The 72089-nt window shown below is 31.7% G+C and overlaps 3 protein-coding genes across 3 annotated transcripts; 1 reads left to right on the forward strand and 2 right to left on the reverse strand.

Moving 5' to 3' along the window:
* Nucleotides 1-12671: 12671 nt before the first annotated feature.
* Nucleotides 12672-22508, reverse strand: LOC113367330 (kinetochore protein SLK19-like). Its single transcript, XM_026608942.1, has 8 exons — nt 22373-22508; nt 22197-22306; nt 20975-21173; nt 20720-20908; nt 17296-17414; nt 16599-16884; nt 14303-14617; nt 12672-12779 (listed from the first exon to the last, which is right to left on the reverse strand). The coding sequence occupies exons 1-8, from the start codon at nt 22463-22465 to the stop codon at nt 12672-12674; spliced, it is 1419 nt and encodes a 472-aa protein (XP_026464727.1). The 5' UTR covers nt 22466-22508.
* Nucleotides 22509-54555: 32047 nt separating this feature from the next.
* Nucleotides 54556-55404, forward strand: LOC113367331. The gene has a single exon (XM_026608943.1). The coding sequence runs from the start codon at nt 54556-54558 to the stop codon at nt 55402-55404; it is 849 nt and encodes a 282-aa protein (XP_026464728.1).
* Nucleotides 55405-68147: 12743 nt separating this feature from the next.
* LOC113367333 lies at nt 68148-68985 on the reverse strand. The gene is made up of 2 exons (XM_026608944.1): nt 68838-68985; nt 68148-68770 (listed from the first exon to the last, which is right to left on the reverse strand). The coding sequence occupies exons 1-2, from the start codon at nt 68983-68985 to the stop codon at nt 68148-68150; spliced, it is 771 nt and encodes a 256-aa protein (XP_026464729.1).
* Between the last annotated feature and the right edge of the window lie 3104 nt (nt 68986-72089).

Below are 72089 nucleotides of genomic sequence, written 5' to 3' on the forward strand. Positions count from 1 at the left end.
TATTTTACAAACCTCGTTTTCATCCCAAGGTCTGCGATCATTGAGTGTCATTTTGACTAAATTTTTGATATGTGTCGCATTATTTTCTCTTACGAAATTTTTTCCAGTTTTTTCCATTTGTATCAGCATCAGTCTTGTTTTCTATAAGAATTTAAAGAATCAGCCGTTTAGAACTTTAAAGTATCAGCCAACTTACAATTATCTACATATATATAAAAATAAGTCGGGTTTTCCTTCCTGACGATATAACTCCAGAACGCACGAACCGATTTCGACAATTTTGCATTCTTTGGAAAGGTCTCGGGCTCCGCAAGGTATATAGCTAATTGTAAGAAAATTAGTGGTGTATGGCATCGTGCCTTAATGCAAATTGCTGAAACTTCACGCACCGTAATTAAAAATTCGAGTAATGACATTAGTGAGAATTATCATAATTATGCTTGGTTAAGCAACGAGCAATTCTTGCCGCAAAGAATAATGATGTATACGCACTGAATTTCACCATTCAATCAAAAATTGCTGGCGATTTGGTAACATACCAATGATTCCGACTAATCTTCCGTTTGACTTCAAACGACTGCAATTTCCAGTTCGCCTTGCGTTCGAAATAACAAGTCGCAAGGCCAATCGCTTAGTGTTTGCGGGATAAAATTCAAATAGATTATTCAGAAATGCATTGTTTTCCACATGAGCAGTTATACGTTGCCTGTTCACGAGTTGGAAAACCATTCGCTTTGTTTTTGTTAAGGTCGGACCAAAAAACAAAAAATGCGGTTTACCAAAGAGCACCTTAATGAAACGGATAAATTGCGGATTCACTTTCATTTACTTAGAGAAGTTCAACTAAAAACACTTAATTTTTGTAATCGACATAAATTCATTACTGTTGTGTAATAAAATCATTTTTTTCCTTTTCAAAGATAAAACAAACAAAAAATTTCTTCATCATTCTCACGAAACCATCTGGTCGCGAAAGGAAGTTCGTCGGGTTTGCTAGTATCTTATAAAAGATTGCCAAATTCAAAATAATTAGAAGATATTTTTGAGCAAATATTTTATATATTTTTTTATTTATAAATATATCAATATATTAAGTTTTCAAATGAACCTGATGATGTGGATGTATCGGCCCAATTCGAAGAGCAGTATGAAATAGCTAGAGTTAAGCGAGAGTCACCTGTCAGCGCATCCGATGAAACGCAGTCAGAAACCAGCGAAAAATCTGAAAAAGTAGCAGGTAGTAATAAAACGTGTTTCATTTTTATTTAATAATAGAACTGAAAGGTGTAATTGTTATCGATCCTAGAACTTGAACATTTCGAATAAATTGTGCTTATACTTGTACGGATATGTGCATGGCCCATGTCATGTTGTGTGAATGACAAGTTCCAAAAGAAAGTGCTGCTAAAATTCACTTTGTACTCAAAATTAGTTATGTGAATTATGCTCTGTTCTTATGTAACTGTATGTATTTTTTTTCTAACAAACAGTTAGAAAGTTCTTCAAGTTTTGTATGCAATATTTTGGTAGCTTTTAAAAAATAATATAAAAATCAACCAACAACTTTTTAATTTGGCTTAATTTATAGTGCAAAGATCAACACGTGGTGCAACAAGGCAAGAATGGATGAAACAACCGCTGCCAGTTGAGTATCCAACTTTAGATGATCAGGAGGCTGCAGCCACTAATCAAGGAATTGAGGCAAGAGCACCAAGAGTGAATTTCATTACAAGGGTATAACAATAATAAAAAATACACTACGATCTGGAATATTTAACGCTATAATCGCAATAACAATATAACTTGTTATCTAATTGGTAAATAGTCATTATGCTTTAAAACAAATTACTCGAGCTTACCGCAGAACGTAATTTTATAATGGAATTTTGTGCGATATGTTACATTAAAAAAGAATCAATAAAAACTATTTAAATTCTTCATCAAGATTAGTCACTAGAATATATCAGTCGACATGTTGGCTTAAAGCGGATCTTGTAAAATGTTGTTATAGAATTTATCTATTATATGTACTTTTTTATAATACGGATTGATAGAAATAATATTGCTTGAATTTATTAGAATCAGTTTGTCTCAACTGTACTCCCAAAAATGATGCACATTTACTAATCCGTCCATACAAACATGCTACAGTGCTAAACATTTTATGTACAATATCATGTAATTACTTTATTTAGCATTATATATGTAAATTAAAAAACATTCTGATTATTGTACGAGGACGTCTGTTATGAAATATTGACTTTTATTCGTTCAGTTGTGTATCCAACATAGTGCTAATGCAACATGCCCAATCGAAAATATTAAGGCAGATTACTGATGCTCTGTGATTTGATAGCATTAAAACCTTACACGACGATCTTCATATTGAATTTATAAACAGAATTATACTAATCAACAGTGTCAAACATTTTCATAAACTAGAACATCATACAAACTATATAGTCACTCAGCTTCTTGAGACACCAACTTCAAGAAACCTGAAGAAGAAGCTACCCAAAGATAATATGGAGGACCCTTAGAGTTATCACAATTTGATATTACAGAATAGTAGAATCACTTATTGAAGTGTTTCTCCAAGTGTCAATTTAATATTTATCAGATAAATTTATATGTGTGTTTGAAAGTGAGTGTGCGAGTGAATGACATAAGCCAAATAGCTCATTCTAATTGCTATTGAAAATTAAATTAAAGAAGTTGTGAAGTAAATCTAAGAATTTGTATTTATTGTCTGACTATGTTTCAAAATTAAAATATTTTATATTTGAACTTGCTTTATAGAAAGCGGACGCAGCTGAGAGCAGAGATCAGCGCGAATCCAGCCCGCGACCACGAGTGACAAAGCCTCTACGAACTGATATACGCACCAGACCTTATTACGATGATATCCCCTATGATCCGCTTTACGAGCCGCGCTACGAAGCTTCATCGTATGATCCGTATTACGAACCAGCTGGATACAGGAGGTTTGATTACACAACAAAAAAATGAACTAGTTGGTTTGGTATTTAGCCTTGAGGCAAGTTACATGAACTTCCCGAAATGTGTAAATAATCGACTTAATAAAAAAATGTGTAAATAATATACTTCATTAATCCTACTTTAAAAAAAACGATAATAATTTTAGCAAACTTTGACGAATTTTTAAAATTAAACTACTTGTCGTTAGGCCGTAATATTACAGTAAGTTCTATAAGACCATGATGTATATCGCCAAAAAAATTTACATAAAAATCGGCTTAAATTATTTTTTCAACTAATATTACAAGAAAACGGCTCGGTAGATTTTCACCTAAAATTAATCAGTACCATTCCCAACTAATATCTTTCGAACAGTTTTTGATATTTTAAAATCGGTTCGGTAGGATGAGCTTAAATGTCGACGAAAATTTAACACTTTTTTTCAACAGTTAATTACAAGAAAACGGCTCGGTAGATTTTCACCTAAAATTAATCAGTAGCATTCCCAACTAATATCTTTCGAACAGTTTTTGATATTTTAAAATCGGTTCGGTAGGATGAGCTTAAATGTCGACGAAAATTTAACACTTTTTTTCAACAGTTAATTACAATAAAACGGCTCGGTAGATTTTCACCTAAAATTAATCAGTACCATTCCCAACTAATATCTTTCGAACAGTTTTTGATATTTTAAAATCGGTTCGGTAGGATGAGCTTAAATGTCGACGAAAATTTAACACTTTTTTTCAACAGTTAATTACAAGAAAACGGCTCGGTAGATTTTCACCTAAAATTAATCAGTACCATTCCCAACTAATATCTTTCGAACAGTTTTTGATATTTTAAAATCGGTTCGGTAGGATGAGCTTAAATGTCGACGAAAATTTAACACTTTTTTTCAACAGTTAATTACAAGAAAACGGCTCGGTAGATTTTCACCTAAAATTAATCAGTAGCATTCCCAACTAATATCTTTCGAACAGTTTTTGATATTTTAAAATCGGTTCGGTAGGATGAGCTTAAATGTCGACGAAAATTTAACACTTTTTTTCAACAGTTAATTACAATAAAACGGCTCGGTAGATTTTCACCTAAAATTAATCAGTACCATTCCCAACTAATATCTTTCGAACAGTTTTTGATATTTTAAAATCGGTTCGGTAGGATGAGCTTAAATGTCGACGAAAATTTAACACTTTTTTCAACAGTTAATTACAAGAAAACGGCTCGGTAGATTTTCACCTAAAATTAATCAGTATCATTCCCAACTAATATCTTTCGAACAGTTTTTGATATTTTAAAATCGGTTCGGTAGGATGAGCTTAAATGTCGACGAAAATTTAACACTTTTTTTCAACAGTTAATTACAAGAAAACGGCTCGGTAGATTTTCACCTAAAATTAATCAGTACCATTCCCAACTAATATCTTTCGAACAGTTTTTGATATTTTAAAATCGGTTCGGTAGGATGAGCTTAAATGTCGACGAAAATTTAACACTTTTTTTCAACAGTTAATTACAAGAAAACGGCTCGGTAGATTTTCACCTAAAATTAATCAGTATCATTCCCAACTAATATCTTTCGAACAGTTTTTGATATTTTAAAATCGGTTCGGTAGGATGAGCTTAAATGTCGACGAAAATTTAACTCTTTTTTCAACAGTTAATTACAAGAAAACGGCTCGGTAGATTTTCACCTAAAATTAATCAGTACCATTCCCAACTAATATCTTTCGAACAGTTTTTGATATTTTAAAATCGGTTCGGTAGGATGAGCTTAAATGTCGACGAAAATTTAACACTTTTTTTCAACAGTTAATTACAAGAAAACGGCTCGGTAGATTTTCACCTAAAATTAATCAGTACCATTCCCAACTAATATCTTTCGAACAGTTTTTGATTTTTTAAAATCGTTCGGTAGGATGAAGTTAAATGTGGACGAAAAGTTTTTTTCAAATTACAAAGAAACGGCTTGGCAGATCGTTGCACAAAACTGACAAACGATAGTCCTCACCGAAATACATCAAATGGCTTTTAAATTTCTAAAATCGGTTCAGGCGTTTTTGAGAAAACGTCGATCAAAAGTCTAATTTTGACAAATGCCAAAAAGACCATACTGATTTTTGCAAACTTTGACGAATTTTTAAAGCTGAACCAGTTGTCGTAGGGCCGTAATATTTTAGTATGATCTAGAAGACTATGGTATCTATCGTCAAAAAAATAATCATAAAAATCGTCGAATTTTTTTTTTTAAAAACTTTATTACAAGAAAACGGCTCGGCCGATCTCTACCAAAAACTAATCAGCACGATTCCCAACCAATATCTTTCGAACGGTTTTTGAATTTTCAAAATAGATTCAGAATTGCGGGCTAAAACGTAGACGAAAAATTTTTCACTTTTCTGCCATTTATGAAGAAACGGCTTGGCCGATCGTCGCACAAAACTGACAAACAATAGTTCTCGTCGAGATACATCGAATGGCTTTTAAATTTTTGAAATCGACCCAGCCGTTTTCGAGAAAACGTCGATTTACGGCAAAAAATCTGTTCACATACACACACACACACACACACACACACACACACACACACATACTTTTTCCAAATTTGGTCTCATTCGATTCAGAATGGCTTGAAACGTCGAGAAAACATAAAATTAGCGAATCGGGTTTTTTGATGAAAACATAAACTTCTCCTTCGGGAAGTTAAAAATTTATTTGGGTTTAGAATTTTTGTAATATTACACCTACATTAACGTAATTGGTATACATAATTTTATTCGCAGACTGTCATTTTCCTGATCTCAAATTCAATGCGGTAAAAGTTTAACTAAATAATGCATAATAATTAAAAATAAAAAAAATCCGTTCAAAATTGTCTTATTAGAATTCACTGAATCAGAAGTTTTTAACATGTATAATTTTAATTAAAAGTATTAATTTACATTTTAAGAAACTTTTCCGATGAAGTTATTTCAAATTAATTAAACAGAATTTCGAGCCAATGAAATTGTTAATATTTTTTTCTCAAAAATTTATTAACTTAGTAGGACTCTGGTCAGGAAATTTGATGAAATCATCAAGCCTGAAAAAATAAGAAAAGAAATTCATTAAAAATGCGCTTGCAATATTTGAACAGGCAACAATGAGAATAACCGCATCTAAACCACAAGACCATACATAGCAACAGAAAACAGCCTAAATAGCTAAACTTTATTAAATAATTATTATAAATAAACCACTTCTTATAGACCTAAAATATGTAGAGGCATTTGTTTTGACCCTAAAATCTTTAACTGTGCGAAGTTTCATGAAATTTTCGGATACTTTAACATGAGAATCTTGCAAGTTAAAGTTTAAATTATATATAGAAACAACTTAATTTAAAATTTCGCTGGCTCGAAATTCACTTCAGCACTATGGTTATACGACACAGATGCGTGAATGACCCCTAGAAACAGAATCGAATTATTAACTTCCCGTAGGGTAAGTTATAGTAATCGCAAAAAAATCTAAAATGGACATTTTTATATATCTTTACGTTTCAGAAGTTTATGAACATTTTGGCATACCTTAGAAAAAATGGTGTGTGTGTGCGGATACAAATTTTCGTCGACGATTTCGGGAACACGATTCAACCGATTTTGATTATTCAAAAAACATTCGATTGCTTTTGTAAGGAGACGTGCTAATTAGTTTTTTGCATAGGCAGGCCTAGCCGTTTCGTAGATAGGGGGCAAAAAGTGCCAAATATTTTTGTGCATTTTGTGCAAAGTGCATTTTACTTGTATGGACAAGATGAAGAACTGATCAAATTTTCATAAAGGCAGATCTAGCGTATGTCAAAAATATGTCATTTGGCGGTCATAAATGATCATTGGACATATGCACATAAAATTATCAGATATTTTATAGAGATTTTAACAATAAGTATAAATTTTGTTTACATTCCTATCGGTTCTGTACCAATGTTTATCTGTTACACGGCGACGCGGCGCTTACGCGTTTCGATATTTTGTCTCTATGCAGTGAAAGCAGTACGATTGCTTTGACAAAAAGTTCAAAACTTCCAAAATATTTCAAAATAAAAAAATTTTTTTTTCAAAAAGCCTTTTTTTCAAAAAATATTTTTTTTTCAAAAATTCATAGTTTCTCAAAAATCTAATCTATAATTTTTGGTACGGGAAATTCCAGCATTTTGCCTTAAGGCACGATGCCATGCGCCCCACTAGTTTCCCGGTGAATTGTTTTGACTCTATAAGTGTGACCTGTTCTAATGTGTTGTATTTTATGTATCTTGAGTTTTTTTCATTTTGATATTTTATGTGAATTTATAACATATCTGTGGATACATTTGTATTAACTGTTGCTTATATTATTTACATATTTTTACAAAAAAAAATTGAAATAATCACAGGCGTGCCCGATACTACGACGACGCCATGGCGCCTCCGCGAATGATGTATGATCGCTACGACCGCTACGAGCCGCGCTACGAAGCGCGCGACCGCTACGACAACAGACGCTTCGATGCATACAGGCGAAACGAAGACGCGCAAAGTTTGATGACATACAGGCCCACAAGGCAGCAGAGGATAATTTACTACGCAACGTTACCTGAACCAGCATTATATAGGCAAGCGTATGGACAGAGACGATATGATTTACCATCTGATCGCGACCGCTATGTAAGTGCTATACCTTATTGAATGCTTTGAAAAAAAATATGTCATTTTCAATTATGAATTCCTTAGTATTACACAATGCATGTTGATTCCGAAAAAATGAGAATTGGAGAAGAATTTATCTTTCTTTATGGTCAAGTAACATATTTCATATATTGTATGCATCTCTGTTACTTGATTTTATATATACAGTTATTATTGCCCAAGCCGTTTCTTTGAAGTAGCTAATAATCTTCTTCGTCCACGTTTTTATCCAAAAATTCTGAACCAATTATACAAACTCAAACGCTGTTCGGAATTCTGATTTGTTGTCGGTAAAGGTTTGCCGGGCCCTTTCTTCCCAATTAATTGCTGAAATATTTTTGACGACTTTGATAAAACTAAGATCGATAAAGATCGTTTTCTTGAATAATACACTAAAATATACGGGCCATGTGATAAATGCTTCACTTATTTATATAATCATTCAAGTTTGGAATAATGTGCAGCATTTTTGGAACATACAAGCGCGTGTTTGTACATTAATATTATTATTATTATTTTTTTGAATATTTTTAACAGCAATCAGTACCTTACGTTCTATGAGCTGTTGGGCTAAAACTTTCCTTCACTTCGTATTTTTTAGATGGTAACCCAATGGTTTATCCATCCATATTTGATGATATTTGTTATTAGAATTAATCTAATAGGGCTGACTTTTTTATTGGTGAAGCAATGCCGGGCAAGAGCTATTTTCACTTGGAAACATATTGCTATCTCTATTTCCAAGTAAAAATCGTTGTTACTGCTGTCTGACAACAGGTTGCTCGAAGCGGGTATCGAACCCGGGACCTCTGAAACAAGTCCTGTTGCTCTTAACCGCTTACCTACGGGCGAGCCATTATTATTTATACTGATAATATTAGAGATAAAATAAGTTTGTTTGAGAGATATAAATTCAAAATTGCATTGATTAGTTTTTAGTAAAAGCAAAAACTTTTATTTTTGGAACTAAAAATTGAAAATTCTATCTAAATAGCTATCTTTCAATCTTTTTTAAACAACTCTATTCTTCACGTGTATCGAGAAAATTATGCATTGCGCTTTAAGGCAAACTGCCACTTACACTAGTTTACACTCCGAAGGAAGAGTTTGTTTTTGCAAAAAATCCGATATGGTAATTTTATGTTTTCTTAATGTTTCAAGTCACTCTCAATTATACGAGCCAAATTTTTATCTTCTGTCGATGTTTTTTAAAAAAAAGGCTAGACCGATTCACAATGTTGAAGCCATTCGATGTAACTCGACCAAGCCTTTTCTTTATAGTTAGCAGAAAAGTTCTCATTTTAGCCCACAATCTTTAACCGATATTAAAAATTACAAAACTGTTTAGTTTTTGATAAAGTTTAGCTGTTTCTTCTTAATTTAATGTTAAAAAAATGATGAAACTTTCTATAACGCTAGATTTCATAGTTGAAGATGTCATACTAATATATTAGAGTCCTAAAGATAAGCGGTTGAATTATAAAAATTCACCAAAGTCTGGAATTGCGCTCCGAGCTTAAGCGATTCTAATCAGAATCTACAAAAATCTATCGAGCTGGATTTGTTAACCCCTTACCGCTAAATTGGATTGGTTCAATGGGATGGAAAATAATATACATGTATAGGGTATCCCAAATATTGACGTCAAGCCAAAAGTGGGTGATAGTATTCCCCTGAAAAAAAATAGAAAAAATTATCTCACGAGGTTTGGAAATTACGAGCTTATAAATGCAACCTAGAGCTTTGGTAAAATAATTGACCATTTTTTGGTTACTGTGGGTAAGTTTTATGAATTTTGTTTATTTAAACTTCTTAACCGCAACCGTAAACAGAATTTCTAGGACCAGAGTCAAAAATACAAGTGTCCCGAGTTTTTAAGAATTAAGACTATTTGTTAAACTATGAATTTAAAATTTAAAAAATCGGCCGGCTTGCAGAGGCCTTGCTTAAAAAAATGTACTAAAATGTACTAAAATGCAAGTTTGATCAAAAATGTATTAGCAATAATCTTTTTGCTAATGTCTTTTTACCCATTTTTAGGTTTTTGATTATTTACACGAAATTTTTCAATAATAAAATTTTCAAGTATTTTACCAATTTACAATCCTGATTAAATAAACTAACTTTTGATGAAATTTGCCAAGACTCTTTAGTACATTTTTTTAAGCAGGGCGTTTCAATTCGGTCGATTTTTTCAATTTAAAATTTACGGTTCAACAAAAAGTCTTAAGAGACAATTGTGTTATTATTTTTGACTCTGATCCTATAAAATGCTGTTAACGGTTATGGTTGCAAAGTTTCAATAAACAAAATTTATCAACAATAACCGAAAACTTTTCATTATTTTACCAAAGCTCTAGGTTGCACTTAAAAGCTCATAATTTCCAAATTACGTGAGTTATATTTTTTTCTAATTTTTTTCAGGGCAGTCAAGGCTAGTGCTATCACCCACTTTCGGCTTGACGTCAGTCTGTGACACTTTGTATAAGAACTTGCAATAAAATCAAATTAGTTACCTATAAATAGTGAATAAATTGAAGAATATTAATCAAATCGATTACCTTCTTCAGTCTCCGATGCCGTATAGGTCTGAACCACGTGTAGGATCTTCAGGTGAGATGGCTCATCCCAGAGAGATGTTGCGCGAAGCTCAGCAGCCAAATACTCCAAGCCCAGTACGAGTCTCGGCAACCGTTGGCGTTCGAGAGGATGACAGAAACTCGCCGCAGCAACGATTTATAGCCGCCCAAAATGCCGCGGCTGATTTTTCTCAACCGCTCTCATTTCAGGTGGTAGAAGATACTAGAACATATTCTCCGAGGAACTAATTTGTAATATTGTTATTTACGTATATATTCTTAAATATAAATTTAACATTTACATTATAGAAATAATTTGGTGTAGTATAAATTATGTTAAGTAATATAAATTTTGTAAGTACTTTTCATCATAAATTGAAAGGTATAAATATAAGTAAAGAGTACCAAAATTAATGTTTATCATAATGTTGAGATAGAATGCGTCGGCAATGAGAAGTCAATATTTCTGCAAAGATAGGTAAAAATATGGGTAATGATAATTTGTCAGTAAAGAAAGAAAAATGTATAAAATTCATAAAACGATTGTTAAAGTTTCAATAAGATTATACTATATACGCATAACTATATATTAAAAAAAATGTACATTACATACCTCTTCGGATCTTCTAAAAACCTCAGATCTCAAAACACACACACGCACACACACATACATGTATATTAGGGTGGTCCTTAATATGGACATTTTCGAATTTCCTTGCTCCCAAGGGCCCAAATGGTTCCAAATTGATGTAAAACAATTCTATGAAAGTTTTAGCTCTTAATATTGTTTTTTAGATAGTGCGCAATTCAATCAAAGTTTTGTAACTCTTTTTGCACTATTTATTCAGTATTTTAAATTTTACAATCGTTTCGAAACTCTGTTTATCTTATCACTAGTATAATAATTTTCAATTAAATCATTAAAATATAGATCAGAACATTCGTGATCTCTTATACAGTCACATGGCTTTTAATTTTTAATAAAAATTTAATTTAAAATTATTACACTGATTATGAGACAAACTGAGTCTCGAAGCGTTTGTAAAATTTAAAATATTTAATAAATAGTGCAAAAAAAGAATTGTTTGTTAATATTTTATAGTATATTTATATATATATATATATATATATATATATATATATATATTAAGGTGGTCCTTAATATGGTCATTCTCGAATTTCCTTGCTGCCAAGGGCTCAAATGTTTCCAAATTGACAAAAAACAGTTCTCTGAAAGTTTTAGCTCTTAATATTAACATTTAGATGGAGCGCAATTCAATCAAACTTCGTATGGAAATAGCATGGAAAAAATTTTGAAAATTAAAAAAAAAAAATGTTTTAGGTATAACTTGGCAACAAATGAATAACTTTTATTCATTCATTTGTTCGCCAAATTACATCTAAAAAACATTTTTAAAATTTTTGAAAATTTTTCCATGCTATTTCCATACATAACTTTGAATTGCGCTCTATCTAAACGTTAATATTAAGAGCTAAAATTTTCAGAGAATTGTTTTATATCCATTTGGAACCATTTTAGCCCCTGGGAGCAAGGAAATTCGAAAATAACCATTTTAAGGACCACCCTAATGCATATATAATAATATATAACAATATATATGCGTTTAGGTTCCGAACTGAAAACCAAATGAAAACATTTTTATGACTAACAATAAGTATTTTCGCGGTTTTGATATTGAGCACGTTACATCTTCAAGCTTAATAGTAGAAGCTTTAAATAATAAAAGAAAAAAAAGAACGGATTAAATGCCACCAACATGATTCAATTCTTTCTTTAATATCTGTATTTTATGGAAAACATTCAACACTAGAAAATCTATTACGGCATTTCAAAAATATTGAATGTATCCTTCTTAAAATACTTAAAACTTAATTTGACCTAAATAGAAATGAGATATTTATTTATACATAGCAATAACTATTGTCACTATTATATTATATTGATAATTACCAAACCGATATATAAATTTATTATTTACTATATAATGAATATTTAAGACGATTTGTTCAAATGCAAATACCATAATTAGCAACTGTCTTGTAAATTGAATACACTGTAAGTTATAGCAGAGTAAGAAGAAACGATATGTTATATTATATAGTAATAGGGTATATTTTAGATAAAAAAGGGCAAAGTAATAAAAATTAAGATGTACAATTAAGTAACTGACAAGAATAAAAATATGGACAATATTTTTGGATCATTTCCATTTATGTATTACTGACACTCCTACAGCATTTAAATATAATTTAAAACAAAATAGCCTAAAAACATTTGTATAAAACTATATAAAAACTATAATAACAATAAAACGGTTTTGGAATATGTAACAATGATTATTAAATGTTTCATCTCTACTTTCAACTTTGTAAGTATCAGTCCTCATAATGCAAGATACTGCATTACAATCTTGTACAAATAACATGAGAGAGCTTCGCTAAATATTGGGCATTTTGTGATGTTTCTTATAGTTATCATCCATTCATTTACCTAAAAATTGATTACGTTTATTCTAATTATTTTACACATAGTGGTACTTTGAATTATCAAAAATTGAAGTTTTTTAAATTATTTAATATTTAGAAATATATAAACTTTAAGCTATAGTAGATATTCAATATTATCCAATAGTTTTATTTCATTCATCTATTATTCATTAATATAAAAATTTATTATAGATTTCATCATAACGTTACCAACATTTTAAATATATTTATATATAACATTTGAATGTGAAATTTTAAATTCACTTGCCATATTAATAAAAAATACTAAAGCAGTTCAAATGCAACTACAAAAAAATTAACAAATTAACATTAAGGTGTATATTTTAAGTAATATCTATTAAAACGTGATTTTTATTTTAGGTCTGTGAGGTTTCCGGATGTATTTTTGTATAATTTTTTAAAAATTATTGAATTGGGCGGCTTTTCATAAGCAGAATACAGGGTGTCCCTGAACTCACCGTCAAGCCAAAACGGGGTGATAGTATTGACCTAAGTGACCAAAAAAATTATCTCAAGTTGCTTGAAAATTATGAGCTTTTAAGTGCAACATAGAGCTTTGGTAAAATTGGGACCATATTTTATTATTGTGGTTAATTTTCATTGCCTTTGTTTATTCAAACGTAGGAACCGCAACTGTAAACAGCCTTTTCTGAATCACAGTAAAAAATAATGACACAATTGCGCCAGGTTTTTAACAACTGAGACTCTGAACTATGAATTTAAATTTTCATAAATCGATCGATTTTGAGAGGAATCTCTTTAGAAAAATGTATTAAAGTGTGCTAGCAAGTTTCATCAAAAGTTTTGGAACATGTAAAATGGTAATTTTTGACTGTAGTGGTATTACGCTTATGACTGTAGTACTATTATTCACGGTTACGGTCCCAAAATTCACAATTTATAAACAACGTGATATAATTTTTTTTTCAAATTTTTTTTCACAATGGATACGGTCAATATCATCACCTGAAACGGGTTTCAGTTAAGTTCTGAAACACCTAGTATATTATGTAACATAACCGAACATGAAAAACAGGTAAGAAAAAGACTTTACATTTGGCATTGTTTTTCAATAGAATAAATGATCAGATTAACAATGAATGTTCCTGTTGAAAGTAATGAAGTTGGTAAAAATTTTGATTGTGTATTTTTCATTTTTTACAAAGGTGGTTGGGTAACTTTTTGTAATTTTTACCGCAACGATATCAATTATTTCTATAGCTGTAGTATATTTCTTTTAATCCAGTCTGATTTTCATTATAACAAAATTAAAGAAAAAATATTTTCTTAAAATTATGTTTTTTAATTCAAAAACCAAGCAAATAGGATTTAGAGCGTTTTTTATTTTTTTATATTTACGACATAGTTTAATTATAAATGCTACTTGGATAAAAATTGGCCATCATGTATGTTATTTTATAGAGTTATAGATCATACGGTTAACATATTTATAGTTCACTTTATTTTTATTTGTATCTAAATAGTGTTAAAACAATAAAATATTACCTGAACTGACGATGATTTAAAATCGCCACTTTCACCTGATTTATTCGTATCATAAAGTTGAGCTATTTCAGCCGGAGTTAATTCGAGTAATTCACATGCACTATATGCAGCTTCACTTCTAGAATGAATTTTATTCTTCTGATCATGCTGAGATTGCTCTCCCTTTCGAGAGACCACTTTTGTTAAAAATTGTTGCAACATTACTTCGTATTGATGAAGTTTGGATTCAGATTTTACAAGCCAAGCTTGAAATTCCGTGTATTTTGTACGATATTCGGTTAATTGCTCGTCTAGCTCACTAGATATTATTTCAGTCTAAATAAAGAAAAACACAGTGATTTTGGAGATTGAAATATTCTATATATGAAAAAATGTTTATCTCCAACATATTGAAGGTACATGAAAAATTGTTTTGAATCTATACGAAAGTTTACAGATTTTTTTCTGATTATATTTGAAAAAAAAATGTTTAAAATTTATAGAGGTTTGTCTAATCTGATATAAAAAAGGGCGAGAAAATGACACTGAAATTAAAATAATAAAAAAAATGATATTAAAATACTAATATAGCTGCTGCTCATACGCAATTATTAATAACAGTATAGTATAACATTAGCATCAGAATAAATTGCAGTAGGCGGGTACATATTGAATTGGAAAAATATTAGCCAAAAATTTTGGCGATGAAGTAATTTTAGCGATGAAAAAGGGTCCAATTATAAAATGGTCTTTTCTCACATATCTATTTTAAACTGTTGAGTGAAAATTATTCAACTCAAATTTCAATTGCCTAATCTAAACAAATTATTATTCAAATACTTTGGGTTACCATCGGTTAAACTCGAACTTAAAAACTTAAGAGTTTAAGCCAACTATGCGATTTTAAATCTTAATATGCAAAGAGATCAATTCCCAATGGTTCTGAATTTAATTAGCCATTACAATATTATCCAAAAGTAATTGAATAAAATTCAATTGAGTGTGTCATAGGTTTCAATAAAATTTCATTATATGTCCTACAAAACTGAAGAAAGCTAATGAATACTAGGATCACTATCAAATACTAAAAATTCATTTTGAATATTTATAACAACTCTGACTTAAAAGACTGCCTTCTTCCTTATTCTAAGTGTAAACTCGTATCTCGATAAAAAATAAAGTTAAATATAACAATTAAGTTTTAAACTTGACTGAAAATGTCTCTTTTTAGGTTAATTCACGTATTTCACATAAACATATATATCGATATATTAGGCAAAGATAATATACTAGACAATCATCTAATCCATCCTTTATACTGGAGATATAAACAAATTATGGCTTTAGTAAAGGTGAACGACATACTATATAGTTTGATTACAAAAAACTTAATTATGGATAATATATTGATACTAACAAATTTTGTACGTAATTAAACACAGGTCAACAAAATAAACAAAGTTGTCTGTATTGGGCGTTCGGATAAACATGAATCTAAAGTAAAATTGGGGGCCAAATGGCAAAAAATTACAAAAAATTTAAAAAAAAACTACAAAATCTTCGATCTGTAAAAAAGTCTGCTGTAAATCTTATAATTTTTGTCATTTCCTTGCCCTAATAACTTAATCATTATTTATAAGAAATTATTTAATAAGTAAATATTGTGAATATTATATCGAAAAAACAACTACTGAGTTGTTTTTTCCAACATGTCAAAGTAGTATACAATGTTCCTTTTCGGCGGACTATTGTAAATCCATTAAATTTACTGAATGTCCTATACTGGACAGTTGTAAATAAAAGAGTTAATAAAAAAAAAAAAATTCCTTGCCCTTTCAACTTTTAACTTTCAAGTTTTAGTTTGATATAATGCAGCAGTACTTTTCAGATATTCGAATTGCAAACATGGTTGCAGATTACCCAGGAGCAATGGGGAATAAATATGTTTGCAAATTACAGTTGAATTACACAAATAAATGGATCATTTAATTGAAACTCAATATTCATTCAAGGTAAAAAGGGCCAGGAAACGACTGAAATTACAAGATTTTGATTATTATGCAAAAGAATTACTAGATCGGAGATTTAATCATTTCTTCATCCTTTTTTTTCAATTTTTTGCGATTTCACCTCCAATTTTGGTTTTAGTTTTGTCTTCAGCGCTAAAAACTATATCGGGAAACATATGTTGCACATCCAATGCAGCCATTTTTTTTATTTTGTGAACCAGTGTTATTGGTGCAAAGTTATACTTCAATTTTATCTCCAGCGTAAAAACTAGACAAGTTCAACATAACAAAATTTAAAATTTATTTACCTGACAATAAATTTCTTTCATTTCCAAACATGTAACAGATTTGTCTACCACCGACATAGGTTCATCGCACTGGGTGCTCATATCAAAATGCTTTATTTTACCTTTCGTTCGTTGTATATTAACTTCTAATTTGCTCAGACGACATTGTAATGAACTTTTCGAGTTTTTCACAGTTTTTAATTCATCCTTAGTTTCAGATAACTGTCTTTGCGAAACATGAGCTCTCTCCTTATAGGTATTCAATATAGAACTTTTATTTAAGTTCAAAGTCTCTGCACGAAATAATCTAACAAGAAACGATGATTAATAGTTTTTAACAACAAAATAGGTTAATTTAATCAAAAAAACTCTATTAAAAATCACTTAACTAGCAATTATCAAATCGGTTATAACCCTATACTGGTGGTGTGAGGTATTGTGCCTTAGGGCAAATTCTAGAACGTTTAAAAACCGATTTTGTACATAAATGTACAATGAATATTATGTGAAAATGTGAATTGAATTTCAAATACTCAGTTATTGGTACATAATGAATTGTAAGCCTAGCACAGAACTTTATAATAATTCTGATGATTTGATATTTCAAATATTGATATATTCTTTGCTACAAGACCTATAGGCATTTATTCACGTACGGTTAAACTCTTGAAATTGTTTTAAAATTATAATATGATAAATTGAACATGCAACAACTTACTTTTGCTGAAGTTCCTTATTCAGAGATAGCATTTGATTTAGGTTCATCGTCTGCTCATTGAGAGCAATATTTTTCTGTTTCAATGCAGTATATAAATTGTTTATTCGCAGCTTCATATTCTAATAAAGTAAAAACATTATGTCTTTTATTATTAAATTAAATATGTTGAGAATGATTACTGGGAAACTATAATCACAAATTAAATATTAAAATTCCTTGAGTTATTATCGCCATATTTACTCGACTATTGCAGTCCTTAGGGTAAAGCGGGGCTTAAAGGTCCACTACCATTTTATTAAAACCAAGTAAGAATATTTTTTTAACGATACTATTTTAAAGTAATCGGCAGTTTTTTGGTTCTGTTATTAGTTTACGATATCTGAATATAATTTTTTGGAACAGGCGTTATTTAATTGTTTTATATGATGTTTTGTTACTTTTAAGTTAGATTCAATAGTCTTTTATTTAATTTCTATAGAAGCTTATATATAAAACGTAAATTAAGCCAAAAAACCACTCTCCTGGGGGTCTCCTCATCAGTCAGTTTCAAAAAATCGATTTTTTTTTGTTTCAATCGTTAGATTTATTATTTAAGAATATTCTTGCAATGTTTGAGAGTCCAACTCAAACTAGTTTAAGATTTACTAAAAATCCAGTACTTTTTTAAAAAAAAAGTTAAAAATGTTTAAATTTCAACTTTAAACCGCCATAATAGTCTATGATGTGCAGAAAAGCCTTCTGAATAAAGAAGTATTAACTTCCCGTAGGGTAAGTTATAGTAATCGTCCAAAAATCGAAATCAAAAATTTTTACATTTCTCGACGTTTTGAAGGTTTCTGAACATTTTGGCATACTTCAGAAAAAATGGATGTGTGTGTGTGTGTGTGTGTGTGTGTGTGTGTGTGTTTTGTATGTCCGCTTTTTTTCGTTCACGTTTTCGGGCGCACGGATCAACCGATTTGAATGGTTTAAAAAACATTCGATTCCTATTGATAGGGAGATGTGCTGATTAGTTTTTGGCAAAGGCAGGTCCAGCCGTTACGGAGATATGGAGCAAAGAGTGCAGAAAATAGAAAGCGAGTTTTTGAGGGAACGGATCAACCGATTTGAATGGTTTAAAAAACATTCGATTCCTATTGATAGGGAGATGTTCCGGAAATACAGAGCTAAATGTTAAAAAAATGGCAGTTTTTGAGAGAAATAAGTGTCCGATTTAAATTACTTAAAGAACTTTCTGCTTGTTTCAACAAAATAATTGATTTTGGAATAAAAAATTTTTTGTTTCTAATTTTTTTTTTCAAAAATTTTTTTTTGTAATTTTGGATTAAAAATTCAAAAAATCACCCAAGCTAAGCACAGTCTAAGCGCCACTCTGGTACAAATGTTTACCCAAGTGCGTTTAGACTGTTTATGTACTGGGGCACTTTTTCACTTTTTCGCACAGAATTATTTGCAAATGCGTTTAGACTGTGACTATGCGGGAGCACTTTTTCAATTTTGTGGATTTTTTTTTTTTTTGAAATTTGATTCGAAATGAAATGACGATTGTTAATGTTCTGGAGATGATAAATTGATTATTTATAATTAACTTTCCGTAGGGTAAGTTATAGTAATCGCACAAAAATCGAAAATGAAAATTTTTATATATCTTTTCGTTTCAAAGGTTTCTGAATATATTGGCATACCTTAGAGAAAATTGATGTATGTGTGTGTATGTGTGTGTGATACAAATTTTCGTCGACGATTTCGGGAACCGGGATGAAGCAATTTGAATAATTCAAAAAACATTCGATTCGTATTGATAAGGAGACGTGCTGATTAGTTTTTGTCAAAGGCAGGTCCGTTCCGAAGATATCGGGCAAAAAGGGCCGAAAACGGTAACTCAGTTTTTAAGAGAACGGAGCGTCCGATTTGTATAATTCAAAAACATTTTACTTGCATTATCAAGATGAAGATTTGATCAAATTTTCATGAAAATAGGTCTAGCGGTTTCGGAGATCTAGTAAAAAAGTAAAAAAAAAATAATATTTGGCGGTCAACAATAATCATTAGACATTAGACATATGCATATCAAATTATCAGATATTTTATAGAGATTTTAACAATAAGTATACATTTTGTTAACATTTCTATGGGTTCCGTACCAATGCTTATGCGTTAGACAGCGACGCGGCGCTTACGCGCTTCGATATTTAGTCTCTATGCATTAAAGCATTGAAGCACGATTGCTTTGAAAAAAAGTTCAGAATTTCCAAAATATTTCAAAATAAATTTTTCAACAAAATGTTAGTTTTTGTCAAAAATTTATATAGTTTCTCAAAAATCTATTTTTTTTTCAGAGTAAATTTTTTTAAAAAATGTTAATCTTTTCAAAAAAAAAATAATTTTTGGTACGGGAAGTTCCAGCAATTTGCCTTAAGGCACGATGCCATGCGCCCCACTAGTTTCCATTTTTAGTTTCAGATAAAAATTACGGGCTGTACCTTGCACGCAGTTTGAGTTGTCAATCGCGAGCTGCTGCACAAGATTGTTTATAAATCAGCCATTTTTATTTATTTTGACATACAAAAAAACTTTATTTTGTTGAATAAATATGTGTTCAAAACTATGCAAAAGATCTTTTGTTTCTCTTGTTGTTTTCATGTTAAAAAAAAATACGAAAAATCCATTTTTTTGTAAGCTACTGATGAGGAGATCCCCTTAATTAAATTAATAGTTGTTCCAACTCTGCTGATAAATATTTCTGATGCTAGATACTAGATCAGAGTTATACACAGTGTGATCTTAAATGTGCTTATAAAATTTGTATTTTGCATTGGTTACATGATGAAGGTTACATTGTTTCGTAAAATCTCTTTAAAATTAAAAATAAGACTTTGGACCTCTGTTAGTCTGAGATAAAAAGGGACAGAGAAAATAAAAAAAAATAGCGAAAAACCTTATTTCTATAATTTAGAATTATCCGATAATTTTATTGCACATAATTCGATACTTGATTGTTCCATATGTATTATATGTTGTAATAAAGTTCATTTAGTTTAGACAGTATATTTATTGAAAGTCAAATTGATCCATTGTGCCGCGCTCTGTCTTATAAAACAATTGAAAAAATAGATTAAGAATTATAAATCTTAAGAAAAACTGTAAAGAATAGGCAAGACCTAGATAATACTAACGATTATACATCTTTAATAAATAAATTATTAATTACAATACCTTGAAATATATTATGGGAATAAAATGGTAAAACGAATCTTTCTAAAATTACGCACAGTAAATTATGACAAACCTTAACCAAATTCTTTTCAATTAGAACAAAATCAAATCATTATTAAAGAAATTATTTATTGTAAATATTTATATTGATAGTATATGAAATAGAATTGTTCTTTGACTATATTCGATTTAATTTTGATAGACATACCATAACTTCATTATCCGCATCACTTGACTTTAACTTCTTGTTATTTTCCGTAAGATATCTCGAGGCATCCTTCAATCTAATAACTTCAACTTTCAATCTAGATATAGTATCTTGTAATTCACAACAGACCTTGTCACTCTCTACAACTAACCGAGTTGATTCTTCAAACTTTTTCGTAATGTCAGCGACCTAAACTAATTATGTTACAGACTAATAAACTAAAAAAAAATAAAATCTCCTTATTAATAATCATACCTTATCCTGCAAAATTCTGTTCTCTTTTTTAAGTTCTTGGATTTCATTTTCTTTTTCCATGATATACTTTTTGGATAATTTTAACTTATTTTTTAACATATCGCACCGTGATGGAATGCTCTCAATATTTTTAATGCATGTTGTTAATTGATGTATGTTGGTTTCTAGAGATTCGTGCAAGGATTCGACCAATTGCTGCCTATAAGTTTTGAATTTGAATAAAAAACACAAAAGGAAAAAAGGTTCTAGGGATGACTATTTTATTATGAGATATAAGTGGTTTTTTGAATTTCATGTTACATATCAGAAAAATTAATCGCAAACCCTCCTAGATGTTTTCCGCATATTGTTAAAGTTAAGATAAAGTATAACAATAACAACAATTTCGACTACACTTGGTTGTAGTATGCCTGTAAAATACATACCAATGTTATGGCAAGGCTATGTTAGGAAAAACTTTCCATACTAAATCATTCTAAATATTGACAAAAGCCACGTGGTTGCTGTGCAATCAGGCGTTTTTCTCAGGTTGTCAGATAGAACACCTAACCTAGAAACCGCACAAATGTCAAAAAAAAACGAAGGTAACAGGGTCTGTCTGATCTAGCTTCATGACAAACAAGTGACGATGCAGTTCATGTGCAAAACAACTGAATGCACAGCAAATACATGACATTTTGACAGTATTCAGTATGATTCAGTAGCCAGTTAGAGCGTAACATGGCCTTGCCATAACATTGGTCTTTTGTGCGGCAGAATCGGCCCATAAAATATTGACTTTAAAATCACAGCATTTTGAAACGTCGCAATACTTTGTATAGTATTAACTTGTTTCGATTACGTCTATACTGGCAAATTGTTGGTAGAAGTAGTTTTCCAAAAGAATTTTTGGTTGGCGCTATATAGATTAATTTTCTGTTCTTCTATAGAATTATAATTGCATATGAAAAATTGTTGATTGAATTAAGACATAAATGAAAAACATATCTTAAGCATACTGCCCAAAATTCCCTATAAGAAACTCTTTAAAAAATGATATGTCTAGTATATCCAGAATAAAATACGTTTTCATACACTTTTGACTAAATCAGTATTATTTAAGTATGGAAAACTAAGTATTCATCTTATATACATACTAGCAGCTGCGCTGATTTTAGGTTTAGAATAGTAATTAAACAATTAATAAAATTAATACAGACCAAAGACTAATGAAAAGTCATACTTTTCTGGATCAAGGTCTTGGTCCTTCTTCAAATTTAAAAGAATACTTCGTGTGTGTCTCAATTCATTCGTAAAGTCAAATATCATTCTTAAATTCAGTTGTTTTGGATCCTGCAGAATTATTAGTAATATAAATTTCTGCGTTCAAAATCTAAGTAATCTAAGTAACTTACTTACATCAATTATCATAGAAGCAGCTGCGTCAAGGACAACTTCATTGCACGTTTGCGTTTCAGTTGCTACGAATTCGGTTAAATTGCTTACATCCATATCAGTTTGCGTCTTTACTGAAGATTTACTCTGAGACCGCAATAAACTCTTTTCCCTCAAATATTGCTATAATGTTTCAAATAGACAACATTGTTTAATTTTACATACATCGCTTATTGTTATATATATATATATATATATATATATATACATATATATACATACACACACATATATATATATATATATATATATATATATATATACACAATACATATATATATATATATATACATATGTACATAAATGCTCACAAATATATATATATACATATATATATATACATATACATATATATATATACACATATATATACATACTAGCTGACCCGGCAAACGTTGTTTTGCTAAGTAAGTTATTTTATAAACAATTTCTAGAGTATCTAAAAAATTAATACTTTTTGTGTAAGGATGTGTTGTTTGAATTGCTATATACAATGAGATATTATAGAAACAATAAACCCCATTAGTTTGTATATATTTTATTAATACAACCAAACTGAAAGTTTTATACACTTTCTATAGAAAACATGGCATAATTCAATCCAAGTCTTTGTTGGTCTTTCGACTTATATAGTCATTACAAATTCCATTTAATCGATTAATGAATGCGTTTCAAATTTTTTGAAATTTTTTTTGGATTCTGGATTTTGTGTATAATTGTAAATAATACTATTGAGCTTGTACAATTTTTCAAATTTCTGCGAGGAGAGATACAAAATGATTTAGGTATCTCTTTTTGACCTGCTTTTTGAAAAGTTTCTAGTAATATTCGATGATAAAAGTAAATTTAATAAAAAGTATATATGTAGAACAGGGCAAGGCACAAAGGTCCAATTTGACTTTAGGCAAATATAAATTTTATTATGAAAATCAAACCAATTACATCACAACAAATGACACATTTCAAATGAACAATTATCTGACTACGTTCAGTAAAACTACCAGCTACTTCATCATTGTAAAAACGTGCTTTTTGCTGTCTTTAAAAAAATTTATCTAGACCTTTTTACCCTATAACGGGGTAACTTGGAACGGCCAGATGGCAAGCAGGTCTAATGTCATATTTTAATTTCAAAGGTATTTTACAAAATAATTACATTTTCAACTAATTGCTAGAAAACTACCAATGGAAGAAAATACTTTTACTATGGATTTTCAAAGATTACCATTTATCTCCCATACCAAAGTCATAAGAATCAGGTTATAGCTGATTATACATATTTTTCCCTTTACATTCAAATACTGCTGTTAAACAATGCTTAGCTTTACTGGTTTTTGACACTTCGGTCGTGGATCTTCATATATTACTATCCATTCTTGAATAAATTCAGAAATTATAACTGGAAATAAGCTATTCGACAAAATGTTCCTTTGATCAATTCCAAATTTAGGTTCTAAATCTGAATAATCTAGAAAAGGTTTTATAAATACCAATGAGTACATAATTATACAAATAAGTTCTTTCAGAGCATTGTGTTTGAGAAAAAATATGATTTGTCAACCATACTGAGTTATAAGATTCGCTTCATTTCACTGTTTATACGAATGGGCAATGGCACTATCATTATATTATAATTGTTAATTATTAATTTAAATTAAATAATGTTATTATTAATTCCTTACAAATATTGAATTGTCATCCATGCGTGATTACATAGCTGTCATTTGCTTATTGTTATTCCAAGTCGAACAGGATCGAACAGGATAAAAGGTATCCTATGTCCTTCTCCTGGCTCTGAACCAACTTTTACCAACTTTACCAAAGCCAATTTTCAGTTAAATCGGTTCAGCCTTCTTGAGTTATAAGTTCTGACGATATATCTCCAGAATGCACAAACCGAATTCGACAATTTTGCATTTGCTGAAAAGGTCTGGGGCTCCGTGAGGTTTATAGCTGGGTTATAATATATGAAAAGAACCAAAAACTAATATTCTATCACGATAGTTAACATAAGGTAGTCGATTACTTCAATTAGACCTTTTTATTGTCGAATCAAAGCACCAACTTTTACCAACTTTACCAAAGCCAATTTTCAGTTAAATCGGTTCAGCCTTCTTGAGTTATAAGTTTTTGACAATATAACTCCAGAATGCACAAACCGAATTCGACAATTTTGCATTCGCTGGAAAGGTCTGGGGCTCCGTGAGGTTTATAGCTGGGTTATAATATATGAGAACCAAAACTAATATTCTCACTATAGTTAACTTAAGGTAGTCGATTACTTCAATTAGACCTTTTTATTGTCGAATCAAAGCACATTTGCTGATAATATATATTATGCCAATTAGTTGTAAACACCTGAAACATTTTATAAGATATGTATAAAGAAATTACAAATTAACAACAATTAATGTATAACTATTTCATTTTATTACAATTTTGAGGTTATGTCAAGAAACTATATTTCAGAATATTTTTTTATAATTATTTGTTGATGATTATACTTATTGCTGATATATAATATAAACACCTCAAATACTCTATTCAAATACGTATAAACAAATATACATAAATACCTAATTATATAAATAACTAGCAAACCCGACGAACTCCGTTTCGCCACCAGATGGGTTCGTGAGAAAGATGAAGAAATTTTTTGTTTGTTTTATAGTTTAAAATTAAAAATTTGATTTTATTATACAACAGTAACGAATTTATTTTGATTACAAAAATGAAGTGTTTTTTAGTTGAACTTCACTAAGTAAATGAAAGTGAATCCGCAAATTATCCGTTTCATGGAAGTGATCTTTGGTAAACCACATTTTTTGTTTTTTGGTCTGACGTTAACACAAACAAAACGGATGCTTTTCCAACTCGTGAACTCGTATACCTGCCCATGTGAAAAACAATGATTTTCTAAATAATCTATTTGAAATTTATCCCGCAAACACTAAGCGATTGGCCTTGCGGCTTGTTAGTTGTTATGCGAACGCAAGGCGAACTGGAAATTGCAATCATTTGAAGTCAAATGGAAGACCAGTCGGAATCATTCGTATGTCACCAAATCGCCAGCAATTTTTGATTGAATGGTGAAATTCAGTGCGTGTACATCATTATTCTCTGAGGCAAGAATTGCTCGTTGACTTAACCAAGCATAATTCTGATAATTCTCACTAATGTCATTACTTGAATTTTTAATTACGGTGCGTGAAGTTCCAGCAGCTTGCATTAAGGCACAATGCCATGCACAACTAATTTTCTTAGCTATAAACCTTGCGGAGCCCGAGACCTTTCCAACGAATGCAAAATTGTCGAAATTGGTTCGTGCGTTCTGGAGTTATTTCGTCAGGAAGGAAAACCCGACTTATTTTTATATATATAGAAGATAATCTATTTGAAATTATTTAAAACAGTTATTGATTATTTTTATTACTTGAATTTTTAATTACGGTGCGTGAAGTTCCAGCAGCTTGCATTAAGGCACGATGCCATGCACAACTAATTTTCTTAGCTATAATCCTTGCGGAGCCCGAGACCTTTCCAACGAATGCAAAATTGTCGAAATCGATTCGTGCGTTCTGGAGTTATTTCGTCAGGAAGGAAAACCCGACTTATTTTTATATATATAGAAGATAATCTATTTGAAATTATTTGAAACAGTTATTGATTATTTTTATTACTCAAATTTTTAATTACGGTGCGTGAAGTTCCAGCAGCTTGCATTAAGGCACGATGCCATGCACAACTAATTTTCTTAGCTATAAACCTTGCGGAGCCCGAGACCTTTCCAACGAATGCAAAATTGTCGAAATCGGTTCGTGCGTTCTGGAGTTATTTCGTCAGGAAGGAAAACCCGACTTATTTTTATATATATAGAAGATTACATTTCCATTTTCAAGAAATAAATTTCCCCATCGTCCATCTAGCATCGCTTGGTATTATTAAGAATTAATTTATTTGCCACTTTGTATTAATTTTCCGTGGCGATTAAAATATTTATATTATTCACGTAATAATTTTCAAATAATGGTCATTAAGAAATGCATATCAATATATTTGTATCAAAACAGAAACACCGAATGACAGTTGACAATCGAATGTAAATGTCATGGATGAAATCATTGATAGTATCATAGATTGAATAAACTACATGGATTGTTTATAAATAATTAATTTTGAATTAGAATGAAATAAAGGGATAAAAAGTATCCTAAGTCCTTCTCCTGGCTCTAAACTACCTCCCTGCCAATTTTCATCTAAATCGGTTCAGCCGTTCGTGAGTTATAAGTGGTAGCACATAAGGCGATCCTCTTTTATATATATAGATATATATAATATATATATATATATATATATATCTTGATACATTTCAAACAAGAATCCAAAAGTAATAAAAAACAAGAAAAGTTTTTTAATAAACAATTTCTTTATTTATTTATTTATTTACTGTCGACGTTTCGGAACTAGGTACGTTTCATCTTCAGGACATCTGTCAAGAAACATGATCTTGATGAGATTTAAGCAAACAATACGTTTACGAAAAGAAAATGGATTTTTCTTAAATAATAAATTAATTGCAAAAAATAATAATGCACAGAAATATGATAATCTGGCAAATAAATAAAGAAATTGTTTGTTAAAAAACTTTTCTTGTTTTTTATTACTTTTGGATTCTTGTTCGAAACTCTACAATATATATATATATATATATATATATATATATATATATACTAGCTGACCCGGCAAACGTTGTTTTGCTAATAAGTGGGCGTCCATTAATCACGTGAGCGAGTTTTTGCGGATTCTTAGACCCCCCCTCCCCCTTGGTGATATTTGGTGATATTCAAAATTACCCCCCCCCCTCCCCCACCAAACATCACGTGTATTTTTAGTTACGTGAAAAAACTGTAAAATTTTTGAGTTTTTTTAAAAATATTTGAACTTTTTTATAATAAATATTAAAAAAAAATTACACGTGATACCTTGCTATACCGCTCCCTCCCCCTCGTAATATTTCGTGATTTTTTGTCAACCCCCCCGTCCCCCTAAAAACCTCACGTGATTAATGGACGCCCCCTAATGTATATTCTAATCAATTTCTAGAGATATTCAGATATTCAGATATTCAGATATTCAGATATTCAGATATTCAGATATTCAGATATTCAGATATTCAGATATTCAGATATTCAGATATTCAGATATTCAAATACTTCGACATTCAGACATTCCGATACTCCGATATTCCGATAAAGCTAAATGTACAAAAAATGGCAGTTTTTGAGAGAACTAAGCGTCCGATTTGAATGATTCAAAGAACTTTCTGCTTGTTTTAACAAAATAATTGCTTTTGGAAAAAAAATTGTTATAATTTTTTGTTCAATTTTTTTTTTCTTGAAATTTTTAAGTTACGAAGTTTCAAGTAACATTCGATGAATTAACGAACAATTATCTGACTACGTTCAGTAAAATTGCCAGCTACTTCATCATTGTAGAAATGTATTTTTTTGATGTCTTTCAAAAATTCGTTATCTACACCTTTTTACCCTATAGGCGGGGTAACTTGAAACGGGCAGGTGGCAAAAAGGTTTAAATCCTTATTATAATTTTAAAGGTATTTTACAAAATAATTACATTTTTAACTAATGCTAAAAAACTACCAACGGAAGAAAATACTTTTATTATGGATTTTCAAAGATTACCGTTTATCTCCCCCATTACAAAGATTACCGTTTTCAAATCAAGGTTTAGCTATATATTTTTTATCTTACAAACTTTTTTCCTCTACTTTCAAATATTGTTTTTAAACAATGCTTAACTTTACTGATTTTTGACACATCGGTGGTGGACCTTTTTAATCCCGGACCTTAATATATTAATATCTATTCTGCGATAAATTCTGGGAAATTATAATTGGAAAAATGTTATTCGACAAAATGTCCATTTGATCGATATCAAATTTAGGTTCTGAATTTAAATAAGATAAATAAAAAATAATATAACCTAGAAAATGTTTTATAAATACCAATGAGTATATAATTATATAAATGAGATCTTTCAGAGCACCGTGTTTGAGAAAAATATGCCAAAAAGTGCATTTTCATATTAACATATCAAAAAACTTTATATTTTGAGTCTCTAGTAACACTTGCGGCTCGTTTACTAACGTTTTTGTATATAAATAAAACTACAAACAAAACTACTTACTACAAATTTATCATAAATAAATAATATTCGCGTAAAACATCCTATTAAACGTAATTGAACATCATCTGTCAAAAGTGTTTGACATTTCACAAAATTGCCACCGTCCATTGTTTTATTTAAATTACGCTTCTACAAAAATTTTCAAATTAAAAATGTAAAGTTTCTACACGGATTTGAAATAATTTCTCACCTTTTGGACTTTCTCTGGATTGGCACGAATTTTTCAAGACTAAGACGGGCCAAATCGATTCAGCCGTTTTCGAGTTTTATTCGGACATTTGAAAGAGAGCTCCATTTTTATATATAAGATATATATATTGAATGGTAGAATCTTGAATTTGTGTATATTTTGTAGAGTTTCGAACAAGAATCCAAAAATAATAAAAAAAAAAAACAAGAAAAGTTTTTAATAAACAATTTCTTTATTTAATTATTTGTTTACTATCGACGTTTCGGAACTAGGTACGTTCCATCTTCAGGACATCTGTCAAGAAACATGATCTTGATGAGATTTGAGCAAACAATATGTTTAGGAAAAGAAAATAGATTTTTCTTAAATAATAAATTAATTGCAAAAAAATATATTAATGTACAGAACTATGATAATATGATCAAAATGAAAATGATAAAAATAAATGAGTGGATTATCAGAACAGGATATTAAACATAATTTTAAAAAAGACAAATCTCTTAGTAATTTTGATTTACAAAATCTAATTATTCGGCGAAAAATAACTCACAAATTCATTTTTTGTTAAAAATCTTGTTTAGTGAAAAAGTGCTAACATATTTTCAAACATACAGTAATTAATTCAACTTTGTCATTAACCTTTTCTTAAAAAAAATTTTCCATAACTTTCAAAAAAATTCTATTATGTTTAATATCCTGTTCTGATAAAACACTCATTTATTTTTATCATTTTCATTTTGATCATATTATCATAGTTCTCTACATTATTATATTTTTTTGCAATTAATTTATTATTTAAGAAAAATCTATTTTCTTTTCCTAAACATATTGTTTGCTCAAATCTCATCAAGATCATGTTTCTCATTTTTTAAAGTGTATTAGCATTTTTTATAAATAGTTTACCTCGAGCAGCCGTACTGTTCGGATCAGTGCTTCAATAAAATAAAATAATATTTATCCAATCATAACAAAATTAGTGAGCAGTGTAATATAAAATTATACTCAATCCATCCAAAACTACACAGTAGTGAAACTAAGCCCCCCTTTTAGGGGGGCATGTAAATAAAAAGAAATAGTGCAGTGAATAAATAAAATAATAATACAGTGTAATCTCAGTGTTACTAAATAATCATGCAGAACAGCGAAGAAAATAGTTCAACTATTCCAATTGTACAATCAATTGAAATACTGAATGACACCTCCCAAACAAATAGTGCATACGCGCAAAACCATTTAATTAATCAACATAACAACATGAATTACCAATCACCTGAAACAGTTAATCACATGTTAAACACTTCGCAAACAGATAGTGCATACGTGCAAAACCATTTAATTAATCAACATAACAACATTAATTACCAATCACCCGAATCTGTTAATCACATGTTAAACACCTCGCAAACAAATAGTGCATACGTGCAAAATCATTTAATTAATCAACATAACAACACTAATTACCAATCACCCGAAACTGTTAATCACATGTTAAACACCTCGCAAACAAATAGTGCATACGTGCAAAATCATTTAATTAATCAACATAACAACACTAATTACCAATCACCCGAAACTGTTAATCACATGTTAAACACCTCGCAAACAAATAGTGCATATGTGCAAAAACATTTAATTAATCAACATAACAACACTAATCACCAATCACCCGGAACTGTTAATCACATGGAAACAGAACAAATTAATCAAGCAGTAAGCTGGCAGACAATCAAAACTAACAAACGTCGAAGAACATCAACAGGCCATATCGAAAACGTCAGCATTATAAAAACATCAAACCGGTTTAATGTTCTCGCAACAGGTAAACCGGCGACCCAAGCGGATAACACAATAGAAACACCAGGCCCTTCGACCTCGCAAGCTGATAACAGGAATACGGTTCAAAGGCCACCTCCCATTTTAGTCTATGACGTAGACGATATCGCTGACATGACAGGCGAAATCAACACAATAATAAACAGGGAGCAGTACACAACAAAATCATTGCACGACGATATAGTGAAAATAAACGTCAAAACACCCGAGCAATATAAATTGCTCATACAATTTTTTAAATCAAAACGCGTAGTGTATCATACCTACCAAATTAAACAAGAGAGAGCCTACAGAGTAGTTATAAAAAATATTCACCACACAACCGATACTAACGAAATTAAATCAGCGCTAGAAAAACTAAACTACAAAGTGAGAAACATTGTCAATATCTTGCAACACAAGACCAAATACCCATTAAACATGTTTTTCGTCGATTTGGAGCCTTCAGAGAATAACACCACAATTTATAAACTGAACAAAATTTTAAATCAAATTGTAACAGTGGAATCTCCCAGAAAAAGATTTGGTATTATACAGTGTACAAGGTGCCAATTATATGGACACTGTAAATCCTATTGCAACAGACCATTTGTCTGCGTCAAATGCGGCGGCGACCATGATACTTCAAAATGCAAAAAATTAAAAAGCACTCCAGCCACATGCGCTTTGTGCGGAGGCCCACACCCGGCAAACTATATTGAGGATGCACCAGCTACCGCACTATGTATAATACCTTACATAACAAAACTAGTGCCACACCAATACAAAACATTTCAAAACGTTTTCAAGAAATCAATACAAGACCACGATCAAATCATACTAATGTTTCGAACCACATGACTTATTCCGAAATTCTGAAAAATCAAAACAACGGCGGAAACAATGCAACAGAAATAGGATCAACACTACATGAATTTTTAAGTACATTCAAAGATATGTTCAAACAACTTATGGAGCAGAACAATATGATCCTCAACATGCTTACCTTACTAGCTAAAAAATGATTAACCTGTTACGCATTGCCGAATGGAATGCCAACGGTATTCTAAACCATCAAAATGAACTAAAAACTTTCCTACATCTACAAATGATCGATATTCTGTTAATAAGTGAAACTCACTTGACTGATTCTTTATTCTTCAGAATTGCGTCTTATAACTTTTATTTCACCAATCATCCAGACCAAACTGCTCACGCTGGTACAGGTATACTGATAAAATCTTCGATCGAGCACTACGAATTACTAAAATTTCAACATAACGAAATACAAGCAACCACCATAAAAGTTAAGGGTTTCACACATGCAACTGATTTAACAGTTTCTGCAATTTATTGTCCCCCTAGGTATAATCTTAAATGTGAAGATTATGAAAAATTTTTCAGAACCTTAGGTACAAAATTCATCGTGGGTGGAGACTTCAATTCTAAAAACACGCTCTGGGGATCAAGATTAACCACAAGAAAAGGTAAAGAATTAGCAGCACTAATCCAGAAAAACAATTACTCTTTTATGTCAACAGGAAGTCCTACATACTGGCCTACAGACAAACAAAAAACACCTGACCTGCTAGACCTTTTCATAACGAGTGGTATTTCGCCTAAATATATGACGATTGAAAATAACTTAGACCTCTCCTCGGATCATACACCAATAATCTTAACATTGAGTTCACGTATATTAAATAAGCAAATAAATAACAACCTATATAACTGTAAGACGGATTGGGATACATTTAAAACTGAAATTGATTCAAACATAAACCTCAAAATACGACTAAAAACTGCAGAGGATATTGACAATAGCCTAAATGCGTTCATAACTACATTGCAAGATGCAGTTACAAAAGCTACCCCCACAAAACACAAACAAAATAAAACTAACTATGATATCCCCCTAGAAATAAAACGCCTAATAAAACAAAAAGGTAAAGCAAGGAAAAAATGGCAAAACACGCAAAATCCTAAGGATAAAACAATCTTTAACAACCTGACAAATTCCCTCAAAAAGAAACTAAAAGATCTAAGGGACAGTGAGATTACGCAATATATTTCAAACTTAAGCAGATACGACAAAACAATATGGAAACCCACGAAGTCCACTAGATATCAAACATTCCATAATTAATCACCTATAAGAATGGACAGCACAAGCGAATGGGCAAAAAGCAACAAAGAGAAAGCGGCATTATTCGCGAACTATTTAAAAACTGTTTTTTCTACTGCTGGTAACCAAACCGACCAAGAAGCTAACGACGCACTTATGATAGATAACAGAAATAAAAATGCGATAATAAAAACTACTCCCAAAGAAGTTAAAAAATATATAATGCTTATTAAAAACAAAAAAGCGCTGGAGTGGATAAAATAAAAGGCAGGATGATCAAAGAACTGTCCAAGAAAAGCATAGTGCTCTTGACATACATATTTAATGCAATCCTTAGAACAACATATTGGCCAAAATGTTTTAAAATTTCTGAAATTATTATGACCCTGAAACCAGGGAAATCGCCTACTGAAGCTACATCGTACAGACCAATCAGCCTAATGCCAATACTTTCAAAAATAATGGAGAAAATAATCCTAAGCAGAATAAACGAAAAGCTTACAATAATTCCCGACTACCAGTTTGGTTTTAGACCTCAACACTCAACAATCCACCAAGGTCATAGGTTCATAAACGACATACATATGGCATTGCAGAATAAAAAATATTGCTCTGCCATATTTATTGACATCGAAAAAGCTTTTGACAAAGTTTGGCACCACGGTTTGATCTACAAAATAAACCAATGTCTTCCACAAGAACTGTCATCTTTACTGGAGTCCTACTTATCGAACAGATATTTCAGAGTCAGAGTGCAGAACGAATCATCTGATACAGAATCAATGAAAGCTGGTGTACCTCAGGGTAGTGTACTCAGACCAATCCTGTACCTAATCTACACTAACGACATTCCAACCGACCCCAAAATAACCCTTGGAACATTCGCAGATGACACCATGGTTTTATCATCACATGAAGACGTCACAAAAGCCTCGGAACAGCTGCAAAATTATATACACAAACTAGAGGAGTGGACTCACAAATGGAAAATCACTATTAACTCAACTAAGTCAGCCCACATCACCTTCACCAAAAGAAAAGGAGATTGCCCAAATATAAAAATCAACAATATAGAAATTCCAAAAAGCAACTCTGTAAAATACTTAGGACTTCACCTCGACAGAGGGCTCACATGGAGCACCCACATCAAGACAAAGCGTAAGCAAATAGACAAAAAATTTCGCGAACTTTACTGGTTAATTGGAAGAAGATCCAAGATGTCATATGAGAACAAGATTCTAATATATAAAGCCGTAATTGTACCAATATGGACGTACGGTATTGAGCTATGGGCATGTGCGAGCACGTCCAATATAAAAACAATTCAAAGAGCACAGTCAAAAATATTACGAGCTATAGTGAACGCGCTCTGGTATGTCTCCAATGAAACAATTCATCGAGACCTAAACATCAAATATATTCAGGAAGTCATCAAGGAGAGAAGTACGAAATATCATCAAAAGAGCGCATACCATCTAAACACTCTAATGATAGATCTACTGAAACAAGTACCAACGAGAAGATTAAAAAGAAAGTGGCCGCAAGATTTAATGAATTAACTATCAATATATTTATGTAAGGAAATTCCCCACTGGAGGAATTTCTAAAAACCCTGTACCCGTTAGCAAATAACCTCATTGAACCCAAGGTTCAGATTGGTTATAAGAAATAAATTAAAAAAAAAAGATCATGTTTGTTGACAGATGTCCTGAAGATGGAACGTACCTAGTTCCGAAACGTCGACAGTAAACAAATAATTAAATAAAGAAATTGTTTATTAAAAACTTTTCTTGTGCTTTTATTTTTTATTATTTTTGGATTCTTGTTCGAAACTCTACAAAATATATATATATATATATATATATATATATATATATATTATGTTTTTAGGATTATTTTGTTTGCAAAGTATTAGTTCTTTTTAAAAATTATCTGTACTTTTTATCCTTTTAAATTATTGTATTACTTTTCATTCCTGCTAAATTTGTCATTCCATCGTCAATACTTCTGCGCATTTCTCTTATTAGTTTTTAAGTTTTTAATATATTATTATTAGTCAGTGAATAATTGATATTATTAAGTTATTTCTCTTTAATTTATAGTTTTTTAAAAATATGTCTGTAATATATTTTATAATTATTAGTCAGTCATTTCTGTTTAGTTTATAATTAATATCATTAAGTTATTTCTCTTTAATTTATAATTTTTTAAAAATATGTCTGTAATATATTTTATAATTATTAGTCAGTTATTTCTGTTTAGTTTATAATTCTTCAAAAATATATCCGTTATATATTTAAAAATATATTGTATTTCGTATGTTTTGTTCTTATTTCCAATATTAATTTTTTTCAGATTTTTTGCCAGTATTGATTATATGTACAAATGTAGAAGTAATACCAGAAGTTAATTTACAAAATGTACATGTGCCGCCTTCTATAATCAAAGTTGCGCAATTCAATCAAGGTAAGAGTTTAGTTTAGATCAGTGATTAAACTTTAGATCTTCGAACAGGTAAGATCGAAGAAACAAACAATAATGAGGATATATATATATATATATATATATATATATATATATATATATATATATATATTATACACAATGGAATCGGGCCCGATTGTTATCGCAAGGTAACAATGGGAGTGATATAACAGTGTATAATGCGGGTGCGAACATGGCAAATGCAATGAATGCATCCTATTCAGATGTAGTGAACATAGTGCAATTAAGGAAATTATTAATAATAATTCAAAGGATGCAAAAAATATACAGGAAAGACAGAAATGATGGATACGGCGGCACTGCTATATTAGTAAAAAATAATATAGAATGTGAAAAATATGAAATTATAAATGAAAATTGTTAATAAAAACAGGAATACCTTTTTGTTTAATTTCAGTCTACTGTTCAACCAGAGCTGAAATGGAATTTTTTGAATTAAGAAACATAACAAATATCTCAGGAAAAATTCTTCTCGTAGGAGACTTAAATTGTCACCACTTGGCATGGGGTATCAGCATGATAAACAGAACTGATAAAAATTTATACGAATCTAGCAAACCCGACGAACTCTGTTTCGCCACCAGATGGTTTCGTGAGAAAGATGAAGAAATTTTTTGCTTGTTTTATATTTGAAAAGAAAAAAATTGATCAGGAAGGAAAACCCGACTTATTTTTATATATATAGAAGATAATCTATTTGCAATTATTTAAAACAATTATTGATTATTTTTATTACTCAAATTTTTAATTACGGCGCGTGAAGTTCCAGAAATTTGCATTAGGGCACGAAGCCATGCACCACTAATTTTCTTAGCTATAAACCTTGCGGAGCTCGAGACCTTTCCAACGAATGCAAAATTGTCGAAATCGGTTCGTGCGTTCTGGATTTATTTATTATATATTATATTCTGGGTTATTTCGTCAGGAAGGAAAACCCGACTTATTTATATATATATACTAGCAAACCCGATGAACTTCGTTTCGCCACAAGATGGTTTCGTAAGAAAGATGAAGAAATTTTAATGAAAATGAATTTATTTCGATTACAAAAATGAAGTGCTTTATAGTTGAACTTTTCTAAGTAAATGAAAGTGAATCCGCAAATTATCCGTTTCATTGAAGTACTCTTTGGTAAACCACATTTTTTGTTTTTTGGTCTGACGTTAACACAAACAAAACGGATGGTTTTCCCACTCGTGAACAGGCAACGTATAACTGCCCATGTGAAAAACAATGATTTTCTAAATAATCTATTTGAAATCAGTGCATGTACATCATTATTCTTTGCGGCAAGCATTGCTCGTTGACTTAACCAAGCATAATTCTGGTAATTCTCACTAATGTGATTACTCGAATTTTTAATTACGGTGCGTGAAGTTCCAGCTGCTTGCATTAAGGCACGATGCCATGCACAACTAATTTGCTTAGTTATAATCTTTGCGAAGCCCGATACCTTTCCAACAAAATTGTCGAAATCGGTTCGTGCGTTATGGAGTTATTTCGTCAGGAAGGAAAACCCGACTTATTTTTATATATATAGAAGATGATAGAAGACTATTCATTAATAATTCTAAATGACGGTCAACCGACTACTATAATCATTGTAAAAATATAGATTTATCGCTTTGTTCGAATAATTTCATGAATGCTATCAAATGGGAATTGAGTACAGAAGCATTGGGTTCTGACCACCTTCCAATCATTATAAACATAAATGTGGAATTCCCAACTTACATAAATATTATTTCTACAAAAAAGTGAAACACCAAGAAAACAAACTGGCAAGGATATGCTGAAGACATAACAACGTTGTTAAAATCGCCTATATTTCAAGACAAGGAAAATTTTAAATACGAAAATGTTATCCGAATTATAGAAACAGCAGCTGAAAAGAATATAAAAAAAAATTAAATTAAGATCACAAAAGGAACGTTATTCACGTTAAAAGAAATGGAAAAAGCGTCAAAAAAGAAGAAAAAGAAACTCTGCTCCCGGATTTGACCAAACTAATTTCAAAATGATTAAAGAGTCTCGAAACAGTCCGAAGATCAAACTAATAAACATATTTAATGATATAGCAGCAAGCAATTGGATCCCTAAAGAATGGAGAAATATTATACTAATACTTTCATTTATTTTCAAAGCTTTCGAAAAAATGTTGAAGAAACGTATAGAGTGGTACGTAGAAAACAAACGAATTTTTAACGGCGCGATGTTTGGATTCAGATGAGGAATGGGATCTGTGGATTTATTGAGCACACTGGCCAATGACATACGAGGTCTGTTCAAAAAGTTTTCGTAATTTTCGTTTTTTCAAAAAAATATTTATTTATTCGTCTACATTAATGTGGTCCCCTTCAAAGTAGTCCCCCCCAGATATAATACACTTATGCCAGCGTTTTTTCCAATTTGATATTCCACCCTTGATATTCACTTTTTGATATGTCCTTGAGCACTCTCGGCGATTTTCTTCAATCGAGGAAAACCGCCGTCCTTTCATGGGTCTCTTCAACTTTGGGAATAGGAAAAAGTCACACGGAGCCATGTCTGGTGAATTTTTGCACTTTGCAACACTTTATTTCATTTTTTACGCAAAATTTAATACAAATTCTTTGACTTTTTCAATTCTTCCATTGTAAAAATCGCCGAGCTCAGAAAAACACGTCGAACCTTAGCGACTACCACAGACAAAGTAAACAGTGAATATAGCTGAAAATTTCATCATACTTTAGGGGCATGTATACCAACACAATAAAAAAAAATTTTGACAATCAGACACTCCAGACCCGCGAAATTTAATTATTAGTAATTCCGGGTACTTTTTGAACAGACCATGTACATACATCAAACGTTGGAATACAAAATTATATCGAGTACGAACCTGGTGAGGTTATCTACCTAGAAGAGGGGGTATTCTAGCTTGATATAAAAGAAAGTATTTTTATACAATCATCCTATTTCGACCGCCTGCTCGAAGGAATAATCTACTTTATATTAATGTATAAATAGTTTATTATTGTGTAAATATTATTAGAGAAATTAACATAATTTTAACGACAACATTGGTTATGGGCCCAGGTAGAAGCCCAGCGTACTGAGTGAGCCCGAGAATCCAGCGACTGATTCCGAGTACCGGGATCCTGACGTAAACAGTGAGTGTTCATGAAATATAGATTTTAAGGTATTATGTTGATTACAAAAAAGATGACGTCTTCGATCAAAATCGAACCATTAAACGAGAAGAATTATGATGAATGGAAAATTGAATACTGAATAAAAAGTGGATAGGTTAGGAAAAAATCATAAAATGAATTATAATAGTTAATAAAAATTGCAAATATTCAAAAATCATTGAACTATCGATAATTTATCAACTATATATGGCGCGTTTTTGACCGGAGGCAACAGTTGACCTGAAGTGATGCTGTGACCGCGCGCTATCCGCCCTCTATCTCGAAAACGGTTCCCCGTATGAAAATTTTTTTCAAACAAAATTTGTAGAGAATTTTGAATTCTACACTATTGAGAACAAACACAAATAGCAAAAAACCCATAGGAAATGAGATATTTACAAAAAAAAGCAAAAAAAAAACAATTTTTGTGACCTTTGACCTTGAAATTTAATAGTTGCGTACACTCTACCATATGTAGTTTTTGAGACAACTTTTAAGGTGTCAATATACAAGTATTTACAGACTTACAGCTGGGTATCTCTAATTCCGAGGTGAAATACTAAAATAACTGGACTATATCCAAAAGTCGGGGTGCGAACAACTCTCATGATAAAATGTGTAACATTAAAGATGCATAAAGGCGATGATTTGGCAAAACATGTGACAAACTTTTGTGAAACTGCTGCGAAACTCAATGATATCGGCATTGTAGTCCCACACGAAATGCTAGTAACGTTACTTATGAATACGAGGAGTCGTATGCAATTTTTCCTTTTAATAATTCTTATTCGTCAGGAGCAGATAAAATTTCACCTGACATTTTAAAACAATTTTTTCCATTTTTAACTTCCCTAAGGAACCTCATTAGTTTTTGGTACAGATCGGCTGGGCCGCTTTCTTGTAATAAAGTGTTAAAAAATATTTTTTCGACGAATTTCATGAATTTTTTTTTGACGGTAGATACCATAGTCTTATAGATCATACTAAAATATTAGGGTCCTATGGCAAGTAGTTTAATTTTAAAAAATCGCCTAAGTTTGCAAAAATTAGTATAAATTTTTGACGTTTATCAAAATTATAACTTTCCTCGACGTTTTCTCAAAAACGCTTGAACCAATTTCAAAAATGTAAAAGCCAATCAAAGTATTTTAATGTGGATTATCTTTTCTTAGTTTTGTGCAGCGATCGGCCGACCATTTCTTTGTAATTTGGAAAAAATGTTTTAACTCTAAATGATTTATATCATGGTCTTAAAGAACTTACTGTAATATTACGGCCTTACGACAAGTAGTTTAATTTGGGCGAGGTGAAACGGTCCTTGTGACTTGGATCCGAGCTCGGGTCCCATGCCTTTGCGCTTGACCAATTGCTAAGGTACCACAGACAAAATAATAAACCCTCTAAATAAAAACTCTATTTAGCCTCTATAGACGTTGCAAAGACATTCGATTCGATCTCCCATAGAGCTCTGACCGATGCACTAACATATTATAATCTGCCATAATCATTTGTCAATTATGTTAGCGATCTGTATAGAAGGGGATGGACCAGACTCCGGTTTGGCCGCTTCACCTCGGATTCCATTAGTTCGAGGTGCGGTGTCAAGCAGGGAGATCCTCTGTCTCCGGTCCTCTTTAACATGATCATGATCAGAATGATTGAAAGAACCCTACCAGAGATCGGGGTCACTGTTGACGGAAAAATAAAACAAAAAAATAAATCGAACATTGAAAACACAGGAAAAAATGTAAAAATTAACTCCGAAATCATACCAACAATAATAAAATCAGGTACGGTAGACATTAATATCAAGTAATACATATACAGTCGGTAGGCCGAAATCAAATTAAAATACAATTACGAACACCAGAAATGGCTAATGAAATACTGGACAAAAAAAGTTTTGCGGAACATAATCTAAAATGTTACGCTCCAAACTATTTGTTTTTTAAAACAAGTGTTATAACGGACATAGACCCTACTTTGACAGAGGATGAAATTAAAACATCATTTCCAATAACTTATGTTCGTTTCATAAAGAAAAAAAACGATAAAAAAGAAATAGTTAATACAGGAGCGTGTATTATAACTTTCAAAAGTCAATCACTTCCAGAAAGTGTCAATATATGCAGTGAAGTGTCGCGTTAACCTTATATTAAGGTTACGCAATGTTTTAATTGCCTTAGATTTGCCCATACTAGTAAGCAATGTTCCTACATAGTAGTCCGAGATGCTTCAAATGTGCTGAAGATCACAACAGCAAGAATTGTACCATGAAGAACATTAAGTGTACCTATTGCAATGAATCTCACCTAGCAATCAGTAAAATATGTGGCGAATATTAAAAACAGTATAGTATACTGGAGCTAGCAGCAAACAATAATATTGCATATAAGGAAGCTAGAGCTATATTTGAAGGAAAATCCTACGCCAAAGTCACAGCCGGCTTTTCAATTTCAACCCACAACACTATTAGAACCCGAAATACGCCAAGGCATCGCAGCCTCAGAAAATAACAGAAGAAACATCACAGTTCGACGAGACTGTTCGACTCAAACATGAAACCAATCAACAAAGCATCATAAATAATAATCACAAACGAAAACAACCATTGTCAGCAATTATCCAGATCACAAAAACGATAAGGAAAATTATAAATAATAAGAACGACGCAGCACCGGCAAGAATTCTAGATAAAATAAAATCTTTCATACGTAGTATACACTCAAGAGCAAAATCACAAAAAAACATGGATCCTTTCAAAATAATTCAATTAAATTGTAGATCTTTTACAGCAAACAGAGGTAGCATAGAACACTATCTAAACACACATAAGGAATTATAACATAATATAGTCAGAAGCGATAGAGACGACAATTACGGAGGAACGCCAATCCTCATCAACAAAACAATAAAACACTCAGTGATTCAAATCAATAACAATAATGCAAGAATTCAGATTTGTGGTATTACAATAAATATTACAGCACAGATATCGATAAATAGTACATATGTCGCTCCTGATGCGGTTCTGGAACAACATTATTTTCAGCAAATTTTTCAGCAGATGACTAGTCCATTTTTAATTACGGGAGATTTTAAAGCACATCAAAAGACAATGCACTATATGACGCAATGAAGATTATAACCTAGTGATACTCAACGATGGATCAAACAGTAAGATTGAAAAACCCAATTGCAGTTCATCTCCGATAGACGTAACGTTATGCTCAGTTAATTTAGCGACAAAAATAAGTTGGAAAGTGATACATGAGCCGCTTGGCTCAGATCATCTACCGATTAATATTACAATTAGATCAAACATCCCTTTACGTACTGAAATAACTCCATCCAGAACATGGAAGATTAAAGAAGTAGACGAAGAAATAAAAATACTAATTGATGAATGTTAAAAATATCAATCTCCAGATCAGGGATATGAAATCTTCATCAACACAATTAATACCGCCAACGAAATGTACGTCGGAAAATACAAACAGTTTTACAAGAACAATTTTACTCCAGCAATTTGGTGGGATGAAGAATACCAAAAGGCATTCTTAAGGAGAAAAACAGCTTTTAAGAAGTACAAGAAAAATTCAAATTTTATAAATTATCAGGAGTAGAACAAAATAAATGCATATACAAAAAAGCTCTTCAAAAGAAAGAGAATAGATATCTGGATAAACTTCACGAATTCGATAAATAAAGACACTGATACAAGCAAAATATAGAAAACAGTAAAAAAATTAGACAAACAATACTGTGGGAAAAATACAATAATTCCAGAACATACTATATAGAAACTAATGAATTTATTTGCTGTACAAGGTAATAATATTCCAAATAATAGTTTAAAAAATAATAATGAAGGAAACACAATAAATGATTTTGAAAAATTTTCCTTTGATAAAATAGAAAACTCCATCAAACATAGAGCGAATACTTCACCTGGTATTGGCAACATTCATTACATTATGCTAATCCACTTGCCAGATAATGCCAAAACATATCTTACTATTTGAACCGACAAACAATCTTTTTAATGACTTTGTAATAAAGAACTATATACCACCGGATTGTAAAACGCAAATTATTATGCCAATATTAAAGCCAAACAAAAACGCACAAGGCCTATTGCTTTGTCAACATGTATATGTAAAACCTTTGGAAGGGTGATAAAAAATAGATTGGAGTGGTTATTAGAAAACGAATCACTATTAGAGTCAATATCAAAATTGACTAATGATATTCATATTTCTTATTCTTTCAACAAATATTTACTCCTAATTACTACTGACATTAATAAAGCATATGATTCAATAAATATAGGCATACTCCATGAAAAATTATTACACATTAAGGTCGGAAGATCTATAAGGAATATAATTTTAAAGCTAATAACAAATTGACAGATATTTATAAAGGCAAACAACACATTATACGGTCCCAAAAAAACAAATAAAGGATTAGCACAGGGATCATTGGTATCACCATTACTTTTTAATATATACATGGCTCAGGTAGAAAAAATATTTACAGCTGACACACATATACTACAGTATGCAGATGATATAAGCATATATACATCCCAAAACAGTATTGACGAATGTATATCTAAACTCACAAGAGAAATGTCTAAATTCCATCAATGGACATTAAATAATCATCTAACATTCAACGTCGAGCAGTCGACGAGTACACATCTAGTTGCGTAAAATACCTGATATAAATAATAGATCAACAACAAAGTGTGGTGAGTCACAGGTAACTCGGGCCTGATGACGTCCCGTTATCGGTTTATAGAAATAATGCAGTGAGTACAGAAGTCGAGACAGGTATAAAAATTAGTAATGCAGTGCATTTAATTAATAATAGTGATTGTATGGAATATGAAAGTGACGATGGAAGTGATTAGGGCGGGGATAATTTTTAATGTAGATGCAGAAATCGATGAGACAGAAATTAAAGAAGTTATAAAATCTGATATAGATATAATTGATGTAATATGTATTAAAAAAAGAAATAAAGATACAAATACTTTAAAATCGCAAACGGTCAAAATTATATTCAAAGGTAATTATTTGCCAGAAAAAGTATCTATATATTCAGTAAAACTTCAAGTGAGTCCATTTGTACAGAGAGTCATACAGTGCCACAATTGTTGGCGGTATGGTCATATTCGCCTGCAATGTAAGGCCAAAAAAGATGCCGAAAATGCTCTAGAGAGCACAATACTGAATTGTGTCACATAGAAAAAGATTTTGAATGCGCTCTTTGTCACAAAAATCATGAAGCAAATGATATAAATTGTGAAGTTTACCAATTTAATAAAAATGTAAAAGATCTAATGGCTTTTCAGAATATTTCATATTCGGAGGCCAAAATTATTCTTCGGAAACAAAATTATGCAGAAATAACAAAAATAAATCACTTCAATCCAGACTTCAAAAAGGCATTTCCTAGAATTAACGAAGCAGTTAATTACGGAACAAACATGATAAATAAAAATAGATATGAAGTACTAAGTTATTTTCAAGAACAAGAAATAAATATTGATCAAAGTAGGTTAATGCTGATGAATAAACCTAGAAGAATTATGGAAAGAAGACAAACTGAAAATGGCAGATATATACAAATGAATAACAGGAATTTAAAACAAACAAGTGAAGAGAGAAATTCACAAAGGCGTGAATATTGCGGCAAAATTATAGAAATAGAAGAAATTAGAAAATCACAAATAATCCATGAGGAGCTAGTTAAAAAACTGGGAGAAAAAATAAGGAACAAAGAATGTGATGATCTAGAGGAAGTTGTGGTAAAATTTAAAAAGAATATGGATATAATTTACGAGAAGTTTAATAGTGTGGAAGTTAGAAATATTAGTGAACAACAAAATAAAGTTGGTTTTGATAATAATAACATAAGTTGAAATTATTAGAATTAAAAAAAAATTGATAAACTTTTAAACAGTTAAATTCAAATTAAAAACAAATCTATAAATTTCATTATGCATTTTTTACAGTGGAACATTAGATCGTTTAATTCTAACAAAGAAAGTTTGGAAATCTTTATATATCAAAATAAAACTGATGTTATATTTTTATCAGAACCTTGGTTCAAATGGAACCGACAGTACTATTTAAAAAATTACAATATAATCAGAACTGACAGATATGACGGAAAAGGTGGAGCGGCTATAATTATTAACGAAAGAGTTAACTATCAGATTGTAAATATAGATATTGGAGAAATAGATATAAACAAAGTCCCATTATATGCAATATCAATAATATTAGGAGATAAAAAATATATTTGGTATCAATATATATATCGCCAGGTACACACATTACGAAACAACAATGGAAATATTTATTTGAGAATATTCCTAGACCGTTCATTTTAGCTGGAGATGTAAATGCGCATCACCATTCCTGGGGATGTAATTATAATGATAATTACGGAATGAATTTAATGGAATCAATAGAAGAGTGTAATTTATTTGTATTAAATAATGGTTCTCCAACTCTGAGTTAAAAAACTGGTGTTTAAAAACGCTAAAACTGTAGTTGATGTTACTGTGTGCTCTGCTGAAATATACCATTTAATAACATGTAAAGTAATAGAGGAAAACTTAGGCTCCGATCATTATCCTATTTATTTTTATTTGGATTTAGTGAGAAGTAACAGGCTATTGATTCCCAATAGAAAATGGAATTGTGGTAAAGCTGATTGGCAAAAATATAAAATAATGTTTGAACATGATATCTTATCTTTGAGCAACAATTTAGATGGTAATATTTATGAAAAATTAAAATACTATAAATCTAACTGCGGAAAAATGTATACCAATAAATAAAATTTAAACAACATCTCAAGTGAGGAAACCGGTGTGGTGGGATGAAGAATGTTTTAAACTGGTAGAAGAACGTAGAAAAGCAGAAAGAAACTTTAGAAGAACTTCGAGTTTAAAAAATTTTCTTCAGTGTAATAAAATTAAAGCTAAAGTTCGTAAAGAACTAAAAATAAAGAAAAGAGAAAGTTGGTGTAAATTTGTCTAAATCCTAATAATACTCCATCTAAAATTATTTTTAAAATGGTTAAATCAATGAACAATTATATTTCACAGAATGAGAAAAACTCAGAGTTGATTAATGATAAAGCAGTGGAAGAGGTAGTTGATAATATTGCGCCCTTTGAAGTGGGTGATGATATTGGTAAATATCTTAAAGGAAATAGAGCAACAGGTTCGGTAGAAGAGTCATTAATTAGACCATTTTCATTATGGTAATTAGAAAAATCTTGGAGTAAAATCAAAGATACTGCTCCAGGATTAGACAACATCCATTATTCTATGTTAAAAAACCTTCCACAGTCCGGAAAAGAAATTCTACTCAAAATTATTAATAAGTATTGGCTGTCACCGAATGAAATTCCTGATTGGAATAAATATAGAATTATTTTAATTAAAAAGAAGAGCAATAATTCTGATGATAGCAATGCATATAGACCAATTACTTTAGCGTCATGTATTGCTAAAATAAAAGATAGGATGATAAAAAGAAGAGTCGAGTGGTGGATTGAAAACAATCAGTTACTGCCCAAAAGCCAATTTGGCTTTAGAAAAGGATTAAGCACGCAAGATAGTTTAAGTATATTTTCCACAGACATACATCTAGCTTTTTCAAGAAACACTTATGTCGTTGCACTGTTTTGCGACATAAAGCGTGCATACGATAATGTGGTGCCGGGAAAATTAGCAGGAAGTCTTGTACATGCTGGCTTACCAGAAAAATTGATCAATGCTATGATATATTCTACCTTCCATAGAGAAATCGTAGTTAAACCCAATGAAAATGCAAAGATTGGAAGAGTTCTTCGACAGGGGCTACCTTAAAGAGCTATCCTTAGTCCCTTATTATATGCTCTATATGTACGTGATATAGAAGGCATATGATTGGAAGGTACGAAAATTCTACAATATGCAGATGATTTATTGATTTATATTGAAAAAGATAATTTGAAAGAGGCCATTGATATGATATCTATGTATATGGAATTGCTGCATATTTGGTTGAATGAGAAAGGTCTGGAACTATCAGATGAGAAAAGCTCCATGGGAAGTTTCACCAGGCATTCCAACAGAAAGTTCCCAGCTTGTATTTCAAGTCCATAGAATACAATTAAAATTCATAGCTATAACAAATTCTTAGGCATATACTTTGATCAGAAAATGACTTTTAAATATCATTAACTATAATAAGAAAAGACTTGAAAAAAATATCAATCTAATGAGAAAAATAAACAGTACTCGGTCATCCATCACATATATTAATTTATATAAAACAAAAATTAGATCAATACTAGAATATGGTAGCATAATTTTTGGACATTCTAATCTGGTAAATGAGTTGAAAAAATTCAATACAAATGTTTAACATTTTGCGCAGGTATGATGAGATCGACACCAACAAATGTACTGTTATTAGAAAATGGAGTGATGCCACTAAAAGTCAGATATGAATGGTTGAGTGACAAATATATGTGGAAAAAAAATAATTTTAATTCATCTGAAATATATGACAGAATTAATGATTTAAATAATAAATACGAACGTAATATTTATTGGCTGAATAAAAAAATATCTATTATTATTCAGAGTTTTAGAGAAGTATTTAAATATCAGAAAAGTATGTATTCATTCAGCATTCACCCTTATTATATTTTAATAAAATATATTTTGACAGTTATATATTTGATAATATTATAAATATTGATATATTAAAATCTATTAATAATAATTCAGATGTAAAAGTTATATTTACGGATGGATCGAAGAATATGGACAATGTAGATTTTGCCATATATATAAAGAAACCGATCAAACAAATGAATGTTACAAACTACTAGGGTGTGTTTCTATCTATACAGCGGAGTTATTTGCGATTAAGGAGGCCATAAGAAAAGCTCAAGAACAGAATTATATTAAAACAATTATATTGATATTTTGCAGGATTTGGAGTACATGAAGATAGATACTTTATAAGTACGATGAATAGAATTAGATATAACCATGGACATTTTCCAGAACACCTGTACAAAATAAAGATGAGAGAGTCAGCTATTTGTGACTGTGGGAAGGCTGTGGGATCTTTAGACCATATAATTTTAAACTGTAGCAGATATCAAGAAAATAGGGATTATTTATTATATGAATTATATAAACCAATTAATTTATTTAATTTAGTGTCAAATATTGATTATTATAAAATTATATATAATATTTTAGTTAAATGTAAAATTAGAATATAAATGTATGAAACTTTGTATATGGCTAGTTTGTAAATAAGAGGCCAAATAAAATAAAAAAAAGCGAACAAAAACCTGGACGTATCGTTTTAGAAAAGGTCTGGGTATCAATACCAATATGATTTGGAAAGCTTCCATAACCAGCTAAAAAGACTGATGAAATGAAGAATCGACAAAGCCATCAAATATGTATTAAAATATGAAAGAGAAGTTTTTCATCGTAAAATAGTAGACTTTCTGGTCATTTACTATCCATGAGATACAGAGAGAGATACACAGCAACCACGCAAGAAATAGAACAGTATGCATAATGCATTCCTCACCCGTTAAGGTTCCTGCAATTTAAGGTCCGGGTCGAAGACTAAAAGGAGATCATTAAGTAGCATATAGTCCTGTAAGACCGATTTCATGGGCGATTGCCCTGGTATACGTTAGTGTTAGTTGTGTGTGTCCTGTGTCAGAAGTGTAGAACTCGTTCCAGCAAAGATCAGATTATTCTTTATACTACCACTTCCCTCTGTTGCTCGTAGAACAGAAGACTTGTAGATACTTTCCACATAGCACGCGTCGAACTTCAATCGCACCGCGTTGACCCATTTTGAACCCGCTATGCTAACATCGATCAAAACTGGCACATTATCTGTCCGTCAGTGGGTTTAACTAAAATTTGACCTTTCTGGTTCAACCAGGTTTAACCAAATAGGTTAATTTTTGGTCCAGACTTATGACGCATGCGCGATAGATAGTGCGCATGCACAGTAGCTAGTGCGCGTACATAGATCGAGCAAGATGCCATAGTTCAGTCATTTAGTAATTTTACCTCAAGAGTTTTGCGGTAGTTTTGAAAATTGGTGATTTTATAGATTTTGATGTGATCTTTACGAATTTCAACTTTGCCACCTCGAATTTTTGCCGCCGCCGCCGCTATATTGGAAAAATGGCGTCAAAAATCAGTTTTTCAACGATATCTCCTTTCTGACTCATGTTACATTAAAATAACTATATACAAAATTAAACTAGACAAAATTTTCTATAACTTATTTAATTAGGTTTTTTTCTGTAACATCAATAGTTTTAGCGTACGTGCGCCGCAAAGTTTCTGCTGCTCGCGCCACCTTCGAATATTTGGCCGCTCTTTGCACTTAAACGCATTCTCTCTAATAAATCAAAAATTTCAATGTTGAATTAAGCTTTTCTGCTCAGGTCTGGCCTAGAAATAACAAATTAATTATTTTTGTTTCTCATTTTTATTTTTGCTGATGATTGAACATTTTAAACATTTTAAAGTCGGTTTTCACTGTATATGGAAAATGAGAAATATAGCCAAATATAAAGGATAGATGAAAGAGTTTTGATTCTTGAAATCATATCGGTTCAGTAGCATTTGATATCTTATTAGTCTGTAATGGTTCCCAGAAAGGTTTTGTTTATATAAATTTAGATTTTTATACCTAATTTGTATATATTAATTTAAATCAGTGTGATTTCTTCTTGAAGAACTTCCTACTCAAACTTAAAAAAAAGAGTTTTAAACCCTAGAAGCCACAAATTAAAGAACAAAAAACTTAGAATTATCATATCAGGCTTTAAAAACAATTAAGCATAATTTAGTTGCAAGTATGAGAGTATTTTCTATTTCAGGAAATTTTGATTCGTAAACAAAGGACACGTCTATGTAGAAATTCGATAGATGTTCTAAGTTTTTTCAAATCGTATTTTATTAAACCAAAAAAATCAATTAGAATGTTTAAAATTAGTTTAAAGTATTAAAGTTACTCGGAACAAACAATACCCGAGTTTAGCTTAATTATTTTTAAAACTAAAATTGATATTAAAAAGTATGTTTCAAAATAAATCTAATATTTTATTATTTATTTATTTTTTAATTAAATGATTTTTTTTATTTATAAATGTATCATTTTTATTTATTCGAAAACTTTCCTTTTACTATCATAAAAATATTTTCATTCTTATATGTGAAAATGATGCATGAATAACGAATAATTATCTTTAAAGTTATTTAATCAAGATAAACTATTATTTTTAGTTATAATAATTAAAATTATAATAATTTTGTTTACTATCTATAAAATTGAACAATAAATATTTTCAGTCAAATACTGCTCTAAATTACACTAAATTTGCGGATAAATTACAGAATGTTCGAGCAAAAATTTATTTTTTCGAACCGGGTAAAACCGGTTTTTTAGTAAAATTAAAATTCGAAAATCGGTTTTCTGAAATGTAGATTTTTGTATAAACCCTATTCTGAACTTATTATACATATGTAGATGTATAAATACAGATAATTGACGTTATGTGTTGTTATTAGAAGATAATATTATTTATTATAATTATTATTATTATTATTATTATATTATAATCTATTCGTTGCAATCGAGTTATTATAACGATTATCGCCAATGATTATTCCTATATGGTGGTATACAGTTCCAATTTGAGTTCATTCAAAATTTCACAGTTTAATAATCTCAAATTTATATAAATATTGCCAAAAAAAAGAAAAAATGCATTAAATTGTATTATTTAAAATATTCAATAATCAGCAAAAATAAAAATAAAAAACAAAAATAATTAATTTGTTATTTCTAGGCCAGACCTGAGCAGAAAAGCTTAATTCAACATTGAAATTTTTGATTTATTAGAGAGAATGCGTTTAAGTGCAAAGAGCGGCCAAATATTCGAAGGTGGCGCGAGCAGCAGAAACTTTGCGGCGCACGTACGCTAAAACTATTGATGTTACAGAAAAAAACCTAATTAAATAAGTTATAGAAAATTTTGTCTAGTTTAATTTTGTATATAGTTATTTTAATGTAACATGAGTCAGAAAGGAGATATCGTTGAAAAACTGATTTTTGACGCCATTTTTCCAATACAGCGGCGGCGGCAGCAAAAATTCGAGGTGGGAAAGTTGAAATTCGTAAAGATCACATCGAAATCTATAAAATCACCAATTTTCAAAACTTTCGGAAAACTCTTTAGGCAACAGCATTTTTTTGCACCAAATGACTGGGCTAAGATAGATGAGCGCCATTTTAAGTTCGTGCTTGGGTTGGTTTATGACGTGATTTTGTTGTTTCATTTTTCTCAAAGAAACTTTATCTAAATATGTCGACTAGAAACTTTCGCAAATCTATAGGCTTTGTGACAGACCGACATTTTAGAAGGAGGGTGAAGTGGGAATTCGAAAGAATAACCGCGGAAAAAAAGAAATTGACTCTTTCCAGTATAAATGACAGTGCTGTCCATCGTGTTGAAATTTCAACAAGTGCCAGTACTCAGGATGATTTTGAAATGCAATTTAATGATCATCACGATCAAGGTAATTATAAATTAAATTTTATCTAATTATTTGATAGTAATTATAATATAGAAATATGTAAAAATTTTAGTTTTAGCATGTTTTCAGAATGATTTTGTAGCGACATCTTCTCATGAACATGAAAATCAAGGTAATTATGAATTTAATTATATATAATTATTTAATAATAATGTTTCAAAAATTAATATATATTTCAGGCTCCGATTCTGAGGAGAGCCTCAATGGAGAGGTTATACCAGAAGTCTTCGATGTAAAGCAATTTTTAGCAGAATGGGCTGTTACCTATCAGGGTCCTCATAATGCTGTATCGGCACTGCTTAAGGGTTTAAAAAAGCATGATTGTTTTAAAGATTTACCAGCAGACTCCCGGACAATTTTAAAGACGAGATATAGCATTATCGAAAGTTATGAACCCAGGAGAATCCATTTTGGATTGTTAACTGGTTTAAAAGATTCTATTGATAGATTGAAGTTAAATTCTTCTATCATTGAATTAGGAATTAATGTTGATGGTTTGCCTGTATCAAGTTCCTCGAAAGTGTCTGCATGGCCTATATTGTGCACCATTATTCCTACTAAATATATTTTGATCATAGGACTCTACTGCGGGATTGAGAAACCTAAAGATTCGAAAGAATTTTTAGGTGACTTTGTTGATGAGGCGATTGGCATAGTGAATGAGGGTTTTCACAACGGAAGTCATTATGAGACTCGAATTAAATATTTTGTTTGTGATACTCCTGCAAAATCATTTATTCTGACAACAAAAGGACACACAGGATATTATAGCTGTTCAAAATGCCTTGTTCAAGGTTCTTATATTAATCGTAGAATTTGTTTTCCAGAAATGCAATCACCTGCAAGAACTGATGAACATTTTAGAATCTTACAAGATGAAGACTACCATAATGGCTATACAAGATTGCTTGAAATACCTCATGTTGGTTTAGTTAGCAACGTACCACTTGATTATATGCATTTGATTTGTTTAGGTGCTGTTAGATGAATATTGTTGCAGTGGACTGAAGGAGATCTTCCGATTCGCTTACCATATGTAAAAGTTAATGAAATTTCAAACTTCTCAGGTTGAGAAGTTACATACCTAAGGAGTTTGGTAGAAGACCTCGATCGCTGAAATATGTAAAATCCAAGAAGGCTACAGAATTCAGACAATTTTTATTATATAGTGGTCCACTGGTTTTGAAATCGCACATTTCATTTGACTTTTATATGAATTTTTTAACACTGCATGTGGCTATTAAAATTTTGTGCAGCGACCGCATGTTGAATGACTATCTGGATTATGCTGAGCAACTACTGCATTATTTTGTTAATTATATGGAGAACACAATGTTAGTCATAATATTCATTATATTGCATTTAGCAAATGATACAAGAAACTTTGGTAATCTGGATTCATTCAGTGCATTTAAATTTGAAAACTACATGCAGGTGTTGAAAAAGTTTGTACGAAAGTCAGATAAACCAGTGCAACAAATTTACAAGAGGTATTTCGAGGTAAAAGAGCACTTTATAGAGAAAAATGTAAAGGCAGTAACCAGGTTAAGAGCATCTGAAAAATCGATGCATTTTGAAGGACCCTTGATCAACAGCTGTGGAACAGTATAAAGTTATATATTGTTCTGATTTTTCATTTAATATTGATGAAAAATCATTCATTTTGTGCTTTGTCTAATGACAAAATTATTAATGTTATTAATATTGCATTTTGTTCGATTAGACAGGAACTGGTAGTCATTGGAAGAGAGTTTAAAATTAAAGATGATTTGTATGATCATCCATGCAAATCATCTTTAATATGTGCTGAGTGGAATATCGGATTTGGAATCATGATCAATAACCGAAGTTAAGAAAAAATATGTTGTATTTCCTCTTGAGACAGAAATAAAAAAAATTGCAGCATTTCCAATGTAATGATAGTAAGTTGTTTGTTATTGATAATTTTTATAGTTTATAGTAGAATGTATTATTTATTATGATTTATATTTTTTTTTTTTTTAAATTTTCGTGCGTCACATAGATGGCATTATTCCATTATTGATAAGTTGTCTAGTCTGTCCATATTGTTATGTTGGTAGAGCGCACCTAACTTCATGACGACGCCAGATAGAGGCCATTTTAATTTCTAAATAGAAAGACCATTCTTGAATTCTCTGCCGCCATTGAAAGAAGTTATCATTCATTATTCTGTTGAAATTAATTTATATTGATTATTTCAGAATTGACCAGATTTGCCAGGAACTAAGTGTTTCAATACTTGAAGCTTCGTTGAAGAATTGAATACATTTATTTCGTTATTTAATACACTTGCTTTATATTTTAATACATTTAACAGATTTCTTTTAGGAGTTAACAGATTTCTTCCAGGATTTAGTTCAAGAGTTTGCTGATTTATTTCAAGAGTTTGCTGATCTAGTTGAAGAGATTTCAGAAGTTCAGAATAAAGTTTGAATATTTATAAGTTGTGTGCCTATTTCTAAATATATCAAGGTAAGATGTTTCATATGGTTATATTTGGATGGTTGTGAAATGTAAGTAACTATACAAAGTGCCATTAATTGTAATACATAATTAAATTTTTCATAGTATATAATATTCATAATTTTAGAGATCATCATGATTGCTTTTGTTATAGATGAGTCAGAAATCCTATATGGTTGTTCAGTTCAAGGATGGAATGAACGTTATAGCAAGCAAATGGTATAACAGTACTGAAGGCACCTGTTTATACCCAATCCTACAAGGACGATGGGTTTTACTATCGATCGGCGAGGGAAATGAGGAAACCTTTTACTACGCCCGCTTCATGGATAGATTGTGTGAAGTTAAGCGAATTTTCGCATCGACCGGTGAGTAAAGAGGAATAATTGATAATAAACGTATCAAGAATATTTGTAATAAATCGTGCTTGCAGATGTATTTCACTTGGCTATGGAGAAGCTAAAAGAGGCCCAAAACCACTCCGATATCACATCGGACATATGGTTGCAGAAGGTCCAGAGACGTGAGCGTAAAAGAATTCACCACAGCAGTGGAGAGGAAGTTGAGATATAAGAGTGCAGCGACACTAGCTCTCCTACTATTGAAAAATAGTAGTAAAATGCTACACTAGCCTCCACACTATTAGGGACCCTAATGTGTGGAGGGGGTCAGGCTACCAGGTATATAACCAAAGCAGCTACCATCCTCGATCTCTTTTCTCTTCTACTGGTCGAGCAGGCAACACCTAGGAAAACTACGGAGTCCGGTTGGATGAATACCAAGAATACCAGAATTCAACCAAGAAGATTTTGTAAATTATTATAATTTTGTAATAAACTTTATTTTTCATTTATAGTGCCTTGATTTTTATATGTGGGACCACCCCACATAATTGGTGACCCCGACGCTGAATTGGACCACATAATTGGTGTGAGCTGAATTACTATAGAGCACCATCCGTACAGAAGACAATAAAAAACAATGAATAAAGACATGCTGGACACTAAAGGGGAACTGGATGCAATCTCACGCACACCGCATCTACCGCCATTTTTAAGTGAGAAACCGACATTGTGGTTCACAATAGCCGAAGCAATATTTTCTCGATGCCGCATCATCAATGACCTGGCTAAATATGAATTTGTAATAGCTCAGCTAGATTGCAAATATCTACTCCAGATAGAGGACGTGATAAATTCTCCGCCTGCAGAGAATAAATACATAAAACTAAAGGAGGAATTAATCAAAAGGCTATCAATTTCCGAACGGCAAAGGATAAGACAATTACTTTTGCAAGAAGAACTTGGTGATCGAAGTCCTTCTCAGTTCCTACGTCACCTTCGTTCATTGGTCGGAACAACTACAGTCGACAATTCACTCCTACGAGAAATCTGGATTCAACGACTACCGGTCCAGACTCAACAAATATTGCAAACCCAGATCAATGGAGACCTAGAAGAACTTGCATCGCTCGCCGACAAAATATGTGAGATTGCACAACCGCCAGTAGTCGCAGCAACTAGTAACAACCAACAGCAAGACATCATACAAAAACTAATTGATAAAAATGATCAACTAACACAGCGTGTGGAAGATCTTACAGAGCAATTAGCCAAGTTCACCTATCGTAGCAGACTCGACCTATCAGCAAATAGAAACCGTAGCCCATTTCGACAGCACAGGTCTAACCACTTCTTCAGGCCGAGAAGTACTTCTAGATCGCGCAACCGTAATACATTCTGTTGGTACCACGCCAAATTCGGAAAGAAGGCAAGAAAATGCGAGAGTCATTGTTCGTTCAGAGAGGAAAACTCCAACGGCAAGGAGTGATGGCGACCTATCCTTGCTCTTCATCAAGCCGTCGCCTCTTCATAAGTGATCGCAGAACTAAGGTACAGTTTTTGGTCGACACAGGTTCAGACGTTTGCGTGTATCCAAGGCGCTTAACTGCTAAACCTAATCCTCAACTAAACTATACTTTGTCTGCAGCCAATGGAACCAACATACGCACGTACGGGGATATTATTTTACAATTAGATTTTGGACTAAGAAGAAATTTTACTTGGAGATTCATCGTAGCAGACGTAACAATGCCTATACTTGGAGCAGACTTTTTGGCGTACTACAATATCATTATCGATATAAAGAATTCTCGTCTACATGACAACCTGACATCACTGTCATCTCCAGGATGTGTCACATTCTCTCGGATACAAAGTGTCAAGTCTATATTTGGAGATAGTGCATACAATAAATTATTAGCTGATTTTCCATCCATCACCAGACCATCAGGCTTGTGTCAAGAAAGCAAACACAAAACATTTCATTATATTAGAACCACTCCAGGACCTCCAGTTTCTTCTAGACCACGGCGCCTCAAGCCAGAATTACTTCGCGTAGCCAAAGAAGAATTTAAGAATATGGTAGAATTAGGCATTGCAAGACCCTCCGATAGTTCTTGGTCTTCACCTCTACATCTGACACAGAAAAAGGATTCGACGTGGCGTCCATGCGGAGATTATCGGCTACTCAACTCACGCACAATTCCAGACAAATATCCTGTTCGTCATATTGCGGACTACGCCCATAATTTAGCAGGATGTACTATATTTTCAGTGATCGACTTAGTAAAAGCCTTTCAGCAAATTCCAGTCCATCCTGATGATATTGCAAAAACAGCAATAATAACACCATTTGGGCTGTATGAATTCCCGTATATGACTTTTGGACTGAGGAATGCAGCACAAACATTTCAGCGATTTATAGATGACGTTACACAAGGTCTGGATTTTTGTTACGCATACTTAGATGATATTCTTATATCATCTACATCGCTAGAAGAACACCAAGATCATCTCCGCCAATTATTTCAACGCCTGAAAGACCACGGCGTTGTCATTAATCCAGCGAAATGCGTATTAGGTGCACCCAAAGTTACATTTCTTGGTTATGAAATTTCTAAAGATGGAACTTTGCCACCACAAGACCGTATCAACGATCTCCAAGAATATCCGCTACCGGCAACCTACTCAAAGCTGCGACGCTTCATAGGAATGATTAATTATTATCGAAGGTTTATTCCTCACATAGCTGAATTTCTTGCTCCGCTACACAAGCTGCTCTCAGGATCTACCAAATCTGGATCACAACCAATTTCTTGGACCCCACAGCTTCAAGATAACTTCGAGACTTGTAAGAAAGAATTGGCTAAAGCAACATTACTAGCACACCCAGTTCCAAATGCTCAAACAGCATTATTTAGCGATGTATCTAACCATTCTATCGGTGCAGTATTACAGCAGTACATCAATGGCACTTGGCAACCTTTGGGCTTCTTTTCAAAAAAAACTATCTGAGAAACAACAACTATGGCCAGCATATTATCGAGAACTTTTGGCTGGATATGAAGCAGTGCAACATTTTCAAAGCTTACTGGAAGGCAGACATTTCATTTGGTTTACTGACCACAAACCTTTAATTCACGCCTTTTCCCAACGAAAGGACAAGCTGCCGCCAATACAATTAAATCAATTAAGTTTTCTGTCGCAGTTTACAACAGATGTTCGCTATGTTAGTGGACAACAAAACATTGTAGCCGACGCTTTCTCAAGAGCAGAAGCCATAACATCGCCTTTGGATCACTCCGTTATTGCTAAATCGCAAGACGAAGATGAAGAACTGATAACGCTCTTAAAATCAGATACTGCTCTCAACCTGAAACGCATCGCTATTCCAGGAACCAAAGAGCAATTATATTGCGACATATCTCAAAATCGATTACGTCCTTATGTTCCTGCTGAACATAGACGACATATTTTTAATACTCTGCACAATCTATCTCATCCAGGTATAAAAACCACAACTAAACTCATTACGGATAGATTTGTTTGGCCTGACATCCGCAAGGATTGTAGAACCTGGGCTCGAAGCTGCATCTCATGTCAACGCTCCAAAATTGGTCGGCATATAGTCACACCACTTGGAGAGTTCAAAGTGCCACCCGCCAGATTTCTGCATGTTCACATTGACATTGTCGGACCACTTCCACAATCAAAAGGCTTCAAATACCTATTCACCGCTATAGACCGTTACACACGCTGGCTTGAAGTTTTTCCTCTATCAGATATTACCGCAGAAAGTGTAACCTGGGCTTTCCTGTATTCTTGGATTTCTCGCTTTGGTGTTCCTTCTCAAGTAACTAGCGACCAAGGACGGCAATTCTTTTCAGCTGTTTTTCAAGGAGTAACCAAACTACTAGGAATTTCCCACATTCCTACTACAGCATATCATCCGCAATCGAATGGATTGATTGAAAATGCTCACAGGCCACTGAAAACAGCCCTCATGTGCCATGCAGACCCGTCATGGATGGATTCTCTACCAATTATTTTATTAGGAATTCGAGCTTCTGTTAAAGAAGACATTAAAAGCAGCAGCGCCGAATTAGTATATGGAGAGCCGCTTCGTCTACCTGGCGAATTTTTAATCAGCACACGCAAGGAGATACCAACAAGCGATTTGTTGAGAAATCTACATCGACATTTCGAAACAATACATCCAACTCCTACATCTGCACATGGATCGAAAAAGACTTTTGTACATAAAGAACTAAGTAATGCAAAATTTGTATTCCTTAGGGAAGACGCTCTGCGACCAGCGCTTTCTTGTCCATACAGAGGTCCGTATGAAGTCATAGATCGAAACTCCAAAACATTGAAAATTAAAATTGGAGAACGCAATGTAAGAGTATCCATCGATCGTGTCAAGCCCGCTTTCACCACAGAAGACGACCAAAGTACGAGTTCAACTCCATCCAGCGCTACAGAACATACCTCCAATCAATATAGAACACGGTTTGGACGGGTAGTCCGTCCTCGCATCCAATAAAATTAATACAATTTTATTGACTCGCCAGGGAGGTATTGCAGCGACACTAGCTCTCCTACTATTGAAAAATAGTAGTAAAATGCTACACTAGCCTCCACACTATTAGGGACCCTAATGTGTGGAGGGGGTCAGGCTACCAGGTATATAACCAAAGCAGCTACCATCCTCGATCTCTTTTCTCTTCTACTGGTCGAGCAGGCAACACCTAGGAAAACTACGGAGTCCGGTTGGATGAATACCAAGAATACCAGAATTCAACCAAGAAGATTTTGTAAATTATTATAATTTTGTAATAAACTTTATTTTTCATTTATAGTGCCTTGATTTTTATATGTGGGACCACCCCACAAGAGCAAAGTATTTTACCACCACCACCTGAGACCCGGAAGTAAGTGAAAATATTAAATAAATTCAGTTTTTAATTGACACTAATTTATCTAAAAATACATTTTAGGTATTCAAGCTTCACCATCGATATAATACACACCTAGACCTGCTGCCAAAAGATTTATGTTTAATATTCGTAAAACTCTTAATAATAAATTTGAGAATTAACATATGTAATACATAATAATAAACTTAAGAATCACCTACATGTGGGATTTATGAAGCAGCTGGGAGCAGTAGTGTAGGAGCAGTAATGCAAATATATGTTATGAAGATAATAAAAAAGTTTAACGAATACAGATTCCCAAGAACAGATGAAAAGGAAAGATGACACAAAGAGGAGCTTTGAGAAAGTAAATATGCAGTTGCAGCAGATAAAAGGTAAGTTGCTTTGCTACTAATGAAATGTAATTATATATTATGAAGATAATGAAAGAGTTTAACAAATGCAGATTCTCAAGAACGAAGCCAGGATGAAACTAAAAGGAGCATGGCGAGGATTGAATTGCAAATTGGTAAGTTGCTACTAACATAATTTAAAAATATGTTATGTAGATAATAAGAGTTTAACAAATGCACATTCTCTAGAGGATGTCAACAGGAGAATAACAAAAAGCGAGGAGGAAACAGCGAAAAGAATTTCGAGGATGCAAATGCAATTGCAGCGGATTACTGAATTGCTTAATTCAGTGGTCAACAAACCGCTGCAAAGTAACGAAGAGGATGTTGACAATTGTGAAGAATTGTTTAGATTGTTGCCGGTGACAAATGATAACATATTGGTTTAATTTGAGGAATTCCTTAGAACTGAGACAACAAGACAGAGTTTGATAAATATATACTTATTCAAAATGGATGGTATAATGAGTATGTACTAATGATACGCTGTTTTTATTTTAAGAAAACACGACTTGCGCGTATTGGCGGGCATTGTCCAAGAGTGGCAACTGTTTCCTTATGCAGAACTATATTTACTGATGTGGTTGCCAAGGAGTACAGCTGGGCCGGGACCAAAGGAAAGAAGAATTTTTCAATACTGCAGTTAGTTAAATTGATAAAAGGTAATAATGATGTTCTTATATTAGTAAATAAAAAAAACTCTAAAATATGTGTATTAATTTTTTAAACCAACAATGATTTCAGAGATTGTTTGGTAGTTAAAGTTAAATGGTTTTTAAGGACATTAAAGTGTCGGAGGCTCAGGTAGGAGACTACGTTAGAGGATGGCTTCGTCACACACAGGACCGGTACAACAGGATCGAAGAGAAGACCAGAAGACAGGATTAGTTTTTAAGTTTAATTAAGTTTATTGGAATATTTAAGTTTATTGTAATAATTAGTTAAGTTTATTGTAATATTATAGTTAAGTTTTTCACTGTATTATTTTGTTAGGTTTATTGTATTATTTTATTAATTTAAGTTTATTATATACTTGTATATTGTAAGATTTTCATATAATATCATTTTGATAAAATATTACAGTAAAATGCTTCGATTTTTTTTTCATGAAAATAAATATGTTAATCTAGAATTGCATTTTTAATTCTTTAAATATTCATTTCAGATTATTTAATTCATTAAAAAAAATTTATTCACGTTCCATTTCTAACCCATTCGCCAAATTTGATCGAATCCATAATATATGCCAATAAGGTTGACTAATATAGCAACCGGGTTCGGACTTCGGTTCATTTCAGTGCGAAGATTGACCAAAATACACTATTATTCAAAAGAGATTGATAATTCAGTATTTTAACAAATGTTGCTCTAATAAGAGATTAAAAATTAAATAAAAAATAAAACATGTTTTATTATTGGTATGTTTATATATGTGTGTGTATATACACATATTTCAGTATAGAAAGCAACCTCACTAAATATATATATATATATACATATATATATATATATATATATATATATATATATATATATATACATATACATATATATATATACATATACACATATATATATATATATATATATATATATATATACCAAATAAAATATGTTGTGCCCCATCCAGCGACGGAGCCAACAAAATGTAGGTTCTTCCTGCTGCTAAGTATCAAGCTGGTACCAGAATGTGAAATGGAATCAGTAAAACAGATGAAGACTTTTGATGTTTACGTTTATTTCATGATTCTTTTATACTTTTCATATAACTTGAACACTGAACTTAAATATAACTCCATTGATTACTTTATATTACTCAAAATGACTGAATTTTATTATAACTGGATTACAACTGAACTATATTGATCTTAACCCATACTGATCTTGACCCATACTCATACTGACTCAAACTGACTGTTTATTGCATCATCCAGAACCTTAAATACTCCTTATCGGTATGACGCATTACTTTTCTAGAATGTTCGATATATGTGAGTCAGAAACTACGCTTTACTTGGTCGTAACGCACAGTTTGTGGTTTCAAAAGGAATTTAATCAACACTTGCAAGGTTACTGCAAGCTTACAATGTAACTATGAGCAATACTAACTGCGTCGTTCATATTCAGGCCGTTATATAGTAATTTATAATATTATTCATAAACGGTTCTATTGAAAAATGTTTTTATTAAGGGAACATACGTTTCGGGTCTAGATTTGACCCATCTTCAGTGCATACAAATAAATTTAAAAAAATGTTTTTTAAAAAAATAACACAAAGAAACAACACAAAATTGTAACGAGAAAATAAATATGAAATAAAAAATTGAAAAGACGTCAAGTTATGAAAATTTTGAAAATTGTAAAATTAAAATAAATAATATGTTTTATTATAAAAAGCTTATTCCAAACGAATACACATAACTCAGTGTCCAAACTAACATGTTCGTTTGGAATAAGCTTTTTTATAATAAAACATATTATTTATTTTAATTTTACAATTTTCAAAATTTTCATAACTTGACGTCTTTTCAATTTTTTATTTCATATTTATTTTTTTGTTATATCAATTTTGTATTGTTTCATTTTTCAATAAAACCGTTTTTTAATTATTGGATGGATGCCCAAGAAACAATTTTATCATATTATTTCACCATCTGAAGAAAAACCTCTCGCTATATATATATATATATATATATATATATATATATATATATATATATATATATATATATATAGTAAGTATATATATATTTATATATATATATATATATATATATATATATACACATATGCATAATATTTCAGGATAGAAAGCAACCTTACTAAATACCTAACCTAAAAATATACCTCGATATTTTAACGTATAAAGACCTTTTTAAACGCTTTAAGTTCTTAATATATAAAATCTTTTTACGAACTTTAGGTTACTAAATCTGCTCTACGCATGTCGTAAATGCCCTGGGAAGGTCTTGCACTTATATGGCGTTAGGGCTTAATACATAGTTTTTTTTTATCTTTTACCGCGTTTTGGGGAAGGCGCTGTAGAACATAAAAAGGTTTTAAATTTCGACACGGGTTACAAGTTAAACTAGAAGGTAGGGCTATGCAAATCACACAATACAAAACATTCATTTGTAGCCTAAAATCAAAGTTTTTTACAGTCACGTTTTGTCCCTGTTTGCATTTGTTAAACTCTATTTGAAGATTTAAAAACCTGCTTAGAGGAAACTTACATTGAATTGGTACACTCTCTTCAAATAGACTTTAACATAAATATAACTAGTTGTGAATTTAAAATATATACCGACAAGCAGTTTCGTGGGAAAGTTCTTTTTATGGAAACCCTAATATTATTTGTTTGATAAACATAACTTGATATATGTAACTTAAAAAATTTATGAAATTATACCATGTGAAAGATGAAACTGAAATAAAAGTAGTGCACTTGCTGGTAAAGTGGTATTCATAAATCGTTCAGATATTAAAAATAAAATATTCCATTAGAGTTTGCATGGCACAAACAACAACATAAAAAGAAAATAAATGTAATATTAAAATATTACAAAAAAATGGAATGTATAAAGAACCAGAAAATATCGATAAAGTATTTTAGTTTCTAATACATATAATAATATAAAAATAGGAACTTCACCCACTACAAAATGTGCAGCATCTTGTATGCTCAAAAATAAATCTTATACCGCGCAAAATATGTGTATGTGAAAAATATGATGGTAAGTAGAAACATGTGAATGTATAATTATAAGACAAAATACTTTGTTTTACCTATATATACCAAAAATATAATATGTGCTCTTATATTATTATTTATAATGATTGTAATTATATTATTAAATTGATTTATATAATTTTACATTCAAATTACCACATCGATATATTAATTTGTATGTATTGTTGATATGTTTTTGAGTGTCTGTTGTTTTCCAATTTGAAATATTGGTCAAAAACAAGGACAATACTATTACATTTTACGCATTTCATGATGCGTTGCCTGTTGAATATTAAAAATTAGTTAAATGTATTTTATTGCTTGGGCAAATAGTAATTAACTATTCTCCAAAATTTTCTCAACATTTGCAATTGTGAATACAAATTGTTAATATAGGTTTTAAATATAGTGAAATGAGTAACGAGATCGATTTTATTCAGCTTCACTTTTTATTTTTATAATATCCATGCTGCATCTCATTTCCATCATATGACTTCACAAATTTAGTGATATATGTTAAACCTATAAATAATTTGTGGAAGATTGGAAATAACTTGTCCCAGAGTTCAGGTGTTCTTGTATTCAAGAAATAATTATCAATGGACACGTTTGAAGGTTTTGATGAATTTGAAATTGAGGAAGTGTGCCTTTATTCAGCCTTAAGGCAAGATGATAGCATTTTATGTGTGAGTTTAAATATTTAATAAAGTAGAAAATAATATATATATATATATATATAATCATAGTGCCATTTTCTGCTATAACAGTAATCCGAGAACTTTCTTTGAAATTATAATTTTAAAAAACCACTTACCTGGTATAGGTAAACTCATTTTCTTTGCTGAATGAGTACGAGAGCGATTTTATTTATGAGTAAAATCGATCAGTGAAGCTGCAGCTTCACTTTTTATTTTTATAATATTCATTCTGCATCTCATATATCCATTTCCATCATATGATTTCACAAATTTAGTGATATATGTTAAACCAATAAATAATTTGTCGAAGATTGGAAATAACTTGTCCCAGAGATCAGGTAAGTCAGATGAAGGTTCCAAGATTTGGTTATCATAACTTAGCAAATCAGTATTCACGACTGAGTTATTTCTGCAAGTATTAAAATATCTTCGTTTGTCTTTGATTGTGATTGTCACCGATTTAAAAGTCTTTGACTATACTAAGACTGCCATTTTATTGAACACGTTGTGTAATTATATGAAAATCGATAATCTCTTATGCCCACGCTCTTTCTATTGGGTCAAAAACTATTTTCACAATAAGTACGATAAGTTTGAAGGTCTTTGACTAGATTGAAAGCTTCGCAAAATTTCCAACAAAACAGACGTTTCAAGACAGTCGTCAGTCTGGCGTATCAATCCAATTATTAGTATTGATAGTATCATAATGGTCATTAAAAATCCATTTCCTCTGGGCATTATCGCATCTGAATCTGGGTATTCTAGAAGAAATGTCCAAAATTTTAAAAATTCCAAGAATAATGTTCTGATCCCATCTCATTTGATATTTGAACCATAATTATTATATACATATATTGTGAAAATTGTACAAATATCGTATATTATCACGAACTTCTCATATTATGTACATATTTGTCTGTGCCAAGTTTGACTTTTTTCATGACATGTTTTAGACTCATGTTATTTCATGGAGAAGCAAAACTATGCATCATTTGCTTTATATCACATTAAGACTTTGTTTCGCATTGAAATAATATGACTAAACATTTAAATTGTTTCACTTCCAATAATACTTATTTGTTCTTCATGTGGGGGCTATAAAATAGCAATTTGATATCATGATATTATCAGTCGTTATTAGTATTAACCCACTTTCACGATCTATCGTTGATAAATTAAGATAATTATATCTATAAATTCTTTTCTTAACTGCTTTAATATGAAGCAGTTTATGGATTGAAACAGTTTTGGTATAGTTTGTTATTGTTTATTCGCCGTGAAATATAGGTACAATATTTATATCGTGCTGTATATCTCTCCTGGCTGCCGGATGGTAGAATAGGCCGTTTGCTTCGATGGCGGGTTCTTTTATTCAGGCCTGAGACGGCCATCTTGATGCGTGCGCATTCCCAAATGCTGCAGGCCCGTATTTAGTGCAGGGCTGTATTTGGGTGTCGCCGCACAGCCCCCTACGGTGAAAAAGAAAGAAAATTATTATTCTTTGTAATTCTGAAATCGTACCTGCCGTCCTCGTCTTGTTGTATATTTTTCAGATGTGACGTGCTCTGCTGTTGTGCATTCTTCGGCAGTCGTGTATGCAGGCTTCAGTCTGTCTTTAGAAAAGGATTTAGGCTGGCCCAAAACGTCCAGTTTAAAAGTCTTGTCTCCTCTTTCCAAAACCTTGTAAGGTCCTTTATAAGGTTGCGTCAGAGTCGGCTTTATCATATCTTGCCTGACGAAAACATGATTAGACTTGTCCAGGTCTTTATGGATAAAACTCTTTTTCGGGCTATGAGATGACGTAGGCTGTGGCTTTAAATTTCTAAAGATCCTATGTAATTTATCCATGACGGTTGTAGTTGATATGCCCGTGTGATCTTTAAAAAATTGACCAGGAAGTCTCAAAGGTACTCCATAGGTGAGTTCTGCGCTAGAATTTTTTAAGTCTTCTTTAACAGCTGAGCGAAGTCCTAATAATACCCATGGTAAAGCCTCTATCCATGAATGATCCTCATGGCACATTAGAGCTGCTTTCAATGTCCTGTGTACTGTCTCGATTAAACCATTTGATTGCGGGTGATAAGCTGATGTTCGTATCAATTGGGTTCCACATGCTTGTGCGACATTTCGAAATAGTGAGGCGTCAAACTGTCTTCCTCTGTCACTCGTGACTTGTGCTGGAACTCCGAAGCGTGAGACCCAACATAAAAGAAATGCATGTGTTACCGTTTCTGATGTAATGTCCGGCATTGGATATGCTTCAACCCATCGAGTGTATCGGTCTGCATGAACCTTGATGTTGGCACATTGAATTCCTTAATGGGTGTTACGGTATGCCTGCTTACTTTACTCCGCTGACATTTCAAACATTCTCTGGACCAAACCTTACAGTCCCGGCGGATGTTTGACCAAACGAAGCGCTGTGTCACTAGTTTTATTGTTGGTCTAGGTCCTGGGTGACTTAAATTATGCAGGCTATCAAAAATTTTCTTTCTTAGACTTACAGGTACAAATGGTCGTTCTCTTCCTTGAGATGTATCGCAGTATATGGAGTAGTTTGTTCCTGGAATTTTTCGTTTCTTAAGTTGTAAGGCCGTTTTCATCGATAAATATTGTTTAAGCTCCTGGTCCTCCTTTTGCGCTTTTGCTATCTCGGTAATTTCCAAATGGAAACTGATTGATTCAATTCTAGAAAACAAATCAGCCGGAATATTCTTTGTCCCGCTCACATGTCTAACATCTGTCGTGAATTGTGACATATATGTTATCTGATTGAGTTGAACTGGTGGTAGGCGGTCGTGTTTTTGCTGAAAAACATACATAAGTGGTTTGTGGTCGGTGAACCAAATAAAGTTACGACCAATGATTTGATTTTTGAAGTATTGGAATGCTTTATACCCTGCTAAAAGCTCGCGGTAGTACGTTGGCCACGTTCTTTGTTTTTCAGAAATTTTCTTCGAAAAATAAGCGAGAGGTTTCCATTCACCGTTTGTATATTGTTGTAGCACTGCACCCACGGATTTGTCTGAAGCGTCTGTAAATAAAGCAAGTTCTGCATCCGGCAATGGATGTGTTAGTAAGGTAGCTTCAGCGAGATTCTTCTTACAAGCTTCGAAAGCTGCTGTAAGTTTTTCATCCCAGTCAATTTGGCTTGTGTCCTTCGATTTAGGTTTTGATAATAAAACTTGTAAATCTGCTTGGTATCTGGCAGCACTCGGACAAAATTTTCGATAAAAGTTTATCATGCCTAAGAATCTCCTTAATCCTTTTATAGTTTTTGGTTTTGGAAAATTTAACAATGCGGTTATCCTCTCTTTTGGGGGTTTTGTACCATGCTCCGTAATGCAGTATCCTAGGAATGTAACTTCCTTAGCGCCTAGAATGCATTTAGATGGGTTTACTACTATACCATAATCTGCTAAACGTTGGAACAACCTACGGAGATGGTGTTCATGTTGTTCTTCACTTTTGGATGCGATTAGAATATCATCAATATATGGAAAACAAAAATCTAATCCACTGGTTACTTCGTCCATAAATCTTTGGAAAGTTTGCGCTGCGTTACGTAGGCCGAATGTCATAAAGGGGAACTTAAATAAACCAAAAGGTGTTGTAATTGCCGTCTTGGGAATATCTTCATCGTAAACAGGTATCTGCTGGTATGCTTTCTTAAGGTCTATTATTGAAAATATGTTACAACCTGATAAGTGTTGTGAGTAGTCACTCATGAGCCTGACTGGGTACCTAACCGGGATTGTTCTTGCATTTAATGCTCGGTAGTCTCCACATGGTCTCCATGCATCGTCTTTCTTTTGGACTAGATGTAACGGTGATGACCAAGGGCTACTTGATGGTCGGGCAGTACCTAATTGCACCATTTCTTCAAATTCCTGTTTGGCAATTTTTAACAGCTGAGTTTTTAATGGACGGGTTCGTGCTACCACTGGTGGACCAGGCGAGGTTTTGATATAATGTACTGTTGTATGTTTTATTTGACGTGGAAGTCCTGGCGGTCGCGTCAAAGAAGGAAATTCTTTAAAAATTTCACTAAACTTTGATTTGATATTAACAGTTTTAATGCTTCCCTTTTGAATGGTTCCTTTGTTTATTGTCTTTACCTGTAGGTTTGTAGTACCGTCTACTAGTCTTGAATTCTTTGTGTCGACAATTATGTTGTAATATGACAGAAAATCTGCGCCTATTATGGGTGTTGACACATCAGCAATAACAAAATTCCAGATGAATTTGCGCCTTAGACCTAAGTCGAGATTCAACTGTATATCGCCATATGTACGGATCTCGGTATTGTTTGCTGCAGACAGTTTGTAATCGGACTCGAAAACTTTGCGTTGTACAAACATACGTGGGCATATACACAGATCACTACCTGTGTCTATCAAAAATTGTACTTTGGTTGGTTTATCTGAGATGAACATGCGGCGTGAAAGTGCTTGACAAACACTTGCCGCATTTAGTGCCTGTCTTCTTCGTTTCCCGACATTTTGCATGGTTGCGTGCATTTCTTAGCTTTGTCTCCATATTTAAAGTGGTACCAGCACGTATCAAATCTTTGCCTATTACCATTTCTTTGGCGTGAAAAACTTCTGGTGCGCGAGATTTTCCTAGAACGAGAATTATGCCGAAATCTAGGACGTCTATTTTGCAATTCAGCTATCATTTTTGTTAGGTCTTCTACGCGTTTTAATAATTCAGACGTTGTACCGTCGGTAAGGCTTGTGGCAGCTACTGTTGGACCGATGTTAACCTCACCGATGCTATCTGCTATGGCGGCCAGGTCTTCAATTTTCATGGTCGGATGTGCCTTTAATATTTGTTGTGTATGCGTAGGTAATCTTTGTAGCCACAAGGTTCTTAAAATGTTCTCATCTAGTAGTGGACCGGCCAATGATGTTAGATGTCGTAAAAATTGCGACGGTTTTCGATCACCCAGTTCCTCTTGCTGTAGCAACCTTCGAATCTTTTGGTCCTGTGACTGTGATAAACGTTGTATTATTTCTTTCTTTAACTTAGTATAGGGCTCGACTTTCGGTGGATTTAATATTATATCTTCCACTTCACTGGCTAATTTGTCATCTAAATATGATAATATAAATTCATATTTGACATCTTCTGTTTTTATTCGTGATCGATTAAAATGTGCCTCGATTAAAATGTGCCTCGATCATCGCAAACCATAATTGAGGTTTTTCATACCAAAATGTTGGTATAGGCCTCGCAATTCCATGTGATACGCCTGCATTTGCGTCGTTTGGATTTTCTGATTTCACTGTCTTATCTTCTTCACTCATTTCACAAATAATTGAGAAAAACAAATTAAATATTCACTAAAAAAAAAATGTCACTGAATGTTCAAAAAAAAAGGAAAATTACACTTCTTATAAAAAAAAAATAAAAAATGTTTTTGAATCTTGAATAATAAACTTAAGTTAATACACTATTGTTCTGTTTTACTCACGTCACTAACTATTATATCACGTCGGGTTCACCAATGAAGCAGTTTATGGATTGAAACAGTTTTGGTATAGTTTGTTATTGTTTATTCGCCGTGAAATATAGGTACAATATTTATATCGTGCTGTATATCTCTCCTGGCTGCCGGATGGTAGAATAGGCCGTTTGCTTCGATGGCGGGTTCTTTTATTCAGGCCTGAGACGGCCATCTTGATGCGTGCGCATTCCCAAATGCTGCAGGCCCGTATTTAATGCAGGGCTGTATTTGGGTGTCCCCAAATACAGTAATTAATAACCCCCTTTTTACTTTAATTCAATAGTCCATTATATTTTGTTTCTTCAACGTAATTTTTCATTATTATCATATTATTTTATTTATAACACTACTATTACCATAATCTTATTTTTCACCTGTTATTCAATATTTTCCCATTTGTTTTGTTAGCATTCAGCAATTAAAATTTCTATCCAAACCCTATACATTTGAACAAATTTTATATATTCAAAGACGACACATATTTAATATAAAAAACACATAATTTAAAAAAAACTACCAACACTTTACATCAACAATACAATACTTAATTTCAATAGTTTTTTTGTACTTGAAATGATGCGCAGATCTTTAAGATTAATTTTTGTCCAACAAGAAACTCATAAACAAATAAAATTATGTATGTTCAAACAGTAGCACTATTGAACTAAAGAACTAAACTATTTAATATCCGTGAGTATCCGTAAGTGTAAGCTCAAGTAGTGGCACATGTAAGTATAATTATAAATGAATAAAAAAAAAGCCAATCGCAAACCATTTACCGATTTTCTGGAACACGAGTTATGCTTTTATGTGATGGATTTCCATGCAAAACCTTACCAAAGGAGAACACAAGATACAATATTATTTAAATTAAATATAATTTACTAAGTAGTTATAATTTTTCAGGTTATGTTTTTCGTACATTTTCTTATTTTATTTTATTCCATAATGCCCTAATAATTCATTCTCAACAAAACAATTGCAACAAAAGTTTTTCAAGCTTGTACCAATAGTTTATGAAAAAGCATCAGTATTGTACTGAATCGCGTTTCCATTCACAAACTTTTGAAAATTATCAACTTTTTGATTTAAAATTTGTTGTACCTTTCTCTTAGATGCATCAGTAAAATTTTTAAGTTTACTCATTTTATTCTCGGATTAAAAACAAACACAATTACACTTCGATCAGTAAAGAAATAATGCGGAACATGTTGGTAAAATATAACCTATATGAAAAATAAAACAAGCATGAAGTGTTCTTCATACCGAACTGAGTTATTTTTTTGACACTGTTTGTAAAGTTGGTGATAGTGGCGAACTTCATGTGTAAGCGTTCATTAATTGATAATGGCGAAAATGTTTGTGCCCGACCAAAATGATCATTTCTATTTGGGAGTTCATTTGATATACGCCACTACAAAAAAAAAGAAAAAAGAGAAATATGGAAACGCCTAAAACATGAGTATAATTATAATTTATAATTAATATATGTTACATGATGGAGGTACTGTCGTCGTTCCACCATCTTCTAGGCACACGCTTTAATGGGTTCGTTACATCCGAGCCAATCTGAAACTGTTTCAAACTAGACCGAACCAGGCTTACTTGATTGTATTCGGTGGTATTCGGTACAAATCGGAATTCGTTTGCAGATTATTTACGCCCGTTCATCATTCGATGTTTGATTACAGATAAGGAATAAGTTTTGAAAAAGTTTTTGTAATATTAAAATATAATAAGTTTTTTTATAATATTAAAATAGTATTTTGTCGAATTCAGAACTTTAGAACAGTTTGCAGTTTTTTTTAATTTAGTTAGTATAGTGCAATTTTTATTTAAAATGAATGATGAATTTTTTTACGATTTTAAAAAGTACGATGACAACGATGATTTAGATTTATTAAAATTTGTGGAAGTTGAAAGAAATAAAGGTTATCTTGGTAAGTAAAATGCAATCTGTTACTAAAAAATTTTATAAATTATGTTGTAATATTATTTTTAACTATTAATAAAACAATCACTATCATAAATATGTTTAGTGATTATTCAAAAATTTATTCAATGTGGCTATAGACGGTAATCTTATTTTGGCAGATGATAATCTTATTTTGGCAGACGCTAATCTTATTTTGGTAGTGGTTCCATTGTATGATGAGGCACAGTTTATGGAATACTTTAGAGTGAGCAGAAATGTTTGTAAACAAATATCTGACCGATACAAGGCTAGTGCAATCCACAATTTAAATACATATGTAATATATGGAAAAATAAGTGCTTTACATCAGGTTTAAGAATGGCTGAATGGGACGTAGGAGAAACGAGTTGCGTATGAAATTTTTAAGGGAGGGACAATATAAGCAATCAGAAATTTCCAACAATATTAAACGTAATAGGATTCTCCGTGAAAATTATGCTTATAAGCAGTTAGAAAATAACAAAAATACCGTACGTAATAAAATTCTCCGCCAAAATTATCAGTATAAAATGAGCGAAAATTATCGAAATATCAGCCAAAATAGCGAGTTAAGATCTAACAAACCATATCGCACAAACGAATTGACAAATAACATCAAGCGAAATGTACATTTACAAGAAAATTATTTGTATAGACATCGGGAAAACGAGCGAAATAAGATACGCAATAACAAGTTAAGAAAGTATCAAAATTATTCACGAAAACCGAAATAATATTTTTCGTAATAGGGTATTGCGTCGAAACAGAGAATTTAGATTAAATGGAAACCATGTTAATATAGAACGCATGAGAACTAATCGTGAAATCGCGCATTATAAAAAGAACGAAAATTTAAAAAATATCGCTCGAATGAGAAGGTCACGGTGCGACAATGTCGCTTATAGAAAGGAACTAAATAATAATGCCAAACATAAAACGAAAAACAGGGA

This window comes from Ctenocephalides felis, unplaced genomic scaffold (assembly GCF_003426905.1).
Source record: "Ctenocephalides felis isolate EL2017-DRISC unplaced genomic scaffold, ASM342690v1 CF-g0.4_SCAFFOLD_01170, whole genome shotgun sequence".
NCBI classification, from domain to species: Eukaryota; Metazoa; Arthropoda; class Insecta; order Siphonaptera; family Pulicidae; genus Ctenocephalides; species Ctenocephalides felis.

Excerpts from the sequence above, each read along its gene's own strand:
- LOC113367330 (XM_026608942.1), bottom strand. The coding sequence starts at position 22,465 with ATGGATGTAAGCAATTTAACCGAATTCGTAGCAACTGAAACGCAAACG. Across the intron at positions 21,174-22,196 it reads CAAGACCTTGATCCAGAAAA|GCAGCAATTGGTCGAATCCT; the intron begins GTATGACTTTTC and ends CAAAACTTATAG. Across the intron at positions 17,415-20,719 it reads ATGCGGATAATGAAGTTATG|AATATGAAGCTGCGAATAAA; the intron begins GTATGTCTATCA and ends TTACTTTATTAG.
- LOC113367333 (XM_026608944.1), bottom strand. The coding sequence starts at position 68,985 with ATGAGTGAAGAAGATAAGACAGTGAAATCAGAAAATCCAAACGACGCA. Across the intron at positions 68,771-68,837 it reads CGAGGCACATTTTAATCGAG|ATGACAAATTAGCCAGTGAA; the intron begins GCACATTTTAAT and ends TATCATATTTAG.
- LOC113367331 (XM_026608943.1), top strand. The coding sequence starts at position 54,556 with ATGAATAAAGACATGCTGGACACTAAAGGGGAACTGGATGCAATCTCA.